At 31.3% G+C, this 72089-nt stretch overlaps 3 protein-coding genes across 4 annotated transcripts; 1 reads left to right on the forward strand and 2 right to left on the reverse strand.

The window, feature by feature from the left end:
- Window positions 1–25462: 25462 nt before the first annotated feature.
- LOC139503125 (uncharacterized) lies at window positions 25463–39692 on the reverse strand. Of its 2 annotated transcripts, none has more exons than XM_071292854.1 (4): window positions 39157–39692; window positions 27471–27553; window positions 26804–26897; window positions 25463–25748 (listed from the first exon to the last, which is right to left on the reverse strand). In XM_071292854.1, exons 1-4 carry the CDS (start codon window positions 39530–39532, stop codon window positions 25504–25506), a joined length of 798 nt encoding a protein of 265 aa, XP_071148955.1. In that variant the 5' UTR covers window positions 39533–39692; the 3' UTR covers window positions 25463–25503. The 2 variants fall into 2 exon arrangements, with proteins under 2 accessions (XP_071148955.1, XP_071148954.1); XM_071292853.1 differs by lacking the exon at window positions 39157–39692 and adding an exon at window positions 28842–29070.
- Window positions 32989–34575, forward strand: LOC139503877 (uncharacterized). Its single transcript, XM_071293854.1, has 4 exons — window positions 32989–33069; window positions 33474–33556; window positions 33871–33964; window positions 34310–34575. Exons 1-4 carry the CDS (start codon window positions 33015–33017, stop codon window positions 34546–34548), a joined length of 471 nt encoding a protein of 156 aa, XP_071149955.1. The 5' UTR covers window positions 32989–33014; the 3' UTR covers window positions 34549–34575.
- Window positions 39693–59407: 19715 nt separating the features above from the next.
- On the reverse strand, window positions 59408–60954 carry LOC139502929 (uncharacterized). The gene is made up of 2 exons (XM_071292598.1): window positions 60253–60954; window positions 59408–59890 (listed from the first exon to the last, which is right to left on the reverse strand). Exons 1-2 carry the CDS (start codon window positions 60878–60880, stop codon window positions 59493–59495), a joined length of 1026 nt encoding a protein of 341 aa, XP_071148699.1. The 5' UTR covers window positions 60881–60954; the 3' UTR covers window positions 59408–59492.
- Between the last annotated feature and the right edge of the window lie 11135 nt (window positions 60955–72089).

The raw sequence follows: 72089 nt of genomic DNA on the forward strand, positions 1-72089 counted from the left end.
CAATCCAAATTGAGTTGATAAATTTTCATTCCTAGGTTTTAAGCATTGAAGATTTGTTTTAAATTTGAATTCTAAGTAAAAATAAAAAGTGATTACCACATGTTAGAGTAACGCTTAGTTGTAACTTTAAACGAATTTCCTTCATTCAAAGGGTTTTAATATTCATAACTCCATTTGCGAGATAGAATAGATTGGATGAATGGCTTTTGAAACCAGAAGCTATTTCTACCTCAATTGTTATTTATTGCGCAGTCTAGGTCATTACTATATCGGAATGCAATTATATCAACAAAAACCAATCCTCTGATGTGCATTACATAATTAAACAAGCTTGGTAAAAGTGCAAATAGGCTAATTTCACATGTAGTAGTATATTGGTTCGTGATGTGAACATCAAACTATTAAAAGGAGTTTGACTGCCACCTTCGGAATGTGTATTTGAAAATTTACACTTTGTGTGATCTATATGCCATTTTGTGCTTCTTTGTTACATATTTGTATGTTTTTTTTAGTGATTAAGATTATAATACAATGTTGACTGATATATTTTTTGACATTTTTACCTATTAAGTCCGTTTGTTTTGTTCACGCCTCGTTGTCAATATAATGAAATTTGATTCGACTGTCATACAAGTGAGAGGTTTATACAACCAGGTTCAATCCACCATTTTCAACATAAGAAAATGCCTGTACCTAGCCAGGAATATGACAGTTCTTATCCATTCGTTTGATATTCTTCAGCTTTTGATTTTGCCATTTGTTTATGGACTTTCCGTTTTGAATTTTACTCGGAGCTCAGTATTTTTGTGATTTTACTTTTTAAAATAGAATTGTCCATCTTCAAAATGAACACCCTCGTGTTTTTCAGAGGCACATTGTATTACTTCTTTTGGTGGTTACGCAATTCCCTAATTATGTGTTTGTTACCCCGATAATTTAGTTAATTAAAAATTTTATTTCTATTTATTGTTACTAAAGTAGAAGCATCTGTCAGGAAATACTGAACAAAAATTGAAAAAAATAAAACCAAACAAAACAATGTAGTTCCTTGTTATCTAAGAAATTCCATCAAGTTATGTGTTATTGAGAAACTTATATCCATTCCCTATTACTGATTATTGATAAAGATCGAAAAGTTGCTTGATAGCTCCCATTATCGCAATTGATCACCAACAATCTCGGTCATGCTGTATCTATGACATATATCTTAAGCTTTCATCATATCCCGATTTACTCGAACACTTACCATTTTGTTACACAAACAAGACGCATTGATTAAATGAGCTGTTTAAAAAGTAGGAAATATTTATTTAGGTAGATTTATAACAAAGTCCTCCAGGTGAAAGATGAAAAAGGCCACATATAGTACGAAGCTGAAAGTTATTGATGACCCAAACTTCATTAAGGTTTTGTCAAATGCAGCTTAAGTAATTTGATTGATGGCACATAGGTGCCATAGATACAAGTGTGGTGTTCAAACTCTCAAATTGTAGACAAACTGACAACGCATTGGAATTACCCCCCCCCCCCCTTTCCCAGAAAAAACGGACCTAATTATAAACACAAGTCTACAAATCAAAACATAGAATACTAAATACTGTAGTTATTCACAACTTGTCGAAAGCTGGCGAGTTTTAGAGTTTAATGATATATAACTCTTGGAAAACATGTGTCCATTTTCCATTAGCGGAGAAATATTGGTCAACTCATTACGGCAACATCAATAAAAAAAAACTGTAGCATAAAACAGGATGGTCTAGAATACGTGTGTTTTTGTAGCAGTTCAGTGTTTCCTTTTTATACCTCTAATAGATGTTTTGCTTCCTCGGTTTTGGTTTGTGAACTGGATTTGGTTTTGCTTAATCGATTTATGACTATTAAACAGTGTGAACTACTGTTGCCTTTATTTAGTCATATTCGTACTATGAACTGGAATCCCGACTGTCATTGTGAAAATTCACTGCGAATTTAAACTTATAACAGTTTGAGAGTCTTGTTTTTTTCATGAACACAACAATCAAATCTAATAAAAGAATACCATTCAGAAAGTTCTAATTCATTTTATTTCTTTAGTCAAAAGAAATAACGAGAATTCAGATAACAAATTTCAACTATCAGATTTCTTGATAGCTAATTACCCTTCTCAGCAGGCACATAATTTACAAACGAATTTGAACAATTGAATAATGACTTTTGTATATGTTCTTTCTGTTGGGTGCTCAAACTATTTCGAGCAAGTGGGTTTTCCTGGTGATTAATCATGTGAAACGTGCTCATTAACAACAAATATGAGTGCTTCATTTATCCCAGGAATAGATTATCTTAGCCGTATTTGGCACAACTTTTTGAAATTTGGGGTCCTCAATGCTCTTCAACTTTGTACTTGTTTGGCCTTATACCTTTTTTGATCTGAGCGACACTGATGAGTCTTTTGTAGACGAAACCCGCGTCTGGCATATTAAATTATAATCCTGGTACCTTTGATAACTTTGTTTTTTAAATTAATATTTTATATAAGTTTGATTAATTTTCAAAGTTTCGGAAAACATTTAAATTTTCTATTTCACGTTTTCTCGTTACAAAGTATTTGCAGTGTTCGATTTGGTGTATCAAATGTAATGCACTGTATGAAATGATTTTATTATACAAAACGCATGAAACACTGTGACAAACACTTGCACTGCTGATCTAAGAGAATTAATTAGAAAACCCGATCAAATGAAAGTGCATGCGTACTAATATCAATGTTTAGAGCTTTAAATTATTGTTTGCACTTTAATACTTTAAAATTTACTTTTATAACCAAACTAATGACGTCTTAACACACAAATGGGCTGTTTTAGATGCGTGTAGTTTTCGACCATCGTGTTATCTTATTTTTGTAACATTGGCTTAATTAACCATCAAAAGTGCCAGGCTGTCTATTGATCAATGGATTCTTAAAGTATTAACTTTGATATTGGCTTAACACTCGTTTTTTTTTCTTTTGGTTGTCACCAATCTTCAACGTTTGTGTAAGGTTTAGGGCATTCAAACGTCCAAACGTGAGCATCACGGTAAAGTAATCAATTGTCAAAATTCGTAAATGATGTTTTAAAAATGGTTATGGAAAAAGAGGGAGAAAGATACCAGAGGGACAGTCAAATGTTGAAAAATCATCACTGAGATTGTACTTACATATGCAACACGACGGATGCCACAGTACCGGGTTACCTGATATAATCCCGGGTTGGGTTGGGTACGTGTTGCCCAGTATTGAGATTTGTGTACGGCGGTTTGTCTTTTTGTCATTTCTTTTGTTTTTTGAATTCTCCGCCTTGTTAGTTTTATCAGATTCTGTTTTCAATTAGTTTTTTTAATATTTTAGATAAATCGATGCACGTAGTGGCTGAACCTATGTACGGAGAGAACCCCAGAACTTCGTATGGAAAACTAACAATCATGTCAATTAAGAGTTGAGTCTAGTTTTTATGTTTTGTTCGGGATTAAAACTTACAACCTTGGTATTGACTGGCTAGTTCGACTACTTCCACCAATCGGCAGACCGAGGCCCAAAAAGTACTAGTTATTCGACCTAGTGTCCGACTTTTATGTTATACAGTTAATTTGTCAAAAGCTAAGTTCACCAGAACCAAAGACTTTCAATAGTTTCGATTCGAATGGTAAAGTTCTTTCTTGTCTCTTACAAAAGCCATACATTATAATGCAAACAATATGTGCATCATCATTCGAAATATTCAATTGGTTTGTGGTAATTGGACAATTCATCCGGAATACCCAACAACATAACGTTGTAATAAATAAAAAAAAATATATCAATCACACTGTTTTGTTTGAAACCGTTGAGCACTCAATAGAAATCCAATTTAAAATGTTCATTTCGAACTGTTTTATTTTTTGTTTGTGTTAATACTCCACCTGCTGACTTTACAAATTCGCAATATCGAAATCTGATCGTTTTAATTTGTAATCTGAATATGACCAAGTGAAGAAATGATGAATTATAAAATTCCAATTCAAATTACATGGATACGCAAACGTTTTATATGCAAAATATAACAAAAAGATAGGATAAAACATATCATGCCCTCTTTTTTCCTGCGAAGATACTTAAACAAAATTATAAAATATATATGTCTAAACGACATTATTACATGACTTGTAAAACATATTTAATTATATATTATATAAGACGTTGCAATGAAAGGTTCAACACGTGTTCGTGTTTCAAAAGCAAACTATATTGGGATTTTATTAACCGCTAACATAGATATTCTCTCCATCTTAATCTTAATGGGAATATATGTAAAATTGAGAAAGGAAATGGGGAATGTGTCAAAGCGACAATAACCCGACCATAGAGCAGACAACAGCCGAAGGCCACCCAATGGGTCTTCAATGTAGCGAGAATTCCCGCACCCGTAGGTGTCCTTCAACCTGCCCCTAAAAATGTGTATAATTGTACAGTGATAATGGACGTTATACTAAACTCCGAATTATACACAAGAAACTTAAATTAAAAATCATACAAGACTAACAAAGGCCAGACGCTACTGGCTTGGGACAGGCGCAAAATTATCAATCTCAGACAGTGGTAGCTTATTATTACTACTTTCTGGGCAATCAGATAGTGCTACTGTATAGTGTATTTAATCATGGATTAGAAAATAAAAATGGTCTTTGTCAGTCTTGTATGTTTTTTAATTTTAGTTCATTTATATGTTTTGGAGTTTAGTATGTCGTCCATTTTTACTGAGCGAGCACATATTTTTATTCATTGCCCGGCTATGAACCACCAACGGTTGTCGGAGATCTTTTCGGTGTTGGTGGTCTTCGAATGTTATCTGCTCTTCGGTCGGGTTGTTGCCTCTTTGACATATTCCACATTTTCATTTTTAATTTTATTTTCGTGATCATAACACATATTCCTTATGGTCTTTTTGATATTTAAATATCGTTTTTATTCTTTTTGTTATTTGTGTGTAAATTCTTGGTGCAATTTTAGAGAAAAAAAATTAACTAGATTTGTTATGAAAGTGAATTGTTAGCTATAGATTTTAACTGTTAACACCTAGCTGCTCAATTAACTATCGGGTTGATTGCATGACTTCTATGTCCAATTATCCGACATAATAGATTGAATGATCAGTCTCTGAAAGCATGAAATATTATAAACGAAATTGGTTTTTATTGCGTTTTCATCTAGGTCATATAACATTGGAATGCGGGTAATCATCTCATTTGCACTTAATCATTGAACCGAGGCATGCACCACATCATTAAACCATAGCGTTATAAGTGCAAATAGCCAACTGTAATTCCTATTAGTTGATTGGTCAGATAATGCTTTAGAGGAATACAGTTAAGGGAGTTCGCTTCTCAGTTTCAAAATATTTAACTTTTCAAAACACTGGTTTATATTGATAAGGGATTTATAAAGGAATCAAAAGAGCAAAAAAATACGTAGGTCAATGTGCTTCTTTTCAAGATATTAGCTATTGAAATTTTTTTTTTTTTTTTTTTTTTTTTTTTTTTTTTGAATTATAATCATTTTAGTTTTATATATTACATTAAATAAAGTGTCTTGTTTGGTTTGTTTTTACATACAAAAAATGAAAAACCAACAACTACAACATACATGTACAATATAAAATCTAGCCTAGCTATTGATTATCACACCACACAATTGTATACATTTCAATTACATATAATTTTGAATATTTTTAAGCATCTTACTTATTGTTTTATTTCTATACTCCATCAGATGATATCTGTATTTAAATTCTTGTTTAAATATTTCATAAACATTAACTTGATTTATTTTATTATTTGAAATACAATTGCATTTGTGTAGAGTGAATAGGATGACTGTGAAGAGATAATTAATATCATTTAATGAGTCCTCTTCTATTTTATATCCTACTACTAAGTGTTTTAAAGTAACTATATGCTCACCAATATGAAGCTTATTTAATAAAATACAAATTTTATTCCAAAAAACTTTAAAATAAGTACATTCCATGAAATTGTGTTGATAAGTATCTGGTATCCCACACACTGAACACAGATTGGTGTTTTTAATTTTCCATGTGAAAAGATGTGTACCTACAGGTAGTATATAATGTAATAATTTCCATCGAACCATTTTTAATTTATTGTCTTCTAAATAATCAAAAATAAAATTTAATGTGTATTTAATTTTTGGTTGAATTTTATCTATATTTAGTTCTTTCCGCCATTTTGTAAACCCTATAGGAATATCTTTATTTACATTAGATAAGATGACATAAATATCTTTATTATTAATTTTTTGTAAATCAAATATAATTGCGCCTTGTTTTAAACATAGTTGTTTTTTACAATTAACAATAGTTTTTAATGAGTTTTGTTTTTGTAATATATCTTTCCAATGATTTGGTATGCTCTTTCTTATTTGTATTATTTCTGCAATCCAATTTCTTTTACATTTTAACTTATTGAGTATTTTTTCTTTTGATATTCTTCCTCTGTCATCAATTATGTCATTTACATAGATTATGTTGTCTTTTATCCAATGATGAAAAACTAAACTGTGCCCATTTAACTTTATGTAATTGTTACCCCATATAATTTGTTGTCTAATGGTTCTAAAGTTTTCTGGTTTATTAGTTTGACCACCGCCATATTTTACCCAGGTTTTAAGTATTTCAAAGTAAAAATTAGGGATTTTGTTGTTTTTGATATTTATTGATTTTAAATTATCCAGATTCATGTGAAATATTAAAAAATTTGATCCATATTGATTAAAGTATAATGTGGGAATAATTTTCCAATTTGACTGTTCACCTTCTATTAATCTTTTTACCCATTTAATTTTTATTGCATCAATAAACTTGTCAATATCTATCATTCCAAGTCCTCCCTCAGTTTTTTTCAAGTTAATTGTTTTTCTTTTAATTTTTTCTTTTTTATGGTCCCAAATGAATTCATAAATCATTTTTTTAAACTTAAATAGTGAATCTTTGTCGATATCAGTTACAGAAGCTAAATATGTTATATTTGGTATAACTAGAGATTTCACGACAGTTACTTTTCCGATCATTGTTAGCTTTCTTTTTTTCCATGAGTTAAGAATTTTTTCAGATTTTTGAAGTTGTTTTTCTATGTTTAAATTCATACATTGAGATTTATTATATCCAAAGTGAATGCCAAGGCTTTTAACAGTCTCTTTGCTCCAGTTAATATTCTCAAAATTGTCTTGAATATGTTTTAATTTTCCGAAACCTAATCCTTCAGTTTTACTTCGATTTAAAATAAGTCCTGATAGAGAACCAAATACTTCAATTATATTAAATGACTGAGAGATTTCATCTTTAGAGCAGAGAAACAATGTTGTATCATCAGCTAACTGGCTTATTATAAGGCTGTGCGTTTTTCCATCTAACTTTATATTTATTCCCTTAAGATTATTGTCGTTTCTTATTCTACAGGCTAATATTTCGACTGCAAAGACGAATAAAATGGCGCTTAAAGGACATCCTTGTCGAATTCCTCTAAAAATATTCAGTGGGCTTGAAATCCATCCATTATTAGAAATACATGCCTTGATATCTGCATACAAGGTTTTGACCCATCTTAACATAGAATTTTCTATACCAAATTTTGTTAGTGATTGATACATGAATTCCCACTCTAGGGAATCAAAGGCTTTGGAGAAATCTAGAAAAAGTATAGCTCCATCTATTTTTAACTTTTCTGCATGGTCTATAATGTCTTGTATCTGACGTATATTAAAACCTATATAACGGTTTTTAATGTATCCATTTTGGTCACTGTGGATAATTTTTGACATCACAGGTTTTAATCTTTGGGCTAATGTATATGCAATAATTTTAACATCAACATTTAATAGTGTAATTGGTCTGTAATTACCTAATTCAGTGGGGTCTCCTTTTTTAAATATTAGAGAAATTAGGCCTATTTTTTGTGATTCAGATAACATTCCTTTTTTATAGCAATAATTAAAGCTTTGAATTGCATAATTCTTTAATTTGTCCCAAAATTCTCTATAAAACTCTACTGAGAGTCCATCTAGGCCTGGGGATTTATTTAATTTCATTTGAAAAATTGATTTTGTACATTCTTCTGTTGATAGAAGTCCATTTAGAGAATTGCTTTCTTCTTTACTTAATGATTGTTTAATATTTGTATCCTTAATATATGTGTTTATAAAATTTTTATCTGGTTTAGTGCTTGTGTAAAGCTTTTCATAATATTTCTTTTCTAAATTTAGTATTTCTGATTGTTTTGTAATTATCTCCCCTTTATCATTTTTTAAATTTATTATATTTTTTCTTGTTTGTCTACTTTTCTCTAATCCTAGAAAAAATTTAGAATTCTTTTCCCCTTCTTCTATCCATTTTATTCTTGAACGTATTTGTGCACCTTTTGCTTTATAACTATAAAGAGATTCTATCTCACTTTCTAATAAATTGATTTCGTTCTTTTCTACTTCACTTGGTTTATTATTATCCTTTCTTTTCTGTAATGTTTGAAGTTTTTTTTCCAAATTTTGAATTTCATTTTTCCTTTGCCTAGATTTATTTTTGCAAAACTGTATCGTTGCTTCTCTTACTTCAATTTTAAACAGGTCCCATAGTTGTGATAAATTTTCAGTGTAATTGCTTTTAAGTATAAAATAGTCTATAACTTTTTCTATTTTATCTTTATAAGATTTGTCAGTTAGTATGCTGTTGTTTATTTTAAAGAACCCTTTACCCTTATTATCATTGGACATGTTAATTTTCAATGAAATTGCCTGATGGTCTGTACTAGAAATTAGGGCTGGTCTTATATCTGTAGACTTTATCATAGTTCTCAATTCCTTACCCGTTAGAAAATAATCTATTCTACTTGCCTCATCGTCTTTATTTTTACGTTTCCATGTATATTGATATAGTTTCGGATGTAATTGTCTCCAAATATCTTCTAGTTTGTTTGTTTTTATTAAAGTTTTCAAACTATTTGTAATTTTTTGTTCTCTTTTTTTATTATTATTCTTTCTATCTGTACTACTCAATGTTTCATTCATATCTCCCCCTACTACTAAAATTCCGAGACTATGTTCTTCAATTATTTTATTTACATTTTTAAAGAAGATGTTTCGCTTTTTTTTCTCATTAGGTGCATATAAATTTATTAAAGAAAATATGTTGTTGTTTATTTCAACATTTACAAGAATTATGCGACCTTCTTGATCAGTAAAAGTATCAATTATCTTTGGGTTTATTGTTTTTTTAATAAATATAGCTACTCCTTTTGATTGTGTTGTGCCAAAACTGTGAAAAATATCTGCGTCATATTCATTACTTACTTTATTTTCTATTTCTTTAACAAAATGAGTTTCTTGGATAAAAAGTATATCTGTTTTTTGATATTTTAACCATGTATAAAGCCTATTTCTTTTTTCTTTTTGGCCTAGTCCTTGACAATTTAAGGAACAGATATGTAAAGTTTTATTCATTATTCTTATATTTTTTGTAGCTTAAAGCGAGTATTTTAAAACTAAATACATTTGACAAACATACATGTATACAACAACAATAACATGCATAGTATAAGAAAATATATATATACATTAAGAACAACAGTATATTTAACATGATAATAATAACTATACATATAATAAATACATGGTCTTTTATATATATTTTATCTATCTTAAAAATTGGACACCATTTCAGGAAAGGTGTACATGTTTTAAATAATTTGTGTAGGGATTTTCCCACATCTATAAATAGCCATAGTTTGCTCATGTAATTTCTATTAATTGTTTTTGTTCTGTTGAATTCTATTGGTTCTAATAATGCACTTATATTGCTATGTTTTGTTTTAGTTGAAGTTGATTGTATCAATTTTGTTTTTATTTTTGTAGGTACTTCGGATATATTCGACACCATTTGGTAACAGGATAAATTTTCTTGTTTCACAAGAAGACTAAAACTCTTGGATTTAGTGATGCTGAAGACTTTTACAAGAATACATAAGTGTGTGAGCAATACTATTGCTGGATTTTGACTAGGAATTCCTTCCCAGTATCTATATCTGTGCGTGTATTTGTATAGTGATGCAATATATTGAAGCCAAAAGTTAATACGAACGAATTTACATGTACAGTGTGTTTTTTTCCAGATGTAATTATGATCTGCAGTTAAATGTTGCTGGATTACTGGTTGATTCATGGATTTATTTTCCCAGCTGCATAAGATTGGAATTTTGAGATTCTTACTCCAGTAAAACTGTTGGAAGTTATATTTTGTTTGAAAACTGTTCTTTCTAGTATGATAAAACATACACAAAGGAATCGATATTGCAAATTTATGGAATATTATTAGATATTTATTGTGTATAGGTCTGTTTATTAAAGAACATTCTTTAATTATGTTTGTATTCTTTGCATGATCCAGTTGATAACACAAACCAATGCATTTTTTTTTTCTATTACTCTTTGACATTATGTTATAACATACAACATTACAGTTCTTTTCTATTTTACTCTTCTTTCTATTACTTCTTGAAAGTATGAAATCTAATATTCCATCACAATCATCGCTACATATTTTGGTATTTTTACTGTTTTTTTTTAAATTTACATAAAAAGCATTGTCTTCAAGGGGGTTGTTTACCTTTAGGAATATGCTTGTCATACATATATGTATGAATAATAATAAAAATATATACAAACAAATCATTGTAAGCAAAAAAGTATATAGAGATGATAAACCAACAGAAAAAAAAGGAGTTAGCTACATAATTGTTTATACATGTTTATTTCTCCTTTTTAACTTTGTGTTTTTGGTTTGGTTGTTTGATTCTCTCTATCGAAAAGGTCCGTTGTAGGAGTTGTTGCAGACCTTTTTGAGACTTTATTTCCAGGAGTGGTTGCACTGGTTTGTTTCTCAACTAGAAATTGTTGCATTGAACTTTGTTTTTCGTCTTTCGAATCATTTTGACAAGTTGTCTTCTTTTTACCAGATTTTTTTTTAGCTTTTTTAGAACTTGGTGTTGCTGCATCTCCTGTATATTCGTCATTCTCTTCATTGGTGATTGATTGAAATGAAGGTTGAGATTGATGAGTAGGTACCTTTTGTGAATTTTTGTTTTGAGTTTTCTTCAGATCACGAGTAGGCGTTTCCTGTGATTGTTCGTTAGGCATGTCCTGCATTTGTTCAACTTCAGGTTCATGTTGTTGAGCATGTGCAGCCTCATCATTGTTATTGTCATCAGTTTCTGAATCTGTGTTGTCATCATCAGTGTTTGTTGATTCGTTTTCATTATGTTCATTGTTGTTGTCTGAAAAGGGCTCTTCACATTCTGATTGTTTGTGTCCAGATTTTTTACATATATTACATGTCCAATCATTTGGACAATTGCTGATGAAGTGGCCCTTTTCGAGGCATTTTTTGCAAACTATGTCGTCTCTGTTTTTAGTTGGCTGACCTTTATGTAAGATTGTTGCTCTGTAGTTTCCTATTGTTACTTGTCTTGGAAAAGGATATTCCATCGGTTCACAATAAAATATTCGGTCTCCTGATAGGCAGTTTGTTATTAAGCCATCAACTCGTATGCGCTCCCTAAAGTATCTGTGTATTTTACACCCTGCATTCTCTAAGAAATAGGTAATCTGACCATCGTCAGCCGAGCATGGAATGTCTTTTACTCGAATTTTAACGTGATCTGGGTTTACACTACCTTGGAATCTAGGGTTTTGTGAATAAAAATTCACCAAACGGTCTCTTACCACAATTCCTGATATTAGAAGCTTGCTGCGATCGTCTTCACTCTGTGTGTAGACTCGCCACATACCTCGAACTCTTTGAAGCGCTCTCAGATGGGAAGAGGGTATGAGTTGACCAATTATTTTGTAAAGTTCGTGATGCAAAAGGAAATCTTTGTCAGAGGGTTTTGGACCAAACATATCTGATTCCAATAAGAAAATTGGTTTCACACTCATGTCGTTGTTATTACCATTTTGGACTACCTTTGAATATGTTTCCGCCATTTTTTCTTTGTTTACAGTTGAGTTGGCACTGTCGAAATTCAATGATTTTGTCATTCCAAGACTCAAAAGAGCAAAGTTATTGTACCATATAATGGTTACTAATAGTTTTAAATACTGTTCTTTCAGAAATTTGACAAATTATCGTTACTAATGATTCAAAAATCTAAATTTTGCAAGAGCTCAGAAAAACTCCGTAGTGTCCACTGGGCCGCTTAGCACGTGAGCTATTGAAATTTTGTCGGGATAATGTTCTGTCTTGACTTTTTATAGCTTTATCATTGACAAGTTTAAGTTCTCAAAAACTATTAAAAAATAATTAAAAATTGATAAGACTTTTACAGATGGCTCATCATTAAACATGTTAAAGATTTATAAAAAAGAAAAATGGGGGGTCAATGGGCAAATTTTTTTAAAGCATTCAAATGGAATAAACCAGAGGATTCCGAAAAGTTTACAAAAATCCCAAAACATGACAAGCGAACTTCCTTAAGAGATCATACACATGTGTTTAACAGTCTTTATCCAATACTATAAATATAGCATTTGCCTCGTTTATTGATACATGTTTTATTATATGAATGAACAATACTAAAGCAATCTCTTGTACTGCATTTAATTGGGTATGATTCTGTTGATGTAAAAATTCTGTAGTTTGCTATTAACATGGCGAATTGCAAAATTTATTGCACAGTCAATTATTATGCATATTAAATATATTAATTGTACAAATGTTATTCTTATTCGTTCAGAATGGTTCTTCTAAACGTTTGTAATACGACGAATAAACTTTAGCTAGTTTAATATTTTTCATACACTGTGTAACTACAATCCCCTTCCCTTTCATGAATGTGACCTACCGTATTAGACTATTTACCGGATTGTAATCACATAAGCAACACGACGGGTGCCACATGTGGAACAGGATCTGCTAACCCTTCCGAGCACCTGAGATCACCCCTAGTTTTAAGTGGGGTTCGTGTTGTTTATTCTTTTATTTTCTATGTTGTGTCATGTGTACTATTGTTTGTCTGTTTGTCTTTTTCATTTTTAGCCATGGCGTTGTCAGTTTGTTTTAGATTTATGAGTTTGACTGTTACTTTAGTCTTTCGTCCCTCTTTTGTAATTATAGCTAATTATATAAAAACAAGAAACGAGTTCGGCAAATTACATTTATCAATCAAATTGTAATCACTTCGACAACATAAGATATGTTTTATGTTTATGTTAATGTGTCACTGCAAACCTATGAGACTGTCATACAAGTATGCTGATTAGCTAGCAATAAAACCAGATTTTATTAACCATTTTCTACAAACGAAAATGTCTGTAAGAAGTCAGGAATATGACAGTTGTTTTCCATACGTCTGATGTATTTGAGGTTTTGAATAAATCATTTATTAAAGGACTTTCCATTTGGTTCGGTATTTGAGTTATTATACCATGGCGTTGTCAGTTTATTTTCAATCTATGAGTACTACTTAAGTAAGCCGCCTACCAAAACCAATAACAATCTATGAGTTTGACTATCCCTCTTTTACTAAATATCAGTTGAGTGAATGAATCAATTGTATGGTGATTTTGCAATTACTCTGTGTCGTAGGAATTTAAAAAAAAACAGGGAGTTTCTTTAAACTAATATATATAACCTACATGATTAATGATCCATGTACATCATGTTGCTCCTTTAAATAAACTTATTCTAAAAGGTTACCTGTTCAACACTGTAATAAGATCATTGAACATTGTTTTTATTGGTATAAATATTGATTTTGTTATCAGTAAATTAAAAGCTAACTAAATATTACTAGTATGTTATATACATATACATATTCATGGATCTACAATCTGTCGATACCTGTAACTTGGCTTTGCACAAGGTCATGTTTTTCTCTGGCTGTTTATGACGTCTTTATACTAAATCCAGTGGATGCTGGATATGTACGGATTGATAGTTTAGTCCTAGATGCATGATTTTTTTATTAGTTGTTAGTGGCTTTGAACTAGCTGTCAGATAACTGCGTTATCTCTCAGATCTATTCATTGTGTCTTTTTGTATCGGGATGTATAAGTACCCGGCCACGTCCACTTGTTTTTTTGTCCATCTGATGAGTAAAGCCTGTTTCAACTGATTTTTATAGTTCGTTCTTATGTTGTACTGTTTTATCACTGTCCCAGGTTAGGGGGAGGGTTGGGATCCCGCTTACATGTTTAACCCCGCCACATTATTTATGTATGTGCTTGTCCCAAGTCAGGAGCCTGTAATTCAGTGGTTGTCGTTTGTTTATGTGTTACATATTTATTTTTCGTACTTTTTCTTTACATAAATGAGGCCGTTAGTTTTCTCGTTTGAATTGTTTTACATCGTCTTATCGGGGCCTATCATAGCTGACTATGCCGTATGGGCTTTGCTCATTGTCGAAGGCCGTACGGTTGTTAATGTTTGTGTCATTTTGGTCTTTTGTGGATAGTTGTCTCATTGGCAATCATACTACATCTTCTTTTTTATACATGTAATTAAAACCTAAAACTATCGTTTTCAAAATTATAAGGGTTTTCTTTTTAATAAATCCGGTAACAGAATTATTTTTTATGATTGATGTAAAAGATGCATTTAGAACAACAGTGATATTTCATATACAAGATTACTAAATCTCGTTAACTGAATTACTAGAAAACGATTGAGATCGACAGATCAATCTATCAAAATGGAGTACTATGCAATAACGTAGATTATTAATGCATTTACGAGGTCACGCGGATTAAGTATGCAGATCTTGTAAATAAACCAATAATTTGATATTGTATGCAATCTTTCGGATGCAAAGTTGTCTTGAACATGCATGAAAGTAAATTACCAGCAATTAATCAAATCCTACTAAACCCAATGAAAGATAGTTAAAAAAGAGTGCTAAGAGGTCGACAATTTTTTAGCCAATGAAGAAAACGCGTTAACATTTTGCATGTCGTCTACTGATATAAAAATAAAGAAATGTTGTAAGATTGCCATACTGTCTTTAATAACAAGCACATTTCATACCGGCTGCAAATCTTTAAAAGACAATGGCATTTGAAATACAAAACAATGCAAAGAAGAGAATAAGCGTTATATAAAAAAAATAATTTAATAATACGACATAATTAATGTATGGCCATCATTGAAATACAGGCTATCGATTGGGAATAGTCACAAAAAGATAGTGGCGCCGAAAGCCGGCCTAAACTGGGCAACAGCATTGTACAACTCAAAATTAAGCTGTAAAAACCAGTTAGAAAACGCTAGTTAATAGTCCAAATGTATCTAGTATGTACTATATGACCTAAATTCTTTATCTTAGTAGACAATGGATGTATTTTTTCAGTTTAAGATTGTTTATATATATTCCAGATTAACATGACATTTTAACGATTATATCTATTTTTTATTTGAATCCAATATCGTTGTAAAAGGATTTTCTAGATTAATTCTTTTTGACATCAGTCACCTAGTTCTGTTTTTATATCGTTCGACCTTTGATGCAAAATGTAGGGCTAGAATTCCAATATAATCTTTTTTTATTGGTGTTATACCAATCTTTATAACAATATAAGTTTACAGTTTGTTTATGATTTATATATTTTATTGCCACGAGCAATACAATTTCCTATTATATCATAAAAAGGAGAAAAACATTGCCACAGTTAAATTTTTTTGTTCAGATTTGTAGTACAAACTCTATCTTAAAATATATAAATTATATATCTTATGTTTGATCTATATATGTGTCATGATATTACGTTCGATTTGTTTTGCAAGGTTTAATACAAATAGATATTTTGTTTTCGTAATTTATGCATATAATATAATTAAAGTAAAACACACATTACCCTTCTGAAGCAATTGAGATAAAGCCTCAGTTTGACAGAGTTCGTATGGCACTTTCTTTAGTTTTCTATGTTGTGTTGGTTTTTCAATGATATTTCGTTATATTTTGACATGTCGTTGTGACCTTACTCATACTATAATTTATTTAAACATATACATTCAACACTTTAAAATGTCAGTGCCTTCCATTTGTTGAACTTAAATGCTTAATGTAGGCCTAAAATTCCAATTTGATCTTCTTTTTATTGCCGTCATACCAATCTTTAAAATAATAAAACTTTACAGTTTGTTTATCAATATAATGATTTATATTTCATTCGAAGGACTTTTTTCAACCCATGTGCTATATATAAGGTTTAAGTGCAAATATAATCGTTTTAATATGTACATTACTAAAAAATACGAAAAAGAGAAGTAAGGCACAATAATTTTATTTTATTAATTTCATATCAAAACTCTATTTTAAGATTTGTATATCTTATGTTTTATCTAAGTATCATTATAGCATATATTCTTGTTGCCGGCTTTGATAATAATAGACAAATTGTTGTCATTATTACTGCCTAAAATTAGATTTAAAAAAAACATTGATATTTGTACCTGCATAAGCGAAACGGCGAGTGCTACACCATGATCATAATCGTATTACCCTTCTTGAGATCAATATAAGTGTTATAATACTGGTACCTTTGATAATTATCGTATACAATCTACCTATAAAAGAAGATTGTTTGTTAATGTACTTTTTTCCAGCTGAGTAAAAGGAGAAATAAAGGTAATATCGAGAAAAAAAAAATGAATTACAGAAATCGCATAAATTTTAACAATCAGATATAGTAAGATTTGGTATGAGTGCCGATGAGACAACTCTCCATCCAAGTAACAATTTATCAAAGTAAACCATTATAGGTCAATGTACGGCCTTAAACACGGAGCCTTGGCTCACACCGAACAACAAGCTATAAACTGCCCAAAAAATTACTAATGTAAAACTGGAAAACCCAACGGTCTAATATATATAAAAACGAGAAACGAGAAACACGTATGAACTACATAAAAATGTTTGAATTTTCATAAATCTTATAGAAAGTAAATACTAGCTTCATTTATTAAAAAAAAACCACGACAAGTTTAAAAGCATCAGTAATAATTAGATGCAAAATCGAGAATTTGTACACAAATCCAGTTTAATTAAATATCCTACTGAAACGATATCTGATGAATTGCAATTATGAACGATTTACTTTTGATAGCTGTTTACAGTATCATTTTATCTTTAACAACCAAATATCGATTTACTATAACACTACAGAATTAATGTGATATTTTGATTTTCGGGAAATAGTTAATTTTGAAAATTATATTGTATTTTATGTTTGAAGGTCATGTAAAGTTCAAGTTTCAATCGATATTGTTTGTATTGCATTACACGGCAGATGTTACAATGCACTAAACCGTTTGTCGTCAATTAGGTTTGCAAATTTCACTGTTTTGTTCGTTTTTATTTCATTTTAGAGAGAGGGGAAAATATAGAACGTTAGTTCGAATTCACATAATTATTAGAGAAATTAAAAACCTACACAACGATTTGCTTAATGACTTTTTAAAATTATTTTAAAATAAAAAAAAATCAAGTTCGAAAATTACTGTCATTTATCCAATTTCATTGTCATGCGATCTTACGTACACGAGTTTTCGTCGTACTATTTATATATTTATCAATTATAGTTTTAATTTCTTAAATTGATTGACTTGACTTGAATCATAATATATAAGAGGCCCAACATAATAGATGATAGTGATCGAAAGAAATGAAGGTAAGAAGAAAGAAAAACCCAGACAGAAGAATAAAGAAAGATGAAAGAGTGTTTAGGTGTGAAAAATAAAGGCAACAGTAGTATCGCTGTTCAAAACTCATAAATCCATGGACAAAAAACAAAATCGGGGTAACAAACTAAAACCGAGGGAAACGCATTAAATATAAGAGGAGAACAACGACATAACACCGAAACGTAACACACACAGAAACGGACCAAGCATCAGACAATATTCTTAAATAAAAAAGAACAAATAAAAGAAATAATGGTGTATAATTTTTTGATATGTATAGTAATAGACATCTCACCTTATAATTTTCATACAGACTCTATTATATATACTGACACAATTTTTATATTCTCCTGCTTTCGGCTTTAGTGCATGCATTCTTATTTTATCCAGTGTTGAATGTGATACCGTGCTAAATCGCTCAAATAAATATAATATCTTTCGTTTTTTGTTTTCTTTTTTTCCTGTACGAATTCCCCAGAGAGAATATGTTTCTATCGTTAAAACTGATAACAGAATATTAAAATCTCCAGGGTATGATCGAGAAAAAAAATGTCTATGATTGACAACATAAACAACAGGCTTTATGCCATAAAAAGTAATACAATGTATTTAATAGTAAACAATTTAATGGCGAGAAAAAAATGATGTATTAAGTCAAAGTAGTTTTGTTTTTGTTGCGTACGTATGCTAAAATATAAAAACTAAAATTTACGATAAGCAACAAGATTAAAGATGCCATTATTTAATAATAATGATAGCTGAGCTTTAAAACGATACCAGACTACATAGAAAAAATACCTTATAACTAATTTAGCCATTTAATTATAGAATATTTCAGTATGCTTAAAAGGGAAGAATCCGGAGGAAATGTTAAAGTGAACATTTCTATACAAAACAGGTATCAGGGATAGTGTTTTACATTGTATATAACACATCTTCTTTTTATATTGTATAAGGTACCATTTTATTGCTAACAGCTTGATTCGAACAGCATATGCATGTTACTGTTACTGCGTAACAGCTAATTGATGTTGAAAATTCAAATGTTATTTTGAATGTCCCTGTGGTATCTATCGCCTCTCTTTTAGCATGTGAACATAGTCTGTTGTTATTTATGTATTATTGTCATTTTGTTTATTTTCTTTGGTTACATCTTCTGACATCAGACTCGGACTTCTCTTGAACTGAATTTTAAATGTGCGTATTGTTATGCGTTTACTTTTTTACATTGGTTAGAGGTATAGGGGGAGGGTTAAGATCTCACAAACATGTTTAACCCCGCCGCATTTTTGCGCCTGTCCCAAGTCAGGAGCTCCTGGCCTTTGTTAGTCTTGTATTATTTTAATTTTAGTTTCTTGTGTACAATTTGGAAATTAGTATGGTGTTCATTATCACTGGACTAGTATATATTTGTTTAGAGGCCAGTTAAAGGACGCCTCCGGGTGCGGGAATTTCTCGCTACATTGAAGACCTGTTGGTGACCCTCTGCTGTTGTTTTTTATTTGGTCGGGTTGTTGTCTCTTTGACACATTCCCCATTTCCATTCTCAATTTTATTACATGATATATGAATATGAATCAAAGAGATATTATTTTCTTGATTAGAAGCCAATTGATGTTACCATTTCTATACAATTACTGCATCAGATTAATTTGACAATTTAAAATGATTGATAGCGAAATTTTTACCATAATTAACTTCTCTGAAAACTGATTATTTTTTTCTCATTAAAAAGGAATTGACATGTTAATAACCCATAACCCCCATCGTTTATTTCTCATTTATTACTCTAAAATCATATTTGTCGATATATCTGATGTTTATTTGAACAATTATTGAAGTAATTTCATTCCACGGCCAATTAGTTTTATATGAGTTTTTTTCGCGATTACCGGTCATTTGACAAAAGCCTGCAAAAGCATTTAAGAGGTGCCCAGGAGGAAAAAATAGATTTATCTGATTAGAAAATACTTTTGCTTTCACCCTGTCAAAAAGTAATTACATTTAGTATAAGTTAATGTAATTAATTAATGAGATTTTCTGATAATGTTTTCTTAGAAACATCCATCTGAATATTAAATATATTTCAAAGATCTGAAATGTTAAAGTAGTGTCCGGATCCCCTTATGAACTTTCTCCTGAAACCCCATTAGCCGTCAGACGAGATGTAATAACCCGAACGTATGTTTGTTTTTAATGGAAAAGGCTTGTATTGACAATTTATAAGTGCTATTAACATGATTAAAATGCAATTAAACCATCTTATTTACTACAAAAGTGCTTATAGACATTAAGGACTTTCAAGGTGAAGCACAATTAATTTAAACAATATATGATAAACTTAACGTGTTAAACAGGAGATAAACATCGCATTCCGGAACAACAGATGATAATGATACCGACAAAACAAAACAAAAAGAAAACCAAAGGAATAGCAATTCTTCATTATTAGTTCCAGAGGTCAAATGAACATAGTCACTTAAAATTAATAAGCTATGTAACTGGATGATAGTAACATTGAACCCGTATTTTGTTAAAATACAAAATAAATGTACATTAAGGATGTTCGCAACTCTTTGTTGATTTGAACTGGTCCAAAAATTTACGCTGTTGTAAACTTTTTCTAATCGTCCTTTTTTCCTTATTCTTACAATGATAATATACTCATGTGTGTTGTATGAATAAAAAATATGTGGAGCAGGAACTGCTTTCGCTTCCTGAGCAGTTGATATCACTACGAAGTTTTTTTGAGGTTCTGCTTGTGCATTCTTTAATTTTCTGAAGTTTTGCTTACTGGTGTTTGTCATTTGGTCTTTTTTTCTCAATTTTTGTTTTGGTATTGTCAATATAAAAAAAGAGATGAAGTATGATTGCCAATGAGACAACTATCCACCAAAATTCAAATGAAATGAAAGTAACCAATTACACAAACCCGTACCGTGTAGTCGGCTTTAAGAGGCCCCAACATAAAAAATTTGAAACATTTCAATTGCCAACAACCTGATTTATAACAAAACAATTTACGAAAAACAAATATACCCGACATGACTCAACGAAAACAATCGAATAAAGGCAACAGTAGTATACCGCTGCTCAAAACTCATAAATGTATGAACAAAAAACAAAATCGGGGTAACAAACTAAAACTGAGGGAAACGCATTCAATATTAGAGGAGAACAACGACACAACATTAAAACGTAACACACACAGCAACGGACTAAGCATAAGACAACATCCGATGAGAATAACCAATATAACTTCAAAACCAAATACATGAATTTGGGATAGAAAAGTACCGTGACACGTCTTATAGTAATGTGCATTCACACTAAAAAATAGGAGAAAACAAACGACACAACGGAAACACAACGCAACAATGTTACACACACAGAAACGAACTATGATATAACAATGGCCATTTTCCTGACTTGGTACAGGACATTTTTAAAGAAAAAAATGGTGGGTTGAACCTTGTTTTATGGCATGCCAAACCTCGCACTTTGATTGCATTGTTAACTATAACATTAAAATGACAACATAATTATACAGGACTACAATACAAATAAATAGCAGAACGTATTAGGCATAGAAACACATGAATAAGAGATAACAAAAGTCATCAGGTTTAAAATTCATTACGTCAAAAACGCGCCTCGTCCAACATATGTCCAAACAAGACTTACCAGTGACGCCCAGATATAAAAGTTCGAAAATCAAAAAAAAAAAAAAAAAAAAAAAAAATAGGGGGGGGACAAAGTTTTACAGCTCTGAGGATCAAAAGTTGAAAAAGGTTGTGCCAAATACGGCTAGGGTTTTTTGCTTGTGATAAGAACATCCTTATTATATAGAACAATTTATGCTATTGCAAAGAGTAGATTTTATCAAATGAATATCAAAGATTTACATGATCAAACTGACGTTAACTAATTACAGAAAACAAAACCATAATACATAATGCATTGAAGACCAACACAGAAAATAGACACATCCGACTCGGTGACAAACCAGGCCTGAACGCAAAAAGTCATAACCATGACGTCATATACGAAGTGTTGAAAAGGTACAATATTACGTCATGCAGACATTTGAATTTCTGAAACAGCACAAATATGACGTCATATTTGAAAAATTATTTCAAAAAATAAGATAGAAATAGAATTAAATTCAGATTATAATAGAAATAAATACTGATATTACATTTAAATACAATGCACATTGCAATACTAATCAATTGCAATTAACTATGTTATATATATGTCCAGTTTGTTTTGAATCTAACTTCAAACATAAAAATCGTACAGATTACGTTGAACAAAATCAAAACTAATAAATGAAGGCGGTGATTAATTTTCTTTCCCATTACACATGAATAACAGGTTTCTAACCTTGGATAGGCACACATAGAATGTGGCGGGGTCAAACATGTCTTCGTGCGCGGAACCCGAATAAACTTTACACAGTGGTGTTCCCGCACAGCATAAGAACAATCTATAAAATCAGTTGACGGGTGTTACATGTGGAGTAGAATCTGCTTACCCTTTTGGAGAACCTGCGATCACCCCCAGTTTTATGTCGGGTCCGTGTAGCTTAGTCTTTAGTTTTCTATGTTGTGTCTTGTGTACTTTTACATGTCCGTTTGTTTTTATCTTTTTTAGCTATGGCATTTTCAGTGTTTTCATCTATGAGTGTCCGTCCCTCTGGTATCATTCGTCCCTCTTTTGAAAAAAAAAATCAATTCATCAGATCGATACAAAGCAAAAAAAAAAACAAAACAACATCAAACATAAATACAAACCGCCGTGTTAGGGTATCTATCAATCATCACTGTTAATAACAAAAATGACACAACGTACACTCATCACAAAGAAACGCTTTTACAAAAAATATACTTGTCGACATAGCATGCAAACTTCAGAACAATAACGAACATCTGATAGCAAACAAGAGATAAATCGAAACGATGCCTCTGCTGTTAGAGTTTTTATTCCTCGAAGGTATCACCAGCCCATTAGTAAGAACATCCGTGTTGACATGAATTATCATTGATATAGTCATAATTATAAATTAATTTTCTACCAAATTTTACATTTTTGAAATGATGAGGCTTTTTTTTTTACCTCAGGGATAGATTACATTATCTAAGAATTTCTGGTCCTCAATGCTTTTTAACTTCGTAATTTGTTTTTAATTTTTTGATTCGAACGTCACTGATGAGTCTTTTGTAGACGAAACGCGCTTCTGGTGCAAATTTTCCATTCTGATATATATGATGAGTATATGTCCAGTGTAAGTTTATGCAATTAAAATTTTCCTCAATTTCTCCTTGTTCACCTACAAAGAATAGCTACTAAATTGATTGAATATTGGTATCTTGTCTTGGGAAGGGATAAGTCATACTTTGTAAAGGATCACTCTGATTCAAACAAAAAATTCTCTGAAACTGACATTATTAAGATGTTTGATTTCTTGATTGACAACATATTTGTTACGTTTGGAAGACGTGTTTTTCAACAGACTATCGGCATTCCAATGGGAACGAATTGTGCCCCTCTTCTTGCCGACTTGTGTCTTCATTATTATGAGGCTGACTTCATACAGGAACTTTCTTAGGAAGGAAGATAAGAATTTAGCGATATCCTTTAACTCTACTTTCCGCTATATAGATGATGTTCTTGCACTAAATAATTCAAAATTTGGTGACTATGTCGAATGCATCTATCCCATTGAATTAGAGATAAGGTAAGTCGGCCTCATATCTTGACTTCCATCTAGAAATTGAAAACAAAACTTTACGACAAAAGAGATGATTTCAGCTTTCCAATTGTGAACTTTCCATTTCTAAGTAGCAACATTCCAGCAGCACCTGCATACGGTGTATATATCTCCCAATTGATACGATATTCCCGTGCTTGCATTTCCTATCATGATTTTCTTGATAGAGGGTTGTTGCTCACAAGAAAGCTATTAAATCAAGAGTTCCAAATGGTGAAGTTGAAATGATCTCTTCGTAAATTTTACGGACGCCATCACGAGTTGATTGACCGTTATGGATTAACCGTTTCATAAATGATATGAAATGATACGTCGTAACTGCAATCCTCTTCCCTTTCATGAATGTGACCTACTGAATTATACTATTTGCCGGATTTGTTATAACATAAGCAACACGACGGGTGCCACATGTGGAGCAGGATCTACTTACCGTTCCGGAGCACCTGAGATCATCCCTAGTTTAAGTGGGGTTCGTATTGTTTATTCTTTAGTTTTTTATGTTGTGTCATGTGTACTTTTGTTTGTCTGTTGGTTCTTTTCATTTTTAGCCATGGCGTTGTCAGTTTATTTTCGATTTATGAGTTTGACTGTCCTTCTGGTATCCTTCGTCCCTCTCTTGTTACAGTTACACGCTTTGTGTTTAATCAATCTACAAAAGAAGGGCGAACGATACCAGAGGAACAGTCATAGACATAAATCGAAAATAAACTGACAACGCCTTGGATAAAAATGAAAAAGACAAACAGACAAATAATAGTAAACAAGAAATAATATAGAAAACTGAAGACTAAGCAACACGAACCCCACAAAAAAACGGGGGGATATGAGGTGCCCCGAAAGGGTGATTTAAATTATCCAATGGAGCGAAAGTATTTTTGTCTTCCCATGCGTTCGGTGTCGACCATATCTGAAACAGTTTGTTACAGTTACAAACTTTATGTTCAACCAATCTACATATACGTTGACAAAACCGACAGTAAAGCTTTTATCACTTTTGAATGAATTTTGGTCTGCACGGTCATTTTGATCTCAATAAGCCCTGTAAAGTCTGAACTATAAATAATTCAGTAATGTTCAGTTTTCATTCAATTTTCAGACTTGTCCATTGCATAAATTTCAGTATTGTGCAAACATTTTGTTTGCTATCAATTCAGTACTATTCAGTATGACGTTGATGTGTGCAGGAAACTAACAGCTACTGCAAAGGCTAAAAACAAACTGAACAAAATGTTAGTTGCAATCGAAATATCTGATTTTACAGCAGTGAATGAGTCCGAAAATTATCTTAAAAAAATTAAAATGACGTAAAAAATTATTGTTCAGTCTTTAAATAGCTGTTCAGGTAAAAATGGCCGCTTAGGATCAACATTGGTTTACCAGTGTTGGAAAAACACATTTTCTGTGCTGAGTTTATGTACAACCACTGGATCGATGCCACTGCTGGTGAAGATTTATTTCCCCAAAGGTATCACCAGCCCAGTTGTCAGCACTTCGGTGTTGACTTGAGTAATCATTGATTTGTTCATAATCATAAATTAACTGTTAACAACATTTTGAATTTTTTAAATTCAAAGGCTTTTCTACCTCAGGAATATATTACTTTAGCTGTTTTTGGCAAAACTTTTAGGAATATTTGGTCCTCAATGCTCTTCAACCTCGTATTTATTTGGCCTTTTAACATTTTATGATTCGAGCGTCACTGATGGATCTTTTGTAGAGTAGACGAAACGTCCGTCTGGCGATAATATAAAATTTCAATCCTGGTATCTATGATGAGTTTATTTTCAGTGGTTGTGCCATTCAGGAAACTGAATCCAAGACAGTAATCATACCGACACTCATTTAAATCATCGATAAGTCTGGAAATATGAAATCGATGCATACAAATACACAATATGACTCTTTTTGTTCAAAACAAACAACAGACAACCAACCCTTAAGGATTTGCAATGACAAATTAAACGTTTTCTTATGCTTTATTTCTTACATACAGACCATTTATTTCTGGCAAATATATCCACCTAATAAACTTCCGTTTTCGCACCAGACCGCGTGAAACTTGTATTTTCTGGGAGCATAGAAGAACATACAATCCTCTGAACGGCTAACTGTTCCATCTGGTTCTGCGCTATCAAATGCAAAGTAGGTCATCTTTACCATATCTCCGTTCTTCCGAATCCATCTCCAATCCCCACCGGATTTGTATCTATCGATGTTTCGTCCTCCGATGAAATAGTGCACACCTTTTGAATTAAAAAACAAAAACAAAAAAAGTAAATGAACATTTCTTTAAAGTAAGAAGTTAAGCTAGCCATACAACCATGTTAAATCCACTACTTTCTACATTAAGAAATGTGTGTACTCAGTCAGGGAAATGACATTGGTATTCCATTCGTCAAATGTGTTTTTACTTTTGATTTTGGCATTTTATAAAGGACTTCCCATAGAAATTTCGGTATTATTGTTATTCTACATTCAATGAGAATTTTTTTTTTAAATCATATCACACATTCTATTTTTATGTATAAATGATGTCAATTGGCCTTTTCAGAATCTAAAGGAACATGGGTAGTTTCATTGTACACCAAAATAAAAATAACTTTAAGTCATTGGTTGAATTTCTATTGTTCAGAACGTTTTAAACCTATCACAACGTTATGGTATACGCTTTTGAAAATATTACCCAGAATGCATTTGATTTTGAAACGCCGAAATCACAACATATACTGACCTCTAGACTGGTTACAATGAAATTAAAACAAATATTAAACGTCTTGTGAAATTGAAAACAGAATGTTCTATGATAAAGTAAAGAGCTCAGACATATCAAACGAATGAAAAACAACTTTCATTTACCTAACTTGGTGATGGCATATCATCATGCACAAAATTGCGGGTAGGACCTGGTTTTAAAGCTCAAGAAGCCCCGCAATTGCATGACAGTCGCATACAAATCCATTATATTGACAATTTGTATAAAAATCGAGCCACGAAAAAAGGATATTATCAGAAAAGTACTAAACGATTAAGACTAAACATATACACAGTGAATAAAAAAGATTAAAACACATCATTGAAATGATAAACAACATCAGTACCTAGACAAAATACTTTAAGACCATCATATATGTAACACAGAATGTTTATCAACAAGGTATTGTTATCTTCCGATTAACTCATTTTTAGAAAAAGGACGATACGTAATTTTTGATAACGTGGTTGTTCAATTATGTGTTATATCACAAATTCTTAGTAGATGAGTATTCTAGTGATATTAAGACAAGAACAACAAGTTTACCTGTATTCAATCGTACAAGTTCGTGCTTCATCAACATTGCTTCATTTAGGGTATCAAAGTTTGCTAAAGATGCCCCAAGTAGTAAACACTTTGCCTGAAATGATGAAATAATATAAATCCACTTATTGTCATTTCCAAATACTGAAAGCGTTTATACATGAAAATTGCACATATTGTTAGCTTTATGCTATTTTCTGGATGTTACCTTTAAATTCGTCAAAACTTGAAAGATATCTAGAAAAGCAAAGACGTCTTGTCTCAGGTATTTGTTTTAGACTTTTAGATACTAGTATGTAAAAATAAAAATACTTCATATGATAGAAATCAGTATCATATAGCATCCCGTTCACAAATGAGTTTGATTGAAAAAATTTGAAAACAAGAAATACATGACCTCTTTGCAAAGCTTAATTTTTTTATTCTTTTTGTTCTTTTTTCACCTGTCATATTTAGTAACTCAAAATTCTATAAAGTGAGGAAATAGTGGAAATCTGTCTGAGACGACCGAAATTGTCTCCTGTGTTAATAGAACTGGTCTAAAGAATGACTTTTTTTGTGCCGGTATACTGAGACCTGTACCCTCTAAACAGAGAAGTTGCACCAGACTTTGTTTATTCTCTATTATCTTTTCTCAGACCTTTAACGACGATAAAAAAGCAAAACGTACAAAAGCAGCATCACCAGATACAGTATCTTTCTGTATGAGATAACACCCTTCACCGACTCGTCTGTATGGATGACTGCATTCATCTGTTTATAGATTGAAATAAACAATTAATTTTCCCATAGACGACAATGGTAGCCTTTTTCGAGATACAGACTTAAGAAAGTTGATTTTTTTAACGAAATCTTGCTAGAAACAAAAAAAGTTATTAGGACAGTATTTTTTGGTCCAAAAAATATAGGTTCGCGTTGCCTTTTTTAGCGTATTTTGTACTTATCTCCCATGCCTATCAATTTTGCCCTTAAAAATACGTGTCCTGTCCTAGCGTTGAAAAGTCATCGCAGTGCCTTTAGGGCTACGGAATAATTTTCATTTTGCCTTTTGTATAAAGCATAGTCACGAAATCTACAGGCGCACACATCGACCAATCAGGATTCGCCATACTCTTAATTCTGAATACCATGTTATGCTCATAAAATGGCTGCGCCCATAAAATCTAATGGTGTATTGTAACTTAATACATGTCTTCTCTATGGTTGGATTGTTGTCTCTTTGACACATTTCCCATTTCCATTCTCAATTTTAATATTCCGATTAGGTCAATAGAATATTGTCATATTCCGTCAACTTCGTCAATTTTTTTTTTGCGATTTCACTTTCTCAATTTTAACGTTATTGATGATTTTGTTTTAAAGACGAAAAGATGACCTGTACACAAATGTGAAGCCTGGTTTCTATGATAGCTAAAACAGATTAAAATTACAAGAACAAAATATTAAATAGAGCATCACAAACGTATACAGTACAATCTTAGAGTGATCGCAGGTGCCCTAGAAGAGTAAACAGGTCCTGCTTCGCCTTTCCCAGCACGATAATGCATTTATAAATAATGTATTGAATGTGTAGTTTTACCACACACAGCTTTTTGGGGTTTTAACAAAATAGCTGTAATTGAATATTGCCACATGTGGAGCAGGATCTGCTTACCCTTCCGAAGCACCTGAGATCACCCCTAGTTTTTGGTGGAGTTCGTGTTGTTTATTCTTTAGTTTTCTATGTTGTGTCATGTGTACTATTGTTTTTCTGTTTGTCTTTGTCATTTTTAGCCATGGCGTTGTCAGTTTGTTTTAGATTTATGACTGTCCCTTTGGTATCTTTCGTCCCTCTTCTTATACTGCGAGCACATACAATTTAACCCCATATATAAATCTTCAGGCTAACAAATGCAACAAACTTATAGATGATAACCAAAAATGTCGGTAATATTTAAATTTTAAAAAAGAAACGAATTGAAAGCCATCTGCTATAATCTTAATAATATCTTAAGACAAACACATCATATAAAAGCGTTTCATGTATAAACTGTTAACATACCATCATGGCAATGAACCAATATTAGTCCATAAATCACAAGTACAAAATACGTGCTCATTTTCATACTTAACAAAGGGTATTTTTCAAAATGATAATAGACAGTGACAGACAGAGGTTTATATACATTCTTATTTCGCTGTAACAGATTTACAGTACTTGAACTCGATCCAAAACTAACATTAACATGATCGTCATCATGAAGCAACATGCTTTAAATAAAAACCCACCATATGTTTCATTACAAATATTTGATACACAAGCGTTTAGGTTGAATTTAAATTGATGTACAAATATACAAGTGATATTAAACAATTATAAAGCTTACGAAACTATTGAATAAATGTCAATCATTTAAGCCTATTTGTGGGTTTTAACCGATGTTGTTTTTCTAAGTTCACAAATTAGGGTTCACATTAACAAGCAAATCATTCATTCATACTTTTTAAATCGTTAAAACCTCTGTTCATTTGAGGATATTACAGACATATCAAAGACAATATAATAACAGCTCGCGTTTTAATGTCATTAAGGCGTGCTGATATAAAATATTATATGGGAATATTATATGTTTGCATGATAATTTTTTAATATTTTGTAAAAGTAAAATAGGTCGGCAAAAATTAAGGCAGACGGTCACCAGCCGCTACAACATCATCACATGATTTTTTCTTACCAAGAAATGGCTGTGCGTGTTAATGTTTGAATAAATATTATCTCTGATGTATTAATCATGTGAGCAGGATCTGCTTACACTTCTGGAGTACCTGAGATCACCCCTAGTTTTTTGGTGGGCTTCGTGTTGTTTATTCTTTAGTTTTCTATGTTGTGTCATGTGTGCTGTTGTTTGTTTATCTTTTTTCATTTTTAGCCATGGCGTTGTCAGTTTGTTTTAGATTGATGAGTTTGACTGTCCCTTTGGTATATTTCGTCCCTCTTTTAATGTTCTACAATAACCGCCATTGAAAATGTCTAAATCTATCGCTTGACAGTTATTCTATCAAAGGAGAAAACGCCTTATAAAAAGCAACAGATATATTATTAGCAATAATATCAACGTTCTTAGCAATAATATCAACGTTCTTAGCAAAAGATTAAACGTTCTTAGTAAGAGTGCAAACGTTCGTATTTATTAGTTCGGGTATTATAACAATATGATAATATATAAAAGTTGATGTTTAACATCCTGTTTTGTAGTTATATAATTATTTATTATACTACAGTGAAACCTGGCTAAACCGAATCCTGTATAAACCGAAAACCTGTATAAACCAAACATGTTTGTAAGCAACGTCATATCAAATGATATGCGTTGTGAACCTGATAAGACCGAACACCGGCCAAAATCGAACAAAATCTTTAGTCCAGAAAAGGTTCGGTTTAAACAGGTTTCACTGTATTAATGAAATATTTGAATACTGCTCAGGTATTTCTAGTCTCTCCTTGTGTTTTAGAATTTAAACGTCCAGTTTTAAAATTATCCGATTCAAGATATCAGGTTTATGCATTTGCCAGCGTGGTGTTTTCAACAGATTGATCAGTGATGATCGTTAAAAACGAACGCACTTTTTTACTCTTATCAACACGCTAAGCATTACAATTAATTTAAGCAATTCATTCGATATGTGCATTAAGTTAACATGGTAAATACTTACAACGAGGCTCATACATGGCGATCTTTCAATCCTTTACCCTTCAAGAGTACCATAGATCACCTTTCGTTTTTGAAGGGGTTTTGTTGTTGAGTCTTTAGTTTTCTATACTGTTATTTTTGAATTTTAGTCTGTCTATTTGTATTTTTCTTATTTTGCCATGGCGTTATCAGTTTATTTACCGTTTATAATTTTTGAGTTTAAATTTCCCTTTTGAATCTTCCGAACTTCTGTAACGCAGCATGAATTTTTTTTAAATTAATACAGGTAAAGTAGACAAAGAATTTTGTAAAAAGAAGTTCTTATTAATTATTACACTGTAGGAAGAAAAAGTAGGAGAAAAATATTTAATAAGAAAAACTTGCAAAACTATATCATTTCAAAAAAGATGAACATATTTAACTCGGACGATTAGAACGCCAAATTGAAATGTAAAACATATGTTATTAGTTCGAGCGCAGCAGGAACAAATAATTATGACTTCAGATTTTTAAATAATGTTGCACACAATTAGGAACACAAAAGTTTATTCAGATTTTTTAATTGAATTTTCATTAAATGTTTTTTTATTAGACATTAGTGTACTATTAAGATGAAATATTTCGAGTAAAGGATCGAATGATGGGTTACCAAACACAGAAACATATCATATGGTCCTGAACGGAATAAATGACATTGTAATAATCCCGTTATTCTATATTTACGAAAGGATTTATCCCCAAGGCATTAATTTTCCTTTAAATAAACTAAATAAGATAATTTTTAAAACAAAAATATCGCATGACAATCGAAACTTTAATCAACAAGTGAAACAAATTGCAAATAGAAAGGAAACGAGTTCAAAGGTTCAAACATTGAAATACAGTTAAATATTGATTTATTTAATTACTGTACTTTGAAAAATGTCATGTTCACCAATATTTTATTTTTGTAATTAGAAACTGACTTCAAATCGAAGGAATTACAAATATTCAATCTCTTTTTAAGCTGCTACCAAATGATAAAATAAATATCAATAAAACAATTAAATTTCCAAAAAGTTGTAAAATTGGTTTAAAAATATCATTGATAGTTCATCACGTGTTATTCCGTAAACAGTTGCATTGCTCAATACAACTTTTCACTCATGATAACACGTTCTCCAACAATAAAGTGCACAGATGAATTAAATAATAAAATATATAAAATTCTTGTTTTCATGATCATAGCTGAAAAATGTAATTATAAGTACTGAATGCTTCTTTTTGTAACTTTATAGGGTTGTAAAAGCGTTCCGCGCTTCATACAAAATGTACTTCGGTCAATGCTTTTACACCCCAATAAATTTACAAAAAAGAAGCATTCAATTCTTAATAAATAATATTTTTTTTGTACATTTAGCAGTTGTTTTCATTTCGTTTCGTTGTTTTATATAGTTGATCGTTTGATTCGATCATAAAATTGAGAATGGAAACGGGTAAATTGTCAAAGAGACCACATGTACAACCCGGCCAAAGCGTTGATAACAGCCGAAGGCCACCAATGGATCTTCGATCAGTTTATTTTCCACCAATTCGCGCGTCCACATGTTGGAAAAACTTCTAGACAGTCTACGTGGGATATATGTCACAGGATTATGCTCAGTTTAGTGCTAAAGGTAAGTCAAGGTACTTCAAAGATATTCTTAAACTCAATGTGTAGTTTTAAATCCTTAATATCATCGTTGGAAAAGTAAAGTTAAAAGAGGAAAGGGGAAAGCAATTTCGAATATTTGTCTGTTTGTAATTTTCCTATTTAGTCCTTTGTTGTCAATGTATTTTCAACGAGTTTTAACGTCCCTTTTGGTATCCTTTACATTCTCTTAAACACTAGTGCGAGATTAAGCTTAACCTGTTTAAAAATCGGTTTAATACAACATTATCTACATAAGAAAATGCCTGTTCCAAGTCAGGAATATGAAAGTTGATATCCGTTCGCTTGATGTGTTTGAGCTTTTGATTTGGCCATTTGAATAGGGACCTTCTTTTTGGAATTTTCCTCGGAGTTCAGCAATTTTTTTATTTGACTTTTTGCTAATGAAGACACAGGTTCAGGTTATAATACAAAATTATTGTTTGATATTATTATTTTGTCGTTTTTTTAATTATTTTCTACTTTTTTTTAGTTGGTAAAGATTAGCATAACACGAAGATGTCCCTAGATACACAAATCATTGGTACATGTTATTCATCCAACTGAACTAATGATAAACGCGATAAGACAATTCAATAATATTATAAACCTCAAATTAGTTAATCAGAAATAACAAAAGTGTCTTTATGTAACGATCTGACTTAACATGCAATTTGAGTTAAGTTTGTTTGAACAGGAATGAACTGCAAACTTATGACAGGTGAAAATGATTACAAAATGTACGTTAACGATCGTTTTTTTATTTAACATAATATGTTTCCATAATTAAAATGAAATACGATATATGTTGTTTTGTATAAAAACAAAATATGATAGAACGTAGTTTTATTTGGGATTACCTGCGGTATTCATTATGTTAATATTTACTTGCTGTGTGTTTGTTCTTCTTATGATTAGATGTCATGCTGGTATGTCAAAATATTTATGCATTTATTTTTTGGAGAGAAAAAATCGTATATCGACACACTGAAATACTCATATATATCATAATCACATACATATATCTTTGTTCTGAATTTGTATTAAAATTATAAATTTAAAATCCTGTTTTTCTGCATACAATCGAATGTGCAACTGCAATGAAAACAGATAAATATAGGTAGTCGTCAAATAGTTATTGTATTTTTTTTTTAGATACAAAACGAAATGACCATATGTATATCTTGTAGTATTATCATCATACTCTGTTCACATGCATGATACTTGACTTTTTACTATATTTAATATAAGGCGCTTATTTGCTCTCTGATGTCGCTCTTTATCCAGCAGGTTGTGTTGGTCATGCAGTAAGGAATTATATATATATTTACAGATGAATGCAGCTACCCATACCGCCGAGTTGGTAAAGGATGTTATCTTATACAAAAAGATAAAACTTCGGCTGATGATGCTTTTGTAAGTACTTTAGTCGTCTAGGTAAGTTAGGCGAGGTATAACAGCTGGAATTTTACAAATGGTGAAGCACTTTGTAGAAATCTAACTTAAATTTTGTATTGCAAGTTTCATCGATCACAAACATACTTTCTGTATTCAGAATCTTATAAGTTTGGGATACCGTGCATATAGTCTCTTTTATCATTTAACATATGATTTGTTTGTTGTTTGTTGAAACTTTGATATTATTACACAATTTAATTTTAGCGACTGCCATGAGTTTTTGCTATAATACATAAACAAGTATTTACAGTTGTGGAGTACTATGTTTTCAGGCTAAATGCTTACGACGAGGCGTATATCTGGCGAACTTTGAAACCCTGAATGAAGCATTGCTCATGAAGTATGAACTATTGAAAATGAACTCAGGTAATGTAGATAATGTTAAAAAAAGTACTGTAATAATCGTTCATATGACTAAAAATTAATATATTGAACATGCAAAACCATGAAATAGAAAATAAATGCATAATATGCAAAACATATACTTGTACGTTTGGAATCTAGTAATACACGTAGCAGGTCACTTCTCACACGCAGCCTTTTTTTAACAACATATTGATGAAGTATTTTAGTCATATCCTATTTGTTACACCTTGGAGGGAAAAGAAATGCATGCCTGTCTTACTAAATCATATAAAACTGTTTTATGCTCAGATATTTTGTTTAGTTTTTTTTTTAGATATTCACTGGTGACTGTTGTTTATTTCAAAGGCATTCTTTTTTATGTCGGTGGACGTAACATCAATAGATATACGCCTGGGGGAGATTGGAGATGGATCAAGAAGAACGGTGATATGGTCAAGATGACCTACTTTGCATTTGACACAGGGGAACCTGATGGATCACTAAGTGCACCGCAAGATTGCCTAGTTTTCTATGCTCCAAGAGAATACCGGTTCCATAATTTTCATTGTGCTGGTTCATATGGAGGTTATATTTGCGAAAAATAAATTGCATTATAAAATATTTAGATTATTTTTGTTGTTTGTTTTCAAATTTATAAACCTTGACATGTAAGAAGTATGTGATTTTGATGTCGTTAAAAAAACAAATTTTGACTGGTATGTCAAATAGTTAGGCTATATGTTTCGGTGTGGCAGTTATATTTGCTGTGGTCTTTCCCTCGTTTATATATCACCTATCAATGTATTTTTCTTGCTATGAGAAACACAACAGGTGCCATTGGTGTAACGGGATTTGCGTACCTTTATTGAGCACCTGACATCACACCAGTTTTTTTGTGTATATTAATTTGTAGATCTTTGTTCGCCTATTTATTAAAATAAGAAGATTTGGTATAAAAGCAATGAGACAATTATCCATCAGAGACCAAAGTGCGCAATGGGTGATTTACTTGGAGGCTATATTTGGGAAAAATAATTTAAATTATAAAATATCGAGATTTTGTTTGTTTTGATGTCGATCCGTTATCCATTTGAAATAGCACATATACGTAGTCCGATACATTCCTGCGAAGAAATTGAAATTTCCTAAAAAATATAAAATTTCAATATCCAAAGGACGTGCGATTACCAATAATCGCTGCGCATTTAATTAAAATACTTTTGCTTTAGATGTCAAAAATTGATGTTCTGAAAATGTCAATAGTTCCTGTTTACACAAATTGGTTCAAACAAAACAAAAATATGCATTACTAAAAGTACAATAGCACTTTCGTTGTCATGATTTTGACATCCCAAACACGAAATTGTGTTAAAGTTTTACGTTTAATGATTAACACGGTGTATCTGGATGACAGAGTTGTAGCAGGACCTGCTTTCCATTCTGAATCACGTGTGATAAACCTAATCCTTTGGTGTTTATAAGTGTTAAATGTTCTGTATAGTGTTTTGTTTGTCTGTTCGTCGTTTATGTTTTTCACTAAAGTTTTGTCTGTTTGTCTTTCTGTCGTGTATGTTTTTGATCAATGTGTTGTCTGTTTGTATGTCCGTCGTTTATGTTTTTGATCAATGTGTTGTCTGTTTATATGTTCATATTTTATGTTTTTGAGCAAGGTGTTTTGTGTTGTTATGTCCGTCGTTTATGTTTTCGGTCAAAAATTACAAAAAGTGTCGTTTGTACTATCTTTGGCTTGTGCTGTTTATTGTCCTATTGATATATTAGGTTTACATTTAAGTTCACAATTACAGTGTTAACTGCTAACTTGATGTTTTCAGGATTATAGACCTGACCCCACTTTTTAAACATTGCATAGATTAATATATCAAACGCATAATAAAATAGTAAAACGTAGTTCATGTTCTTAGTCAGAAGCAGTCTTGACTGGTGAGTGGGTCCCGAGTTCGAGGCTTGGATGTGACAATATTACTATTTATACCTGTTTTTGAATGAACATCATGATGTCCGGTTTTTTAATTTTTAAAAGGTTTTTTTCATTTTCAGAAAATAAGATGATCTGCTATGGTTTTCAATGCAACGACTATTCTAAATATTCCGAATGAATTTAGTTATTATAGGCAACTTGCGGCAATCATCAATTACATGTAGCAAAACTTTGAAAATGGTATTCCAGTAACAAGTGCTGTAAGATCAACAACAAGATATACATTTATACAGCAAGCACATAATTGTTCTAATTCTACATGCTCTAATTTGATTTGTATTCATATCTAGTAATTGGTTGGCATTCAATTATTCTTTCACGTGGTTTAGTTTCTAAAACATGTCATAATGCTAATTTAAGATAACATGTCTATGTAAATATAAAATTCGTTTCATTCCATAGAAAAACATGCATCAATCTTATATAGTTATGAAAGGAAATAAAATACGGCAAATGATAAGTTCCAGAATAATTCACTTACAACTTAAGATCAGTAGATTCGCGTCGACAGTAATAGGAACCAATGCGATACAAAGATACAATTTGATTTGATATGCGTTATCTCTACTGCACAGGAGTATGCTTTTATTCCCAAGATAATACCCATAATTCAATAGTCAGGATAAAAAGCATCATTTCCTTTCTGTTAATGTAATTTGTTGTGTCATTGATGTGTTCCTTTAAATTTCAACGGTGGAGTTTTTTGTTTGAAAACACGAGTATTGGATCTGATAAGAACCATATATTTGAATATATACATAAGGTCATTCATTGGGGTGTCCATGTAAATACATCATCACAAAAGTTTGTTCAATATAATTTTTAAACAAGATAATCAAATAATCAAAAACACAGTCCTAAATGATCAAATAAGAAAATAAGCATGCATGATTTAGTCTGGTTATCAAATAATCAACTTAAAATAGCCAAGTATTATCAAAATCAAAAACGCTATAAGGAGCCTCATTTATACTACAAAAGATAAGGCAGATTACCTAGGATAGAAATTGAATTCAATCATTGCTGAGTTATATCAAATTAACGTTCTTTTGAATTCTTCAATGTAAGGGAAACAAAGTATAGTATGTAATTTTGCAATGTATTATGACACCGATGGAATCATATCTTCATGCACTAAAGAATTATACAAATTGACTTTTTTAAGTTTATCTAAGAAAGGCATTCCGGAACACTAGCGACATTTCTACGTTTCGACTGAGATAGATCAGGCGTCCGTCCCATTTGAATAACTACCGTAACTGAATATTAATGTTTTTGAGTTCAATTAAACACGTTTATTCCAGTGATATTCCGGTATATAAAATGGCAAATGTTTTGGCCTCATTTTTTATGTTTTTAGAAAATTTATAAATTATAATATAATAAGATCACTAATTAGTTACTAATTTGTTTTTCGAAATTTCATTTCATTTGTTTTTATTGAGTGAAGACATGGACATGCGTTATTTTTACAACTAGATAACTAGTATTTAATTTTTTTTGTAGGGAATTATTTTGATGAGTTTTCTTCAGTATATATTAATAAAGTAGAAATCAGGTAATCATTATTAAAAAGTAAACTCACAAAAAACTGAACTCCGAGGAAAATTCAAAACGGAAATTCCCTTATCAAATGGCAAAATCAATTGATAAAACACATTAAATGTATGGACAACAACTGTTATATTCCTGACTTGACACAGGCATTTTCAAATGTGGAAAATGGTGGATTAAACCTGGTTTTAAAGCGCTTAACCTCTCACTTTTATGACAGTCGCATCAAATGTCGTATTTTTTTACAAAACAAACATAATCAGTAAAATAGTCAAAATATGGTTACAGCAGTCATCACTGTGTTACAATCTCAAGACAAACAAACATATACAACAAAACACAAGTTTACTTTAGTATATATTAAAAAAGTAGAAATAAAGTACCTATTATTAAGACACTGACTCGCCTGTGTTTGTCTTTTGGTGTCATTCGTAAAGTGTACTAAAGTAACATCAGATTCTATAACAAAATGTCACTGAAAATTATTGGTTATCCAAAATTTATCAATTCCCTTAATATAAGATTACGCTCATGCAAACCCCCCCCCTTTATATGTGAAATATATCAATTTAAATTGATATACTAGTACATATAAAGGACAATAAGACTCGCAAAATTTAGCTAAGAACTTAATATACCCCATAGCATTAGTTCGAATACCAGCAAAGAAAGATCCAAATAAATGCTTCCACAAATTTGCAGATTTGACATTGTTGTGCTTATATTTATAGTACCTATACAAAATAAAAAGAAAAAAAAAACATATGAAGAGAACGTACGTTAACACATTATTGTCCTGTTTTGCCATGAGTGAATTTAGAAACCAACGTTTAGGTCAATAAATATAATGAAGTCAGAAGAAAAAGATTTATTACGGGAAATAAAGAATAATATTGCTGTATATTGGCAATAAATCCGATAGTTAATCAAAAACTTGGTCATATATAAAATTACTTCCGGGTTTTAAAGAGAATATTGAATCGTCTTTGCTACTGGCTTTTTGTCCTTGTGCAAAATGATTCAAATGATAAATCGTTTTTATCACTCAGTGACATTCATTGCCATAAAAACCAAACTCGAAGTTTTTCGCTTGCAACTTTTTTTAGTCCTAGATATTGAGCCACTATTAGAAGGTCTGGATTGGTTTTCCATGTCTGTTTTTCTTGTATACATGTTTGTAACTCTCCTAAACAACTTTTTTACATTTTAAGGTCTATTTCCCAAATCTTATTTTATTTGTCCTTATTTTTCTGAATTCTTAACATCTTCAAAGCACCAAATACCTCTTGAAATTTCACCTTTACCATTTCTGACATCTTCATTTCAATAGGCTCCGATATGCATGCTTTGATACGGTCATTAGCGTGGAACATATCAATCGATGCGACAAAAGAGTGACGTTAAATCACAGAAGGACAGTCAAACTCTTAGATTGTAAACAAAAAGGCAACGCCATGGCTACAATAGTACACATGACACAACATAGAAAACTTAAGACTAAGCAACACGAACCCCATCAAAACAAGTGATTGATCTCAGGTGCTCCAATCATCTTTAAGACATTTAAACATTTCAGTTCCTATTCTATTAAAAAATATGTCACTTTCTTACAAAATGCCAGGCCCTTTTTGATTCATGCTCTATTTTATAAGTTAATTACCTTCAGATAGTATGTCCGGCACTTTCTGCTTCAAGCCGTCAACATATTTCTTAATCTCCTTTTCTAATGTGAGATTTGCTTTCACATTTTCAATGTACAGTTTAAGGTCCTGGTCTATTTTCAAAGCACCAAACACGTCTTGTAATTTCATTTTTATCAATTCTGACATTTTCATTTCAATAGACTCCGATATGTATGCTTTGATACGGTCATTGGCATTGGACATATCAATCGATGCCACGAGAGTCCCTTGTTCGGTATCGAGTAGAGGAGCATCAACCAATTTGTTCTTTTCATTAATGGCAGACGTCCCGGTGAGAAAAAATAAAGTTATAATTCCAATACAATGTCTTTTGAAAAATAGTGATTGCTTCATGTTCACTTATATAATATTTTCATGTATACTGCCTTAATCATAGACTACACTATTTGTTTAATTTGTCTTATCAAAAACATTCCGACAATTAAGGAATGTCTTGCAAAATTATGCAATAACTTTAAATCAGATCTTGATAAAGGAATAAACATCAGGTTATCTTAACAAACTTTGAAATATAAGAGATGTTGACTATAAAAATGTGTTATTGCTTGAGAAGATTCGATCGTATAGCATTTTCTGTAAACATCATGGTTATTTCAGAACTGATAGTATAGGATATATATGTCTGAAAGAAAATAATGTTATTCAAAACAAACATGCCAACATTCAAAAAGAGGCAATAAAAAAAAAAACTAAACATAGATGAAATCTCGTAACTAAAAACTCCTGTTAGGAGAATCTGTTTTCGTGGAATCTATATGAGGTTTTCATGAGGTTAACATGATAAAAAAAAATGGAGTAAAACTTAGGAATTCTTTCCAAGAAATACCGATAAATGTATAATATTAATATATTTTAATACTTTTGAATCACTAATGGGTGACAAAATAAAAAGGCCCAACTCATTTGCAAAATTCAAAAATTAGATTCCGTCGTTCACCAGTCCAAATATTTCTATACTTTCACAAAGTAACATAACTAAAATACTGAACTCTGAGGAAAATTCTAAACGGAAAGTCCCTCAGCAAATGGTAAAATCAAATAATAAAGCATCTCAAACAATGAATAACAACTGTCATATTCCTGACTGGGTAATTATATTTTGTTATGTACAGTCAAACCTGACTAAACTGAATCCTGTATAAATCGAAAACCCATGTAAACCGAACATGTTTATAAGCACCGTCATATCAAATTATGTGCGTTATGAACCTGATTAAATCGAACATCAGCCAAAACCGAACAAAATCGTAAGTCCCGAAGAGGTTCGGTTTAAACAAGTTTCACTGTATAATGTATATGTATAAACGTTTCTTATCATTTCAACATACATTATTAGATATAATTCTAAATATATTAGTCCTTTAAATCTACGATCAAATATAAATAGATCATGCGAAATGTCCCTACGATGTTGAAAACCCATTGGTGGCCTTCGACTGTTTATTGCCATTTGGTCGGGCTGTTTTCTCTTGAACACATTCCAAATTTCAATTTCATTTTTAAAATGATGCTTTTTTGTTGAACATTAACCTTATAGAATTGTATACTTAACTTCTGATTGTAAATAATTAGATTCAGGAACTAAAATTAATTGTACTTTGTTTGTAAAATACGGTGAATAACAAGGATTTTGTAACTAATATAAACGTAATATAAGAACGTCCTTGTTCTTTAGCAGCTAAAGTCGTAAAATTATTAATCGACAGGTCGTAAATATCATGTAAAGTTGCAAAACAAATCTTTATTACTAGGTTAATGTTAGAATTTTGTTTCCGTTTCCGTTTTAGGCAACAAAATATCGAAACAGCGAAGCCATTTTGATTTCTTTTATTGTTTGATAATTCTGGTTCATTTTAAAACAGCTGATATGAATGTTGCAAAAGGATCTATATTGAACTGCTTATGTAAATAAAAAATGTTTTCAAACGAGGCTTAGAAACTTGGACATAAGGACGGTTTTGTAGTTGGCTTACTTAAACGAAATAACTATGGGAATTGTTTTATACTTCAACCTTTTATATATATAGTGTTCGTGTTGCTTAGTCTTAAGTTTTCTATAATCTGTCTTGTATACTATTATTTGTCTGTTCCACCGCCACTAATTCGTATCATGTTCAAAAACACGAGCGTATGGGTACCAAATTATATACGACTTTTATAATTTTACACGACTGTCATACAAATGAGAGATTAAGCTAGCTATACAACCAGGTTTGGTCCAGCATTTTCTACACAAGTTAATGCCTGTACCAAGTCAGGAATACGATGATTGTTGTCCATTTGTTTGATTTATTCGACCTCTTGATTTTGCCATTTGATTATGGACTTTCCATCTTGAATTTTCCTCGGTAGTTGAGTATTTTTGTTAATTTTTTTTATACAGCTGATATATGTGATTTCTTTATATCAATAGAAATAAATTTCAACACAATTAACCGAATTATAAGACGAATAGATAGACATTTCCAATATAATGTTTTTTGCAAAACGTTGATTAATGAAATTGTATACCCAACATCAGATTGTAAAATGTAATTTAAGAAATAAATTGCACCTTGTTTGTTATGAAAGGGGAATTACAACTACTTACTAACTAATGCGTACGTTATAAAAGCACTTCCTGGTTCTCAAGCAGCTTAAATTGTAAAATCGTATGTCGATCTTGCAAAAATCTATAAAAGTAGGTTAATTAAAAAAAAAAAAAAAATTCATACATAGCTTTGAAACATTGCAATAACGATTTGTTAATATAAATTTAAACTTCTTTGGTCATTATCAGCTTAAGTCATGAAGTATGTCAATGATATGTTCCATTTTTTGGATATACCTTAATCAGGAACTCCCAAAACAGAATATTAAAAAAAAAACATAAATAAAAACCAAAACAGTTGAAGAGATATATAACGAAACAGGACACAACACATTAGCCAAGTCCATCTAAGATCAGCTTTAGAAATTTGAGATGAGCGATTTGTTTTGGTACTTTGCAATAAGGGAAGGATAAATATACAATACTTCAAGTTTCTACATTCATATGTATTTCTTTTATTATTTTTGGTGGGGTTCGTGTTGTTTATTCTTTAGTTTTCTATGTTGTGTCGTGTGTGCTGTTGTTTGTTTGTCTATTTCATTTTTAGCCATGGCGTTGTCAGTTTGTTTTAGATTTATGAGTTTGACTGTCCCTTTGGTATCTTTCGTCCCTCTTTTGTAGGGTTCGAATTCACTAGTAAAGAGAAGACAGGCTAGTAGTCCTTGTAGAAGTTTAGAGAATATTGTAGGGTTCGAATTTACTAGTAAAGAGAAGACAGGCTAGTAGTCCTTGTAGAAGTTAAGAGAATATTGTAGGGTTCGAATTTACTAGTAAAGAGAAGACAGGCTAGTAGTCCTTGTAGAAGTTTAGAGAATATTGTAGGGTTCGAATTTACTAGTAAAGAGAAGACAGGCTAGTAGTCCTTGTAGAAGTTTAGAGAATATTGTAGGGATCGAATTTACTAGTAAAGAGAAGACAGGCTAGTTGTCCTTGTAGAAGTTTAGAGAATATTGTAGGGTTCGAATTCACTAGTAAAGAGAAGACAGGCTAGTAGTCCTTGTAGAAGTTTAGAGAATATTGTAGGGTTCGAGTTCACTAGTAAAGAGAAGACAGGCTAGTAGTCCTTGTAGAAGTTTAGAGAATATTGTAGGGTTCGAATTCACTAGTAAAGAGAAGACAGGCTAGTAGTCCTTGTAGAAGTTTAGAGAATATTGTAGGGTTCGAATTCACTAGCAAAGAGAAGACAGGCTAGTAGTCCTTGTAGAAGTTTAGAGAATATTGTAGGGTTCGAATTTACTAGTAAAGAGAAGACAGGCTAGTAGTCCTTGTAGAAGTTTAGAGCATATTGTAGGGTTCGAATTTACTAGTAAAGAGAAGACAGGCTAGTAGTCCTTGTAGAAGTTTAGAGAATATTGTAGGGTTCGAATTTACTAGTAAAGAGAAGACAGGCTAGTAGTCCTTGTAGAAGTTTGTCTTTCATTTTGTAAAAGAAACAATCCGTGAAACTACCCAACATTGAATTTATGCTTGTTAACGTTGTTAGCAGGTTTATATCAAGATACAATGGCATGGTTACGATTTCGTGGCAATATTAGTAATTGAAATCTTCAATTTCTATTTTTTTTGTAAATAGATAAAAACAATATTTTTTTTTGTTAATATAAGTTTAAACTTCTTCTTAAAAAAAACAATATTTTTTATTGTAAAGTACTATATGTAAAATACCATTTACAACTTCAAAAATTGTAATCCATTTAGAGAAATGTTTTTTAACATTTAAGTAAATGAATGTCTATTTAATGGAAGGCTTTCATAACACCAAACGTTATTATGAGTTCAAAAGAAAGCTTAGTGACACATGTACAAGCATCTGTCAAACAAACTCATAAACTCTAGAAGACCCGAAAAAACACATGTATCAGATATCGGTTAAATGAAATCGATAGCAAAGGAAAACCGGAAGTGACGCATTCAGTAAATATGCTTGACAAACATTATCATCGTAAGTCTGGTAGGTCACATGTGCAACATAAGACATCATGCAATTATTATTCAATTTTTATATGAATGAAATGATACACTTATTATTGTGAGATAATGAAAACTATACCTCAGTTAATGTCTGTTCATAGAAAATCAATAAAATAAAGATACCTCTAAGTCATTGCATGTTTTTTAAGACTATTTCAATACGTATGCTAAGGTTTAATGATGTATTCCTTATAAGTAACATAATCATTATTTATACACATTTGATAACAATAACACATAATTTAGATAAACAAAATCATCATGTTGACGGACTTCTCGTATGCTCAGTTAAGATACTATTTTGAAATATTAAATTCAATATTTAAAATAATTTCTTCATGGTTGCTAGATACTGTCATCATGTTGACAAGAACCAGAATTGACGTCCTGTATGGAATGACTTATCTGATTGTTTTTTTTTATCTATACTAAGTTTCCGATACGTTATAAAAGTACAACTTTTTTGTCATTCTCGACATCAATATATATATAAACACATATTAAGTCAACGCATGACCTATTTTATTACGGAGTACGGAATGAATTCTTAGAAAAGATATCTATTTTCATAGAATTTATTAATAATAGTGACAATTTTATTATTTTTACGGTTAATAAATCATAGAGCTAATCAGAATTCAAGTCAAAGATAAAATTGCTGTCAATTGTTATTGGTTATTCATTCAACAAAGAAAATTAAATTTGTTCTCCGGATGTAACCATCAAGTTCAGCCTCGGTATCAATTTATCACAATCAGAGAAAGGTTTCTAGGTTAATTTACTAGTACTTGTTTCATCCTTATTTCATCCTTGATCAATTTACTCCGTTAGCTGTTTGATATTATCCTGAAAGCGATCGGAATATCTAATAAAGATATACAAATAAGAAGATGTGATTTGATTGCCAATGAGACAACAACTCTTCAAAGGTTTTCTTAAAATTAAAAATGGGGACAACAACTGGATAAAAAAGCAGAAAACAGCCGAAGGCCACCTATTGTTCTTCAATACAACGAGCAGATTCCGAACCCGGAGACGTGCTTCAACTGGTACCTGGAATAAAATCCATCAAAGGTTTTCTGTAGTATCTTATACTTTATAATCTGCACACTGTGTAATTTATCTTATTTAAACAAAAGGAATAAATATCAAACACAATTAAAAAAAGTTGTAGAAAACATTTCAAGATAAAAACAAAATCGACGATGGGTGTATACACGCGAGTTCACAGTTCACTGTCAATAGAATAGTGAAATTATCCATTCAGATCATTATAATCTATTTTCTATGTTGTGATGTTACACTTTTGTTTCAGATAAGGGCGAAGGTTGGTACTTTTTAAAACGTTTAAACCGGCTGAATTTGTTTACACCTGTTATATGTCTGGAATCAATGTTCAGTAGTTTGTTGATGTGGTTCATAAGTGTTTCTCGCTTTTTTACATATATTAAACCGTTGTTTTCCCAATTTGAGTGGTTTACGTTTACAAATAATAACTTGGATGGAGAGTTGTTTCGTTGGTCACATCATACCACATCTTCTTATGAATATGTGAAATACACACAAAATATGAAGAATACTGGAACATAATGTTAGATATTAAAAATTAAGACACACAAATGTTGTTCTATATAATGAGTTTAAAAATTGTTTTTCATTGCACTATATTTTGTTCTACTTTCTTTCGATATTTACAACCAAATTAAAGAAAGCAAGTATTAGAAATAATAAAAAATCAATTCCCTGCAATACATGTGATAAATGAAAATGAAAGTACCATACAATTAAGAAACCTTATTTTAGATTCAAACTAGGTGATTTACTGAGTGCAATATTTGTCTGTCTTTATAAAAAAAATATTAATGTATTGCTCAGTACGAATCCATTAGGATAAGATACATAGAAATGAAAATTCTTTCCGACAACAGCATAAAATACAACATGATCTGTGAAAGTGATACAATGACCTCAGCATATTCAAATTGGTTAAAAAGGTGTCAAATTGCTGTTGATGACAATAACCTTTTATTCAAACAAACCATAAAAGCTTAACATTTCACCGCTGACAATAATGAGATATGAAAACTACACAATCCTCAGGGTTTTCTAACACAACAAAATATCCCCCAATGACGGTTGTAGAATTTATATTCCGTGCTATTGGCATTATTGGAGAATTGAAGTTATGGTAATTGATGCATTATAGTGTCAAAAAGCTGTAGGATAATGACAAATCTCTTGTGGAAACATGTGTGATTGACAGAGATTCATTTATGAGGTTTTATAGATGTCAGTTAAATGGTTAAGGGTTAAAACCCGAGAGCCAGCTAGACGTTAAAATTTCAGTGCAAGAGAGGACATCGAGTACGTGAGTGTGACATTGATCGATCTTTTCAGAGAATTAAAAATGAAATCAAGAATAGAAAATAGTAGTATTCATAGACTTCGAGGTAGTTTAATCATTTCCTGAAACTTTATATACATATTTTCTGTCTTACTTCTTTTACATCAAATGATGAAATGTTCATGTTTTATACTACATGTACTAGTAACTATCTTTATAAGTCTGAGTGAGCACTTCTGCGTTGCCATGAATTATCATTGATATTGTCACACATATGAATTACCTATTTACAAAATTTCGAATTTTTGAAATACTAAGGCATTTCAACTCAGGAATAGATACCTTAGATATGTAAGATGCATTTGGCAAAACTTTTAGGAATTGTTGGTCTAATGCTGTTCCACTTCCTATTTATTTGGTCTTTTTAATATTTTTTTATTCGAACGTCAATGATGAGTCTTTTGTAGACGTAACACGTGCTGACGCAAATAATTTGTTTTTATCCTGGTGTCTATGATGAGTTTATGTATTCCTAAACACATTACTTACAACACAATCATAAAAACAAAACACACCATTTCAATGGTTAAATATTAAAATCCGTGTTTCAGTTAGAGTACGAAAATTGCAAACTGTACACACAAACGTGATACAGAAAATGAGAGAGTAGCACTTAACATGCAATAATGGATATAGAATAATAGTTGTCAACGTCTTTGCAGTTGTTTAAACCTGTCCTGATCTTTAACTTTAAGATTCTCTATCTTTCCTTTTTTTTTACATCATTAGTTGTGTTTATTCATGGTGTATATTGATAAGAAAATCTTATAACCCTTCCAAGCAGTCAATCTTTAACATTGAACCCCATATAAAATACGTCACTGTATAACCCCTTTGTGTTGAAATCAAATATCAGTGACACGTTTATTGCCTGTTAAATTACTTTTTATAAAAGAAAGTTATGATTTTCTATCCCACAGGCTATTTGAGTAGTATAGATTGTGTTTATTTCTTGCCAGGATCTGAGTTCCTAATTAATAATTCAATTGTTTGTTTTCATTGGTAAACGCATGAACTATCGTAATGTAGTTTGTACATTTGCAGATGTTCATTTAATTTACCATTTTGAAATTCTTATAATGGTCAATTAGACGTTTAATTTTAAATTAAATTCAAATAAAAGTCGTATAGTTTTATGATTTGATGAATGTTTCCACCGAAAGCGTTATTTTGAAATTTAATATCATATGACATAAATGGCATTTGATGCCAGACAAACATTAACCGTATTATCAAAAGATAATAAAATGTCACTGTGACGGTTCGGTGAACGCATTTGAAAGCAATATGAAAAGGAGTTTCATATTATTCTAATAATAATCTTCCAGTAAATATCATTTGATTCTGTCTATGAATAATTACAATGCATATTACTCGTAATTTGATTTAGCTATTTAGAATTGGATGTACACATTTGTTTACGAAGGTGTAGACCTCAATTTTATTAAATAATTTTGAAAAGAAGTGCAAACAACAAAATAAAGAAAAAAACATGTTTTAATATGAATTTGACATGTTCAATTAATTATGATGAGCTGTTGAAATCTTCTTAGTTCAAAGATAATTTAAATTTTTATTGCGAGTAAGGTACACGTAGTCCGACATATATCATACACAGAGTTTCTATAGCCATATATATTTGTGTAAAGTAGGCCGTGTTCACATTGACCTAAACTCGGTGTTGTGAAAGTGTAACTCACACATAAACTAAACATAAATACGTTCCCATTGATAAAACTCAATGTGTACATGTAGTTTAAATCATGTTTTGTCTACATGCAGTCGATAGTCGATGTAGGCCTTTTGTAGGTTAAGTGTGCACAAAACTAGGCATTCAGGACTTTAATTTCCCCATGTATATTTAAAAAAGAAACGATTTGTATATACAATTAATACTTATAACACTTATTGATAAAGTTCTTTACAGAATTATTTGTCTAAACTTGATATGTTTATTTGCTATATTACCACTTTACGTAGCCTTATTAACCCCTTATCAAGACTCATCCATCATCATTGCAGAACACATAATTCATTTGAAAGGGAACCCGAATCGACTGGACATACACACTGATAGAAATATTTGCCACTGGTCTTTACTCAAACAACGATTCACTCATAATTGCATTACTGAAAAACAGTGAGGTTAATTGTTTGTTTGTGTAGTATCTCAGATCCGTTGTTGTCGCTTTGACACATTCCCCATTTCCTTTCTCAATTAAAAAACAGAAATAGTTTATGGACTTTTGAATAACAAATCTAACACAAACTACCGATATTAAAGTAATTTCAACATTATAAGACAATTACGACAGCCAAAATGTTCATATAATCAGACAAAATAAACTGTATATCCGTCGTTCATTTCATAGAAATATTTGGAAATCATTACACTTAAGGATTCGATGAACGACTTTTATTGCAATTTAAATAGGATTTTCATATCGATTCTTCCCAGCGAATTTATAGACAGTCATTAAATTTTGTCGATGAATTATTACATTGTCCAATAATCGTATTTTGATAAAGATATTAATATCTTAATGCACACATTTATTTTTTCTTTTATTCTTTTTGTTTTTGTTTACAAAGACGAGGAAGTCTATTCTTATGAATGAGTTTCAAAACAGGAAACAGCAAAAATTATTGATTTAAAATAATGTGAAAATATAAAATTCAAATTTCAACTTAACTAATAAGCATATTGGCAGCTTGTCCTTTATATCCTTTTCTTGTTCTATTTCAGCCATGGCGTAGTCAGTTCGATTGCAACTTATCAATTTGAATGCCCCTCTTGTGTCTTACGCCTCTTGCTAGTAATATATGATCTTAAGGTTAAGACTACAGCATGTTATCCATTATGAAATATTGTATAGGAACGTTTTGTGTGAGTTTTAATTCCGGAGAGACATCCACTGGCGGTTTTAAATTTTAAAATACCACAACGGTCGTCTGTTCTGTACATTTCGATTTTGTTTTTTATGCTACCGTGACATTATATCCGAGTCTGCGTGTAATGGTTGATAAGTTATGAAAAACTGGCGAAAATGTTCTATCGAAGTGACTGTTCTCGCTTCCATCTAATTTCATGCAATTTCAGATTTGTTTTTTAGTTTTCTGAACATTTAGAATGGATTTTCGAGATTCGAACATCAATAACTGACTAGTTCGTCTTGTTTACATCCACTGTGGCGATACCATTACTAGTGAATTTCCCACCCGATGGTTTTTCAAGCCCAGTAGAGTTATCAGCACTGCTGCGTTGAAATGAATTATCACTGATATAGTCATAATTATAAATTGACAAAAGTGACTGTTTAAAACAAAAGTGAATTTTTAGAAATGATAAAGTTTTCCTACCCTAGGATAGCTTTTGTTTGTTTTTCACTAAAAAAATAGAAAATTTAGTTTTCTAAAGTTGTTCATGTTAAACTTTGCTTTTTATTTTGCTTTTTTAATTATTTGATTCAAGTGTCAATGATTTGACTTTTAAGACAAAACTCGCGTCAGCCGTACATTGTGTTTAGTCTATTATCTATTATGAGTTGATTTACATTCAAATGGTGTTAGAGGTATAGGGGGAGGGTTAAGATCTCACAAACATTGTTTAACCCCGCCGCAATTTTGCGCCTGTCCCAAGTCAGGAGCCTCTGGCCTTTGTTAGTCTTGTATTATTTTAATTTTAGTTTCTTGTGTACAATTTGGAAATTAGTATGGCGTTCATTATCACTGGACTAGTATATATTTGTTTAGGGGCCAGCTGAAGGACGCCTCCGGGTGCGGGAATTTCTCGCTACATTAAAGACCTGTTGGTGACCCTCTGCTGTTGTTTTTTATTTGGTCGGGTTGTTGTCTCTTTGACACATTCCCCATTTCCATTCTCAATTTTATTATGTTGAAATCTATATCAGTATGTGGAATGCGTCATTCAACTTCCTAAATATATGAATTATAAACAAGAGTCTGTCATACATTTCTTAACATAATCTCTTCTACTTTAAAACCTTTTTGACTTTGTGACTCATAGATAATGATATTTTTTATTGATCTTTGCATTGGATGGAAAGAACTTATTTTTTATAACCAAATTAGGCCGACAACATGCTACCGTCTCCCCATCAAGTCGCCATCAAATATTGGGTGTGATAAAATAAAGTATGATTCATTCATTTCATAATGTTAAAGTACTGTTGATATGCTTGCTACTGAGATAAGATATATTGAGTTTAACTTAGTAGTGTTTTCTCAGAACAAAACTATAACTTTTAGATATACCATGTATGATTTGTTTGTTGTGTTCGGTGATAAGGTAAATCAAAGGTACTACAAATATTTAATGATTGCATGTGCTTAAACGTAAAAACAAAATATTTCTTCCAATAAACATGATAAAAACAGTTTTGTTGAAAATAGTTTTATAATCACGTTTAAACCATTGAAAAGTTTACGCCATTTGGGGCGGAAGGTATATTAGGTCTGGAAATATTTGAAAATGTTGAGATTTTGTAATCTAACCGTTGACTGGGAAATGGAGCAAAACAATACAATTGTATTAAAATTATCTCCATATTTCAAATTGGCTCTAAATGAACTCACGTTCTAAGTGGTAGTTAACATCTATAAAATGTATGAAAAACTCAAAAATTCATTCACCATAGATTATATAGCATATTTAGGCCACAGTCTAATATATATCTCTAATAGTCACTTTTAAAGATCTTATTGGTTACATAACTGGTTATTGATGATTTTTTGTGACCTTTATATTTATATTATGAAACAGATAGAGACATATTGATGGACCTACCTAATGCGTTGAAGCAGTACATGTATGCTTATATCTAGATTTCTCTAGTTCTTCGTCAATTCAATCCTTTCAGTATGTATATTAATGAAATTTATCCTGTTGAACTTACTTTAAATAAAGCTAATACTAACAATGACCACTGCCCTTTTCTCGATCTTGATATCTATATCACTAGTGGAAAGCTGAATACTAAAATTTATGATAAAAGGGATGATTTTTCATTTCCTATCGTTAATTATCCGTTTTTAGGTGGTGACGTTCCCTTGTCACCATCTTACGGTGTTTATATATCTCAACTTGTACGATTCGCTCGTGTATGTAACAATGTTTTAGATTTTAACGAGAGAAATTTATGTATTACTGAAAATTTATTAAACCAGGGTTTTCGATATCACAAACTAGTCAAAACATTTACTAAATTTTATCATCGGTATAAAGACATCATTCGTAAATATAGCTCAACATGCAGACTTCTAATACGTTCAGGTATTTCACATCCAATTTTTTATGGAAACATTCTTTATAAAGCACAAAGGTGTCAGTATTCACCTCAAAAACTTACAAAAGCTTTGAATAGACTTATTAAGAAGGGATATAATTACGATATTGTTGTCAAGTCATTAAAGATTGCATATTTTGGCGTTAATATTGAGTCACTGATAAGGTCTTTGCATCGGAACTAAACACATTTATTCTAAACAAAGTTGTTGGCATGACACGGGTTATGTTCTTCTCATATATGTTATGATGGTATGCTACTAAACCCCTAACGGGAAGGATTGTGCCTGATGTTCATATGATGAAATCATAATCTTTCAGTCAGTTTAATAGAAGTCTGGAGCTGGCATGTCAGTTAACTGCTAGTAGTCTGTTGTTATTTATGTATTATTGTAATTTTGTTTATTTTCTTTGGTTACATCTTCTGACATCAGACTCGGACTTCTCTTGAACTGAATTTTAATGTGCGTATTGTTATGCGTTTACTTTTCTATATTGGTTAGAGGTATAGGGGGAGGGTTGAGATCTCACAAACATGTTTAACCCCGCCGCATTTTTGCGCCTGTCCCAAGTCAGGAGCCTCTGGCCTTTGTTAGTCTTGTATTATTTTAATTTTAGTTTCTTGTGTACAATTTGGAAATTAGTATGGCGTTCATTATCACTGAACTAGTATATATTTGTTTAGGGGCCAGCTGAAGGACGCCTCCGGGTGCGGGAATTTCTCGCTACATTGAAGACATGTTGGTGACCCTCTGCTGTTGTTTTTTATTTGGTCGGGTTGTTGTCTCTTTGACACATTCCCCATTTCCATTCTCAATTTTATTTCTGCACCCATTGTATAAACAAAATTTAACCAACGTGTGGTTCGTTTGATCTCAGTACTTCATTGGTTAAAATCCGATTATGACGTAGAATTTTCTTGCTTTCCTCTGAATTTCCTATTGTGACGGCATGAAAAAAGGCGACCATGCCTGAAGACGTCACATAGAAAGAACACATTTTGTTTGCAGATCATTCGAAAAGATGGAATAATTTTGCCTGCATAATGTTAGAAAATCATTAGAGAAACATATTCTACAACTGAATCGAGTGTAATACGATATTTATCCACTCTCGACAGTTAAAGTTTAAATATTTAAAACGCTCGGGCAAGCCTCGCGTTTTAAATTTGAAAATTTAACTGTATCGAGTGGATAAATATCGTATTACACTCGATTCAGTTGTAGAATCTATATTTCTCCAAGTCGGGATTTTGCTACGGATTATACATAAGATGGAACACTCTTGTGTCCATGGTGTTCTTCACTGAGTTTTCATTGCTGTGTAACTCGAATATATCTAGATGGGAACTATTTCTGTAGGGTAAATATCATAAAACATTTTTTCCGCATATAAAAGCGAAAGTTATACCTTATTACCACTATTGAAATGTCTAAAAATCAAAGACAAAACTGAACGCGGCCGTTAAAATTGTATGGCTCTTTATACACTTGAATTATGCTATTCTGTGTATGTCAAGGTTCCGTTTAAAGGCCGTATGCTGACCTATAATATTTTACTTTTTACACCTTTTTTCTTTGGTCGAGAGTTGTCTCATTTGCACTAATACCAAATTTTCTTAATTATATGATATATATGATCCTTTTTAGAATATAATTACAAAAAAAGATGTTACTAACGTACCTATTAACTACTCAATAATAATAATAAATAAGATACACTGTAATAAGTTACTCATTTGTCTATTAAAAAGAAGAGTTGTATCTATCTTTTTGCTATGTGAAATTATTAAGATCAAATACCTATAAATTGTATCAAGAAATAAATCAGGTCATTGTCCTTCTTTGTTCAGGTCACTGTCCTATGGTATGAGTTAAATTATACTTTTGTACTCTTGTCTGCTTATAGCATATTCATTTATTCTTGCGTGTTAATATTTCGGATTTACAGCATAACTATCAATCACTGGTTCCAATAATGGTATGTAAGCTCTAACATTGTCGTAAAGTGGTTTCCACGAGATTATGTACTGGACATAAGATATATCAATTGGGAAAACAATAGCGTGCATAATACATGTATTACTCAATGTCAGCCGAACAGCAAATCCATTGATTGTCTATCAAAACCCTACATTATGTATTGAAAATAACTAGTCTCTGAGGCCAAAATATTAGGATTATAATGTTGCTCTTATAATCTACTGGTTCTACCCTTTACTTTATATAAATATTCTTGAGTTCACCATGATTTCTTATATTAGTTTTAAAAAGCCGTTTGTGTGAAGTATTAAAATAGTTATAAAACTGACAATTTCCACACTTTCTACATGAGGATATTTCAATGAAAAAGGTGATCTTACAAAACAAAACAAAACTAGAACAGACATGTGGAACGTTCATTCTGTAATACTTTCTCAACGCTTTTTATATTCTGATCCTGAGATCCCCCCTCCCGTTTTTTGAAGGTTTTAAGTTGCTTAGTCTTTAGTTTTCTATATTGTGTTTTGTGTACTGTTTTTTTAATTGTTTTTTTAATCTTATTCATCTTTTTGACATCACGGTTTTTTTCCGACCCATGAGTTTGGATGTTCCTTTGGAGTCTATCACCTTCACTAAATTCAATATATTTTACAATTTTCATGATATAGTTTCCCTTTTCAATAAATAACTATCACTGTTAAATGTTTAGCTATTATGGCTGGAAAACACTGTTTATGATTAAAAGTCCCTTTAAGAGTTATCTTTCGAATTAATGTTCCCAATTTGCCATTTTTTTACCTGTTGAAGTGAAATAAGTTATACTTACTGTTCGGGTTTGGCCAGCACTTGGCATTACATTCTTATTAAGTTCGATTTACTTGTGACACATTCTTCTGCATATTTGAGCAAACAAAACATGTTTTAACTAATTAAAACATGTCATCGACGTTAAGGACTATGCTTAATCATTATGTGTGTCATTTCAGTTTACATTCATTTACTTTCGACTGTCAACGATGCAATACGTCGTTTATCTTTGTCAATCGCTGGAAAATCAGCACTTTCTTATCATTGGATTAAGGTAGTGACATGCTGTTTAAACATGCTGACATCTGCAGTATAAAATGATTTTGCATTGAAAAACACATGCTACCTAAAACATCTTTTTGTGACACCATTACCGCTACTAACAATGTAATTTTTTAAAATGAAAGTCACGTGATCAAATGATAAACTTATATCATTATGATATTTGATGTCCACTGATTTGATATAATCTACTTGTTAAACTATATCATACATTATCAGGCGAGGCTGTATTAGCTATAACGTAGGGCCGTGGCGATAGCAAATTAAGCATTATTTACGTAAAAGAAAGATGTTTCTTTATAAACTGCAAGACATTTTTAAATAAAAACCAAGAGAGGGATGTAGAAAATCTGTTTGACTACATAAATATAGGCTTTTGATAGCATCTTTATGTGTAAATTCATGGTATTGTTCGCAATTTCTGTTTCTAATTTTTTTTATCATATCAATGGTATTATCCTTCTTATTATGAATTCGTATCAAAATTGCAAATAAGTGTACATTAAAAACTGATTTCTTTGTGCATTTAATTCAACCGAACATATTCATAACATAAAGAATATTAAGCAAATTTTTCTTCTTCAAAAAGTGGAAGAAACAAGCAAAAGTAAGAAAAAAATCAAAAATTAAAGCGTTTGATACCATCGGGATGTTAACAATCATTAGTTAAAAAAAAGCTCTAACAATAAACGACAAAAACACTGAAAAGTCCATAACACTTAAAACAGCTCACTAAAGATGAGCAACAATAAGGTTAAAAAAAAGGGTACTAGTATTCAGTTCAGGCTTTGAACCTGGATACTAAATCAAGCACACATTTGGTTATATTCTTATTCTGCACTGTCTCAAGCAACATGACAACAAAAAGAAATCAATGCCAAACAGGAAGTACGCTAACCACTAATGATTGAATCTTGTTTATCTGTCAAATTGATATAATGCCAATATATAACTATCACAATTCAGCTTACTTTATAGTCTGAAATAAAGCTGTACGGCAATTTATACAGTATACAATTGCTATATTTAAGTAATAATGGACTTGGTTGCCTTCTCTTTTGGGAACATAGATATATCTGTGTGGAGCATATCATATCTTATATCACTAACATCTCACCATTACTCAATGTTTATGACCAATTAACCATCATAAATATCCTTAATGTCTTCCAGCTGTATTGACTACATTGCACTTACTTTCATACATGTTGACGGAACAAACTAATCAAATCTCAACAGATCAAATGCTTTTCAAATAGTATGCATTGTATCACAATATTATTTTATGATATATCATTATTAGCCAGCAGAACAAATCCAGATAGATAAAAAGATATACTCTTGATGTTTAAGATATAGCAAAAGCATTTTACTATACCTAAGAGCTGTGTTTTGCAAATCCTTTCAGAAATTTTGGAGTCCTCAATGTCCTTGAACTTTGTACTTAGATTGGCTTTTTTAATTCCAGCATCATTTGTGAGTCTTTGATCGACGAGATGCATCTTGTGGGCGAACTGATATGCCTGGTAATTTCTATGGTTTTTCGTGTGATGCATATATTATACCGTCTGATCTACGGGATACCAGCACTATGTATTTTTCACCGTACTTGGTTTGCCATTTATGATTCGAGCATCATTTGTATGCTTGGTAATTTCTTTTTCCGTGTTATAATCAAATTTATTGTTAAAAAGGATCTTAGACAATAACAAAAGCTGAAGTGATGACATCCTGTAACTTTCATTATATATTCTCGCTGTTGATACTGTAAGTGATGGCTTATAACAGTTACAGAAAATAAGAAGCTTATATGCCGTTATTAATGATCATCAAGACGAGAAAATGACATTTAGATTTCTTGAAGTATCGTGTCCACTTATTAGTTTATTGTAGAAATCAAGTTAATATCAAGCCATCGAATAATGCATATCACTGTATTTTTTTTTATATTCTTCAGATATTGACACAGATGATTGTGAAATTAACGTAGAATGTACCAACAACGATGTTAACAACAATAACTGTGTATATCTGGAATGAAAATGCTTACAAGCATCTCAGTTACAACCTGTAAATTTATATTCATTTATTCGTTCAAGTGATCGGTTTAGCGCTATAATACCAGGTTCAATCAACCATTTTCTACATCCGAAAATGCCTGTACAAGTCAGGAATATGACAGTTGTCCATTCGTTTGGTGTGATTTATCGTTTGATTTTGCTTTTTGATAAGGGACGTTCCGTTTTGAATTTCCTTCGGAGTTCAGTATTTTTTATTGGTTCTATCCAAGATGTTTATTTACTCAATTTCAATAAAAAAAATATATAAATAGTTATGACTTTATGTAAATATATAATTATTTCTACAAAGACAAGGTTAACAAAACTGTTTTCTATAGTTGTCGTTACAGTTGCACAAAAATACATTAAGTCTTTTTTAACTGATGTCGTACTGGTATACCACTGTCCCAGGTTAGGGGAGGGTTGGGATCCCGCTAACATGTTTAACCCAGCCATATTATGTATGTATGTGCCTGTCCCAAGTCTTAAACATATGCCAACCACTAGGAGACTCTGCACGTTCAGTACTATTTGAATATGATAGTACAAATTCCCATCAGTGTGTTTGTTTGTATTATCTCTCATTTTTTAAATTTGTTGAAATTTGTTAATACTTCAGTTTCTTTATGTATATCTCTTTCATATTCATTTGATAAAATTTACTGTTTGCAATAGCATGAATTGTTCTATATAATAAGAATGTCTTATCCCGGGCATAAAAACAATGCCGTATTTGGCGAAACCTTTTCAACTTTTGATCTTCAGTGTTGTACAACTTTGTACTTTTTTCACTTTCGATCTTTTATATCTGGGCGTCATTTGAACGTCTTGTGTGGACAAGGCGCGTTTTTTGGCGTATTGAATTTTAAACCTGATGCTTTTTGTTATCTATTAATCATGTTTTTCTTTGTCTAATGATCTCTAATATGTTCTATTAATTTGTATTGTAGTCCTGTAATATTATGTTGTCATTTCAATGTTATATTTAACTTTGCCATTAAAGTGCGAGGTTTGGCATGCCACAAAACCAGGTTCAACCCACCACTTTTATTCCCCTTTAAAAGTGTCCTGTACCAAGTCAGGAAGATGGCCATTGTTATATTATTGTTCGTTTCTGTGTGTGTTGCATTTTAACGTTGAGTCGTTCGTGTTTTCTCTTATTTTTGAGAAATTGAGATAAGACGTGGCACGGTACTTGTCTATCCCAAATTCATGTATTTGGTTTTCATGTTATATTTGTTATTCTCGTGGTGTTTTGTCTGATGCTTGGTCCGTTTCTGTGTGTGTTACGTTTCGGTGTTATGTCGTTGTTCTCCTCTTATATTTAATGCGTTTCCCTCGGTTTTAGTTTGTTACCCCGATTTTGTTTTTTGTCCATGGATTTATGAGTTTTGAACAGCGGTATACTACTGTTGCCTTTATTTGTCCGTGTGACTTTTTGTGTTTCTTTGATACATAAGACATGGCTCTCTACTTACACATCCCGTCAATTGGGTTATTGTACTATTTTGGTAAATTTGTTTGTTCTTGTCTATAATTGCTTCTAATGTGGTTGGTATATATGCCAGTGTGTGCTTCTTTATTGTATATATTTTTTTTAATGTGATACAGATTATAACAAAATGTTAAATGCTGTACACCTATTTTGACATTTGTATCTAATATGTCTGTTTGGTGTATTAACGCATCGTTGTCAATATAACGGAATTTGATGAAACTGTCATACAAGTGATTTAGGTTTAGTTAACTATAAATCCAGATTCAATCCACCATATTCTACTTAAGAAAATGCCTGTATCAAATCATCAAAATGACAGTTGTTATCCTTACGTTTCATGTGTTTTATCTCTTGATTTTACAATTTGATAAGGGACTTTCCGTTTTAAATTTCCTAGGAGTTCAATACGTTTGTGAATTTTGTGTTTTGTACATGCCGAAACCGTAACACATCATTTTAAAATGAAAGCTCTTTATTATTTATTGTTATTCAGTTGCAATGAGAATGGCTTTGCATGAACTTGGAAATGTGTTATGGCCCTGTTTTAAGCAAACAAGGTTTAAAATCCCGCAGTCATTCAGGCAGGGTTGGCCTTGAATGGATTTTTCTATTCTATTAGGGTTTTTGTGGTCATATAGCTCTTCATTTGTTTCGGTTCTTGTAAATCCTTGGCTTTCAATTTTTTTGCTTTGATTGTTCCTGATGAAGGTAATTCTGGGAAAGCGCTTAGAACGCATTAAATTTATGTAACGTGTTGTTTTCATTTTTATAATCAACTACATTCTTTGACTTGCTTATGAGGCACCCAATTTTCAGAGAAGAGACAAATATTTTTTGTGCTGTTCTGGTCGTCCTTTTTTCATTTTTCTGACATTGCTTTTCAATTTAGTTTTCGACGTTTGGTTCGATTGCTCTTTCCCTATAATGCTATTAAGGAAGTTAGACAATAATGTGACCAATAACTTTGTGATTTTCAAATATTATTGTTGGTTTTTTGTTTAATGAAAAATGTAAAAACAAAATTAAAACAAAATTGATGAACATTTCAGTCAAATAATAAAATTGAGAATGGAAATTGGGAATGTGACAAAGAGACAACAACCCGACCATAGAAAACAACAACAGCAGAAGGTCACCAACAGGTCTTCAATGTAGCGAGAAATTCCCGCACCCGGAGGCGTCCTTCAACTGGCCCCTAAACAAATATATACTAGTTCAGTGATAATGAACGCCATACTAATTTTCAAATTGTACACAAGAAACTAAAATTAAAATAATACAAGACTAACAAATCAAAGACTGTTTCGATTGTAGCACTGTTGTAGAATATTTAAAGTTTAATTATGTGGAATAATTGCATATAATTCTGGACATTATAGTTCACTTGTGAGTCTTTAGAGCATCTTAACGATGGTTATACACGAAAAGTCACTTCCTTCAACAACGACATGTGTAGATGGATGAGCTGTTACGTCTAGTATGTCCCCAATATTGAGTTCCGTTAATGCCACGGCTGTTACAAACTGCCAATACGTATGCTGAGTATTATATTCATTTACCCACCCTTTTATTAACTCGTTCTTGTTTTTCAATATTAGGAAGACTGCTTCACTTGAGTAAGTAGTTAATGCTACGGATATATGATAAATACCAGGCACTGTACAATTGAATTGACCAGTAGTTTGGATTGAAGACGAATTCATTATTCCAACACTCGTTTTTGTTGATTCAAATATCAGTGTTGCACCTCCAGCAAATGTTGTTCGGAGTTTACGGCATGCAAAGTAGGCAACTGAAAAAAAAGTATTCTTATTACATAAAGGACGAAGTAGCATATTAACATAATAATATTTCAAGAATGTAAATATATTGTCAACAACAATTATGGTATGTGTATATGGATTCACAATCTTTCCTAGCAAAACGTTTTATTGAGTTGGTATAAACACATGAAAATGACATGGCAAATATTTAGAACCAATGGCATTGTCTTTAAGATTCTTGTATTAAAATTTATATGAACAATGGGACAAGGACCTTTAAAAAACCTAAGTTAAAACATATATTCAATTGCATGGGCTTGTCTCAAGTCAAAAGCCTCGTCAACAAACATGAAAATTGACCGGCATTAGAAATAAATCTATTGTACCATACCTTTGTCATTGTGTTTGCTGACATCGTGCTGGAGTGACGTAATTGATTCTTGGGATTGTTTAGTCATATTATACAAAGCCAAGAAATCCTGATTTCGGGCTTGTTCACGACTCAGCAATGACGTAACAGACGAATCTAGGAATTGTACCTTGTTTTGTATATAGTTCACTGTTTGAAGTTGTTGGGTGGTTTTTAAACGATACAATTCATCTATTTTATGGTTAAGCTCGATTGTTCTGTTTTCAAATGCTCTGCTAAGGGTAGTGTATTTTGACTGTAATTCATAGACATCTTGCTCTAATCTAGTATTATTTTCATTCAATTCACGAACTGTTTCCTCAAGGTGTTCCACTGTTGTCTGACAAGAATTGTTTCCTGGTGATTTTGCTGACATTAAAGTATCCAGTTCTTCAAATTTAGTCTTCAACTGAGATGTTAGTAAGTTAATGGACAATTCGTGTTGGCTACGCAACTCTTCAATTTCATGATGAATAGTCCGCTGACCGGATAAATATTTAGAAACTAAAAGATAAGTACTACTTTCGGTTCCATGTTGAGGATTTTCATTATCCAATAACAATCCCGTACTAACCGAGAAAATAGTAGACAGCAACAACACATATTTCATTATAAACACAACTATTAAACTGTAATCACTTCTAATATATTGTTTCAGTTTAACGTCTATGTAAATACATGTAAGATTACAATTCAATACGTTGATGATAACCTCGTTTAGTACATATCAATGTTTTGTGCTAGATTAAATACAAACTTAGTAAACCGATCGCACGCGGCTCATCACAAGGCCGTATACCAACACATAGTATAAGAGCATTCATACAAATAGTAAAACATTAAAAACGGTTAAATACATAATGATCTGTCATCCCAAGAACGAATATTAAAGGAAAAAGGTCTTATTATAAAAAGATATATATTATTATATTATTATATCTAGAGCAGAAGATGGCTAAATGATGAAAACAACTTCCATCCCTAAACATGTACATTGTTGTAAGAGTAAACATGATCCCAATAGAGTCAAAACAAATTGATGGGTTAAACTAAAGTTAAAGTTATGTTTTTTTTCAATAGAAATGATAAACATTTCGTTTTATCTTTTTTTTATATTTGTTTTTATTGATATCGCTATGTTTGCGTAATTGTGTGCATATGGTGATTTTATCTAATACAAGTACAAAGATACTGGTTGTAAGGGAAAGTACCAAACTATGGGTAGGTTTTACAAAAGTCCTCAGATATATTTCATTCATCAACACAATCTCGTCTACATATCTTTTTGTTTGTATTCATCGAGCATGTATTATTACTATTATGTTTACCATTATTTTACATCAGCAATGTACTTTGTACAATTAGTTGAACGGAAATGCTTTCCAATATCATTCTTTGATTGGTTTGTTAAAATCATCTCATTAAAGGTGGTACCCAAGACCTTGACTAAAATTAAATTTGTTGTTTAATTTTTTTAAATATTGACAAAACATTTACCTTTACCCTTTGAAAAAAAAAAAAATATTCCAAAAGACTTTAACCAATCACTTTCTCTGAAAAAAATGGTTGGATATATAGCAGCCTTTTGACAAACACTAAGTTAGATCTTTGAGAAGATTGATATTTCCTTATCATTACAACATGATTAAAAAGGTTAGCTAATTTAACAGAGTTATCTTTTTGTAGTGTACTAGTTCCACCTTAACTTGTTTAATTTTATTGATATGAAATCAATATTTCAAAAACTTAATTACATCCCACTATAAATATTACTAATATTCTCTAATTTGTTCAATAAAAAGACGTTTAAATAACCAAAAATATGTTTTTATGTAGACAAAATAGGTTCATAAAAAACAATATGAAAACAGCACGTAATAAATCAAACACTTTCAAAACGCTTGTTTTCTAGACTGACATCCATTACGAACACTCAAAGCCAGATAATGCAAAAGTTGTACGGTATACGATCAAACATTAAAATTTTGAGGAGAATTACTCACCCTAAAATAATAAACCAAAAAAACCCAGTGCAGATCAACTTTGAATAAAGGGAACTGAAACCTTAATTTCCCACTAACTTATAGATCTTCAAACGTGCAATATATCACAGTACATAGATCTAACCAGATAGAGTATGATTGCCAACGAGAAAACTCTATATATGGCATATTTTATATCAGTACGTAAGTACTGACTATAGAGCTACCCTCGGGTGCCATTATATTATTGTCAACTATTCAAAACTGATGATTATTTTCTTTTTTCATCAGTTCCTAAATTAAAATATCTAGACATAAAAGTCAAAATTCATATTTATCTTTACTCTTTGAAATAAACTTTATTAGCACAACTCAATGCTTAACTACGCCTTTAGAGTAAAAATAATTATAATTTGTCACGTATTTACTAAGATCAAAAGAATATTATAAGAGGATTTTCTTAAAACTAATGAACTAATTATTGGAATGTTTTGATCATATAAACATTTATTAACTAAAGCTGACCTAATGAGCTACTAACTTTTAAGACCTTTGAAGATTTTATTCTATTGAACCAGACAGGTATATTAATCATTTTTAATGTCTAATCTCGCACATAAATATTACTTTATATCATTTTAATCCTAGATTATAATGTGGGTTTTTACAATTAGAAATTTCACTATTATAAGAAAACCTACCGTTTGTTATACAACGAGTGATTTATGTGATATAGATGCAATGCGTGAATATTCTCGGGAACTAAAATAACATTTCGAGCACAGAATGCTTTTTGAAACGTACAATTGTAACAAATATTTATAATTAGTTATTAAAGGTACCGGGATTATAATTCAATACGCCAGACGCGCGTTTCGTCTTCATAAGACTCATCAGTAACACTCAGATCAAAAAAGTTATAAAGCCAAACAAGTACAAAGTTGAAGAACATGGAGGACCCAACATTTGAAAAATGTTGCCAAATACAGCTAAGGTAATCTACTGAGGCTGACTTCATGCAGGAACTTCTTAGGAAGAAAGATAAAAAGTTAGCACTATCCTTTAACTCTACTTTTCGCTATATAGATGATGTTTTTTCACTAAATAATTCAAAATTTGGTGACTATGTGGAACGCATTTATCCAATCGAGCTAGAGATAAAGGATACTACAGATACAGTTAAGTCGGCCTCATATCTTGGCTTACATCTAGAAATTGACAATGAGGGTCGGTTAAAAACAAAACTTTACGACAAAAGAGATGATTTCAGCTTTCCAATTGTGAACTTTCCATTTCTAAGTAGCAACATTCCAGTAGCACCTGCATACGGGGTATATATCTCCCAATTGATACGATATTCCCGTGCTTGCATTTCCTATCATGATTTTCTTGATAGAGGGTTGCTGCTCACAAGGAAGCTATTAAACCAAGAGTTCCAGATGGTGAAGTTGAAATCATCCCTTCGTAAATTTTACGGACGCCATCACGAGTTGGTTGACCGTTATGGAATAACCGTATCACAAATGATATCGGATATGTTCCTTACGTCGTAACTACAATCCCCTTCCCTTTCCTGAATGTGACCTACCGAATTAGACTATTCACCGGATTTGTTATCATATAAGCAACACGACGGGTGCCGCATGTGGAGCAGGATCTGTGTATCCTTCCAGAGCACCTGAGATCACCCCTAGTTTTTCGGCGGGGTTCGTGTTGTTTATTCTTTAGTTTTCTATGTTGTGTCGTGTGTGCTGTTGTTTGTTTGTCTTTTTCATTTTTAGCCATGGCGTTGTCAGTTTGTCTTAGATTTATGAGTTTGACTGTCCCTTTGGTATCTTTCGTACCTCTTTTCTTCTACTCCTGGGATAAGAAAATTCTGAGTTTTTCGACAAATGTAAAGTATTGTAACAGGAAACTTATAAAATGACCATATAATTGATATTCATGTCAACACCGAAGTGCTGATTACTAGGCTGGTGATTCCCTCGGGGACGAAACGTCCACCAGCAGTGGCATCGACCTTGTGGAGTAAATAGTATAAAGCAGACTACCTTCACTTGTTTAAATGATTGATTGATTTATTGAGTGGTGTTTATTGCAGCTTTTATCATTATTGATTATTGAGAATAGCGAGCATGGATGAAACGAACAACCATCTCAGTGATAACCTTACTAAACAAATTGAAAAAAAAACCCACAAAAAACAAGAAATGCATACAAAACAAAACAAGATATTTATATAAACAAACGAGAAAAAAAAACACCTAAAAAACTCCTATTACTGATATTTGAACATTACCTAAACTCCTAGGTATAAATACCAAAAAATCATGAAAATATATTAACGTATGTATACATATTTACATTGGGCTGTGTTTTATTATTTGACCAGAAATCGGTGCTTTAAACCCTCCGGAAATTGCAGAGGCATATTTCAATATTGTTTGTGCGGTAAAATCTCTTTCGGTAATCCATTCATTTTTTATGTTTTCAGCTTACACTTATTTACCGAAGAACAAAAAAGAGCGAGTCATTCAACTTTTATATACGCATATCTCTGAAAGTTCTTTACTAGGTCTATGAACTGTACAATTACTCTTCTTTTGAACAACAGGGAACAATAGAAGAATAATACATTCTTCTATTAAGTACACAAACAATAAAAAGCCGGAAATCCCTTCGTAAATTTTACGGACGCCATCACGAGTTGGTTGACCGTTATGGAATAACCGTTTAACAAATGATATCGGATATGTTCCTTACATCGTAACTACAATCCCCTTCCCTTTCATGAATGTGACCTACCGAATTAGACCATTTACCGGATTTGTTATCACATAAGCAACACGAAGGGTGCCGCATGTGGAGCAGGATCTGCTTACCCTTCCGGAGCACCTGAGATCACCCCTAGTTTTTTGGTGGGGTTCGTGTTGTTTATTCTTAGTTTTCTATGTTGTGTCGTGTGCGCTGTTGTTTGTTTGTCTTTTTCATTTTTAGCCATGGCGTTGTCAGTTTGTTTTAGATTTATGAGTTTGACTGTCCCTTTGGTATCCTTCGTCCCTCTTTTGTCTTGTTGAAGAATAGACATTCGAATAGTTTCCACAACAACTACTGAGGTAATTGATTCCCTTCGTTTCAGAGATGTGAAAAGGTGATAATTTTTCAATCTTGCATTCCATTAACTCTGTGATCGTATATCGTTTTCTTTGATTCGCCAGATAGTCATTTTTTAATTCCTTATAAACAAAACTCATCCTTTCAATTTCTAAATGAAAACCAACTGTTCATAGAATAAATGTTAGTTTGTAAATTTCAATTAAATAACGTAGAAAGACACGCAAAGGGAATACTATAATTTATATGGTTCGCTTTTGACCCCCTACGGATCCACAGAGGATTAGTAAAATCCATAGGGGATGAGGCTGTAGAGGGTCAGTAGTTAACCGAATAACGAATTTATCTTTTTCGTACTTTTTCTGCTGCGTTTTGTTGAAAAATAACAATGAAACACAACAACATTAATAGATGACGTCACCATTAATGCGTTATTAACCCCTATAAATTTTTCAAACAGTACAAGATAAATGGACTTAATAGCTCATAAAAGGTAATTTACCAGAATTTAAAGTAGTTCAGGGGTATAGACAAAAAAATGAAAGAATTTTGTCATACGTTGCCAAAATGAACATTTAACGATGCTTTTAATAAAAATGATAAAAAGCATGGGCCACCGCACTATTTTTCAAGGTACGAGTCGTTCAAAATTGCAAAAATTTGCTTAGTTGATTCATAAAAAAACCATCTATAAGACAGTATTTTAAAATAAAATATGAAAAAATAGGTTTATAATACATTTAAAAAAAAATAAAAAATGGTGTCACCGAGCTTGTTTTCTTGCAGAAAGTTAAAAAATGAAAAATTCACTATATGTCCATTACACATTTTGTACTAAAAGAGTTATCTCCCCTTAAATTTTTTTTTTTTGAAAAATTAATTCTAAAGGCACAAATATTTGGTATTTGTTAAAACATTTTGGAAAATGCAATGAATAACTAAGTTTTCTTTATATAAATTAAAGGTTTAACCAATACATTGCAGATTTGGGCAAAGCACTAGACAAATTATTTACTGCGATTGTACAATTCCAGATGGGGGTATACCCCTGACCTTGATTTCCTCTCTTTTGATTTGAGACCCAATGCAAACATAATGTAAAGATCAGAGTCATCCTTTCCTGTCATATTTTAAAAAGAAAATATAATAACTCGAAAAGTAGTTCCTTGACGTATTTATATTGTTTAGCTTTTACCAATGCTCTACCGGCGTATAGTATCAATTTCAAATTTTTGATTTTTTGATATTGTGGTACAGTATTTTTTTTATATTATTTAATATTTCTTTTTTTGTTAAGAGTATTTTTTGTAATATTCATTTTGACGTGGCTCTGTTATTGTGTTAATGTGCGAAGATACACTTTTGTATTTGTGTCTTTCTTTTTTGCTTATGTGCTTTGTGTTTTTGTTACATATATTTTAGTTTTTAAAGTGATTAAGATTATAACACAATGTTGATTGTTGCACACCTATTTTGACACTTTCACCTATTATGTTTGTTTGGTTTGTTCACACTTCGATATTAACACAATGATCAATATAATGCAATTTTATGCGAGTGTGAGGTTTAGCTGTTAAATCCACAATTTCTTCAAAATAAATGCCTAAAACAAGACAGGAATATGACAGTTGTATACATTCGTTGGTGTGTTTTTGCTTTTGATTTTACCATTTAGTATGGGCCTTTCCGCTTTGAATTTTCCTCGGAGTTAGGTATTTTCAAAATTCTACTTTTTATTTACAATCAACTAATATTGATGAAGAAAACTGGAAGTGTATCTATCAATAACAATAGCACTGACTATAAAGACCTACTAACAGGCTTTCAAAACATACATGACTTAGTGAGATATCATGTTCCTCTTATGTTAAGGGTAAAATGAAGGTAAGGTTTAAAATCCGTTAATTATTCTTCGCCGAGATGTTACTTTCTGATGAGAAAAAAGTGAATGATGCAACTAAAGAATGTATCAGAAAGTTCTATACTAGGTCTTTGAACTGTACCATTACTTTTGAACAATAGAAGAATACTACGTCTTATTATCAAGGACACAAACAATAAGCAGCCGGAAGTGTTGTCTTGATGTAGGTAGTGAAATCTTGTTCACACAAAATCGTATGAGGTAATTGAATACTTTCGTTTCAGCGTTGTAAAAGGTAATCAATTGCAGATTAGTTTTCAATCTTTCATTCCATTTACGCTGTGATCGTGGATGTTTGTCTTTGGTTCACCAAATTAGCTTTTACGCTTTCCTTTTAAGCAACAAATCCTTCCTACTTCCACGTGATAATATAAAGGATGTTGTTAGATGGGTTTAAAAGATACTTTTGTGATATGCTATTCGTTTATTTTGTTGACGTGTCTTTCTAATTACTCATTTTGAAAAGAATTAAGGGTTACTGAGTTACTGACCTTAAATAATACTTCAATATAAATCGGCTTATCAAGGATCAGTGTCAGCAGTAATAGGAGTATATAGATATAAGAAGATATGTTATGAGTGCCAATAAAAGAACTCTCCATCCACTATTTGATAAAATAAACCAATTTAAGTCAAAGAATGGAGCCTTGGAAAAAAGTCATAAGCACAACCATTTCAATCGAAGTAACATTAACAGTCATATTCCAGACTTGATTCAGGAATTTTCCTGATCGTGCCATTTATGGGGGTAGACCTTGGTTCAGGGAGATAACTCTTTAAATCAGTTATGCGTTTGTAAAAGTCAAGTTCCGTCAATGAATCTTAAGCATTTACCTGATACAGATGGGAAATAATCTATGTATCCAAGAAGCTTAAAACATATTTATGAAAATAGCTGACACAAACGTACTGGTGATTTTAAGAATTATTTCCCTTAACCTAGGTCTACCTCCTTAAATATGGATTCTTCTGGTCGGTGATGGTTGCATTGTAGGATTGGCTTACTCTGACAACTTTACCGGTTTCGCTACTTTTGATGTTCATGCAATACTCTTAGTGTTTGGTTGTGACCTTTTTTGTTCTCACTACCGATTTATCCATGTACGGAGAAGAAGTAATGGATTGTTGTCTTATCTACAATATAAGTGCTCATTGACCTATTGAAAATCGGTTAGGGATGCTATGCCATATATTTCTAATTTAAAATACTGTCTTGTAGTAACCAAAAACAAAAATCGTACATTATTTGTAATAAACGTTTTCGTAAAGAAGAATAATAAGTAAGTCAACAACAGGAAATATAATGACAGTCAGTAAAGGACACGACACTTACACAATTAATTCTTGTAACAATCAACTTAAAGTATATACAAGAAAACAATCACAAATAATGGATGGAGAGTTGTCTCATTGGCACTCACACCTCATCTTTTTATATCTATAAATAAGCCAAAAAAAAACGTACAGAAAATGAACTTTTGGGAATAGAAAGGCATTATGTAGAGCAGATAAGATATATTCCGTTGAACTTTGTATCGTAATTATGTGGTGTTTTTTTGTTCTGTATTCACAGATTTTTAGTCATGGAAAGATACCTCATATTCTTTCCTTTTTGTCAATTATGTTAAATATACAGAAATTAAGCAGAACAATGTAATGAAGTATTAAATACTACAACTTAAAATTATAACATATTCAACATAGCATTACCGTGTTTACAAGATACATATATGATACACGTCAATTTCATAGTAAAGCCATTACTTTTTAAAGGGATAAAAAAGATAGCTCAATGTTAAAATTATCAACATTGTATCGTAAAATGGTAAGAAAAGTGTATTAATTTCGTGTTCACAAACACAAGGAAAATGTGTTCAGCTGTGAAACTTACTAAAATAGATTAAGAAGGATAAGAAAGAAAAAATAGCGATATTGTCAAGATTCTTAAGTTTTTGTATTTGATCATTTGATGGCAGTACAATGTCATTAATTGTAAGTCATTGTTATTCCTTTTTTCACAAACACATGAAACAATTATTAAGAAAAATGTCTCCTTGTTTGGATAGTATTAAAAGAGATTATTAAGTGTAAGAAAGTCAAATTAGAGCAACTGTCAAGATAATTTGAATAGATCCTGTATATCGTCATGTCATGATAATACAATATCAATTAAGGTGGTACCCAACACCTTAACTAAAATTAATTTGGCTCGTTTAATTTTCATAAAATTATGACAAAATATTTACTTTGACCCTTTGAAAAGAAATATAAAAAAAAAAAAAAAAAATTTAACCAATCACTTTCTTGGAAAAAATGGTTGGATACATAGCAGTTTGACAAACACTCATTTTGATCATTGAGAAGTTTAATGTTTCCTTAACACTACAATATGATTAAAACGTTTAGCTGATTTTACAGAGTTATCTCCCTGTAGTGTTAGATACTACCTTAACCCAGCAAAATTAGCTTAAAGTCCATTTTATGTTGATTGTCTATTAGAACTTTCATTATACAACACTGATTTCAACATACTTTGATTCTTTTCAAAATGGTGGTTGGTTGGAAAATATACAACAAAATTGATAACAAGGTTAATGATACTTTTACTCACAATAAACATATGTTGATGAATAAAAGTGGAAGCTTATCTGTTAATAACAATAATATCGACACAAGAGATGGAATCTCATGCTTTCAGCAACATACGTGACTTGACGAGAAATCATGTGGTATTCTTTTTTTATGTAAACAAAAAGAAAGTTAAGTTCAAAAACGAAATCAGTTTATTACTCCATGAAGTTTTTGATTCAGTCAATAACGAATGATATCGACAAAAAGTGAAATCACAAAAAAAACTCCGAGGAAACTTCAAATAGTTCCTAATCAGATTTCAGCAACAATCGTGACTTGAGGAGATATCTTCTTTATGTGAACAAAACTGAATGCGTATTATTTAATTATTTTATGTCGTCATTGACTTATAGGAAGTCGGTTAGGGAGTCGAAGCTCTACAGTTTCATTTGTAAATGTTAGCTTATTACATCCCAAACCTACAAATCTTTCATACTTTGAAACAAAATTGTTTTGTTCGTGATCAGTATATCATCAGTAAGAAATACGGTGACAGTAAGAAATATCTAATACATTCACATAATCAAAACGTTTACAATGTTGTATGAATCAAATAGTTTGTTTTGAATTATGAGTTTGAATATGCTGATGAAATCATAAGTCTGTTTTTTTATTTTTAAACTGTATTTAAAAAACTAGAGGTGCATTCAATTTCATATGTCAAAATTCGATGAAAAAAATCCATGGCTAAAAAGAAAATACAAACAGACAAACGTAGTACACAAAACACAACATATAAAACTATAGACTGCGCAACATGCGACTCACAAAAAACTGGAGATAACCCAGGTGCTCAGGAATGATTATCAAATCTTGTTCTACATGTTGCACCCATCATGTTGCTCATTATATTATCAACCCGTTATGACGTCCAACTCGGCAAGTCACATTAAAGAAAAGGATATCTTACTTTTAAGAAAGACAATAGACAATGAAAAGGGATATTACATAAATGAAATAGATGAAAAATAAACAAAAACATAAGATAAACTATAAAATACAACAAAAATACAATTAAACCAATAGCAGTATAATTAGTATCGTGATTACAAGATTAATATATGCTAGATACTTTAGAAGCTTGATTACTTGAATATAACAATAAATGCACATTTTTAAAAGCATTAACCTTTTATCGTAAATGATTGGATTCGTTCTTTTCTTTCACAAACAATATGAGCTGCTATGACAAAACATTACCATATTTGAAATTCACTTTTTAAGATTATGATGGAGAAAAGAGCTAAACTAGTGCAATTGTGGTTATCAATTGCAAAGTTCCTGTAAATTATCATGTCATGACACTAAAATGTTATCAATTTAGGAGAAATTGATTCTCGGAGCCATTCAAGTAATCTATTTAATTCGAATTTTATAATATATTATTAATGTCTATACAATTGTATCATTTTCTAAATGATTTCTGTTAGATAAAATACAAAAAGTCACATTCAAATGAAGTCTTTTTATAACTTGATAATAAGTTAAATGATTCGATTATACTTATTGATACAAATAACGCACAGTTAACTTTTGTTTATGAATAAAGTGGAAGTTTATATGTTAATAACAATGATATCGGCAAAAGAGATGGAAGCTCATGCTTTCAGCAACATACATGACTTGACGAGAAATCATGTAGTTTCCTGTTGTTATGTGAACAAAAAGGAAGTTAGTGAAAAAACAAAATTAGATTCAGGATGTTTGCTGCTCAGTTTCAAAATAAATAACTTTCCATAAAACTAGTATATATTGATAGGGTATAAATTGAGGAATCAAAAAAGCAAAAAAAAAATATAGGGGTCAATGTACTTATTTTCGAAATATTAGCCATTGTAATTTTGGTGGGAAAATGTTCTCTCTTGATTTTTCATAGCTTTATCATTGACCAGTTAAAGTTCTCAAAAACTGTTAAAAAATAAATAAGATTTTATAAGACTTTAACAAATAGCTTATAATTATACATGTAAAAGATTTATAAAAAGAAAAAGGGGGGTTCATGTGCAATTTTTTTTAAGGCATTTACATGGATAAAACCAGAGGATTTCGAAAATCTGACAAAAATTCCAAAACATGATAAGCAAACATCCTTAATACACAATGATGCTTTTGTTGTACTATCTTTCATTTTGTTGACGTGTCTTCCTGATAACCCATTCTTTGACGAATTT

Source organism: Mytilus edulis, chromosome 14 (genome assembly GCF_963676685.1).
Source record: "Mytilus edulis chromosome 14, xbMytEdul2.2, whole genome shotgun sequence".
Classification (NCBI taxonomy): Eukaryota; Metazoa; Mollusca; class Bivalvia; order Mytilida; family Mytilidae; genus Mytilus; species Mytilus edulis.

What these genes read in the sequence shown, in the direction of transcription:
- LOC139502929 (XM_071292598.1), bottom strand. Translation starts at nt 60,880, where the DNA reads ATGAAATATGTGTTGTTGCTGTCTACTATTTTCTCGGTTAGTACGGGA. An exon ending in CAGCAAACACAATGACAAAG is followed by an intron (nt 59,891 to 60,252) that starts GTATGGTACAAT and finishes CTTTTTTTTCAG; the next exon opens with TTGCCTACTTTGCATGCCGT.
- LOC139503877 (XM_071293854.1), top strand. Translation starts at nt 33,015, where the DNA reads ATGTTAATATTTACTTGCTGTGTGTTTGTTCTTCTTATGATTAGATGT. An exon ending in CTTCGGCTGATGATGCTTTT is followed by an intron (nt 33,557 to 33,870) that starts GTAAGTACTTTA and finishes CTATGTTTTCAG; the next exon opens with GCTAAATGCTTACGACGAGG. An exon ending in ACTATTGAAAATGAACTCAG is followed by an intron (nt 33,965 to 34,309) that starts GTAATGTAGATA and finishes TTTATTTCAAAG; the next exon opens with GCATTCTTTTTTATGTCGGT.
- LOC139503125 (XM_071292854.1), bottom strand. Translation starts at nt 39,532, where the DNA reads ATGAAGCAATCACTATTTTTCAAAAGACATTGTATTGGAATTATAACT. An exon ending in GCCGGACATACTATCTGAAG is followed by an intron (nt 27,554 to 39,156) that starts GTAATTAACTTA and finishes ATCTATAAACAG; the next exon opens with ATGAATGCAGTCATCCATAC. An exon ending in ACTTGTACGATTGAATACAG is followed by an intron (nt 25,749 to 26,803) that starts GTAAACTTGTTG and finishes TTAATTCAAAAG; the next exon opens with GTGTGCACTATTTCATCGGA.